The 72,089-nt window shown below is 42.9% G+C and overlaps 4 protein-coding genes across 5 annotated transcripts in view; 2 read left to right on the top strand and 2 right to left on the bottom strand.

Moving 5' to 3' along the window:
- Positions 1-29,022: 29,022 nt before the first annotated feature.
- Positions 29,023-32,623, top strand: f3a (coagulation factor III, tissue factor a; the record flags this gene model as incomplete). Its single annotated transcript, XM_080543888.1, has 6 exons — positions 29,023-29,117; positions 29,316-29,424; positions 30,276-30,469; positions 30,709-30,890; positions 31,177-31,345; positions 32,478-32,623. The coding sequence occupies exons 1-6, from the start codon at positions 29,054-29,056 to the stop codon at positions 32,621-32,623; spliced, it is 864 nt and encodes a 287-aa protein (XP_080400014.1). The 5' UTR covers positions 29,023-29,053.
- Positions 32,624-34,412: 1,789 nt separating this feature from the next.
- LOC308169270 (tartrate-resistant acid phosphatase type 5-like) lies at positions 34,413-39,079 on the bottom strand (the record flags this gene model as incomplete). The annotated part of the gene is made up of 6 exons (XM_080543946.1): positions 34,413-34,768; positions 34,868-35,015; positions 35,739-35,930; positions 36,594-36,721; positions 38,221-38,411; positions 39,007-39,079. The coding sequence occupies 6 exons, from the start codon at positions 39,077-39,079 to the stop codon at positions 34,529-34,531; spliced, it is 972 nt and encodes a 323-aa protein (XP_080400072.1). The 3' UTR covers positions 34,413-34,528.
- Positions 39,080-40,002: 923 nt separating this feature from the next.
- On the bottom strand, positions 40,003-58,694 carry abcd3a (ATP-binding cassette, sub-family D (ALD), member 3a). The gene is made up of 23 exons (XM_080543899.1): positions 58,414-58,694; positions 57,770-57,806; positions 57,516-57,614; positions 56,040-56,128; positions 55,201-55,270; positions 54,108-54,205; positions 53,809-53,932; positions 53,545-53,601; positions 53,294-53,436; positions 53,102-53,171; positions 52,916-52,985; positions 52,301-52,398; positions 49,803-49,894; positions 49,153-49,244; positions 47,907-47,979; positions 46,758-46,821; positions 46,454-46,531; positions 43,527-43,592; positions 43,251-43,340; positions 42,586-42,705; positions 42,375-42,479; positions 42,143-42,199; positions 40,003-41,208 (listed from the first exon to the last, which is right to left on the bottom strand). The coding sequence occupies exons 1-23, from the start codon at positions 58,521-58,523 to the stop codon at positions 41,131-41,133; spliced, it is 1,980 nt and encodes a 659-aa protein (XP_080400025.1). The 5' UTR covers positions 58,524-58,694; the 3' UTR covers positions 40,003-41,130.
- A 1,906-nt stretch (positions 58,695-60,600) lies between these two features.
- arhgap29a (Rho GTPase activating protein 29a) overlaps positions 60,601-72,089 on the top strand; it is a 57,384-nt gene continuing 45,895 nt past the window's right edge. For both annotated transcript variants that reach the window (XM_080544299.1, XM_080544298.1), the window contains exons 1-2: positions 60,601-60,735; positions 61,921-62,383. In XM_080544299.1, coding sequence (XP_080400425.1) covers positions 62,038-62,383 — 346 coding nt within the window. In that variant the 5' untranslated portion in view covers positions 60,601-60,735; positions 61,921-62,037. The remainder of the gene's footprint in view (positions 60,736-61,920; positions 62,384-72,089) is intronic.

Here is a 72,089-nt window from a genome sequence, read left to right as displayed (position 1 = left end):
AGGGTTCGGTTACCCTCTTACAATGCACATGACCAGAAACACATTAGTAGATCAAATCAAATCAAATTTTATTTGTATAGCGCATTTCTCACAAGATGCGACTCAATGCGCTTCACATACTGACAGAGCCGCAAGCAGGCAAAAGTAAAAACCTGTACACTGTGTAGCCAGGAAAATTCCCTTGCAGCCCTCTACACATAGAGCGACTACTACCAGTTTGCCTACCAGCACCCAGCGGTGGACCCCCCCCCCCCCCCCCCCCCCCCCCCCAGGGAGCCCGCGCCGCCCCACACACCCAGCCCGCCCCACCACCAGCACACCCGGCCCAGCCGAGCAAGCACAGACCATAAAGGCCCTGCACAAGGACGGCCAAGCAGGTGCCCCGGCGGCGGAACAGACCAGGCACACGGGGCGGCCAGGGGCCCCCAAGGGGAGGCCCAGGGACCACCGGCGCATAGCAAGCAAGCAAGGGCGAAAAACCTGTACACCATGTATCCAGGAAAAGTTCCCTGCATATTTTCGGCGTACACACTGTCCATAAATGTAGTGTTATATCTGCATCGTTCTGCAACCAGCATGGGCACAGGTCCTGGTACTCTTTCCTGCCAATAGAGAATCTCAAGTGCAGTTATGATGCAACAACACAATAAAAACGACAGCAATACAACCTGATGGTGGTCCAGGTGCCTGCTGCCGGTTCTGGTACTGCTCTAGGTGCTACTGGCAGCTAACAGTGCCTCATCAGCACCCAGGTCCTTTTTTCCTGTCAACACAAGATCTCAAAGCACGAGTATGGTGTAATAGCATAGTGATCCTAGTTCTATAATCTCCAATGTCTCAGTTAGTTTCAAAAGGCGACATTGAATAAGTAGGTTTTATGGTCTCGCTTAAAAATGTCCTGAGTTTTATACAACCTCAGGCCCTCAGGTGGGGTGTTCCACAATCTAGGAGCATATTATGCTAAAAGCTGATCCTCCAAATCTCTTAGTCCTAGCTTCTGGTACTATCAGAAGTTCCATGCCACTAGACCTTAGGGGTCTAGCTGGTGTGTATCTTATGAGCATGTCCACCATGTATTTGGGTGCGTCGCAATGGATTGATTTATAGACTAATAAAAGGATCTTAAAGTCTATTCTATAACTGACAGGGAGCCAGTGTGGTGATCTCAGGACAGGTGTGATGTGCGCTCTTCGTTTGGTGCTAGTAAGGACACGAGCAGCAGCATTCTGAACCATTTGCAGTCTACTAATAATTTTGGGGGGGAGACCTGTCAGGAGAGCATTACAGTAATCTAGCCTTCTAGTAACGCATGCATTCGTTTTTCAGTGTCTGCCTGGGAGGGAAAGGATTGTACCGTAGTGATGTTTCTTAAATGATAAAAGGATGTTTTAATAGTACCGGTATTATTAATATGGGTTTCAAAATGTCGATCTGGGTCAATTATGACACCTAGATTTCTAGCCTGACACTTAGTGTTAAAAGCTAGTGTTTTCAAATGTGCAGATCATTTCTCTCTCCCAGTTTTCTCACCAATGATCAATACCTCTGTTTTTTCCTGATTGAGTTGGAGAAAATGTTGTGTCATCCAAATATTAATATCAGCAATACAATCTATCAGGTGGCAGTATCAAAGGCTGCACTTAAGTCTAAGAGTACAAGAATCAAGAGTTTTTTCGCGTCTGCATTAATCCTAAGGTCATTAGTCATCTTAAGCAAAGCAGTTTCTGTGCTGTGGTATGATCGGAAGCCTGACTGAAGTGGGTCATACCTATTATTTAAGCCAAAAAATTCATGAAGCTGTTTGTACACAGCCTTTTCTATAATTTTGCTTAGAAAAGTGAGATTGGATATTGGTCTACAGTTTTTTGGGTCAAAAGGATCTAGGTTACCTTTCTTTAGGGTGGGTCTAACCAGGGCAGTTTTAAGCGCCGCTGGAAAAATCCCTTTAGGTAGGGAGTGATTTACAATGCCTAGTATGTCATCGGATACAGATTTCGAAAATTTCCTTTGAAAAAGTGGTGGGAATAGGGTCAAGAGGACACGTAGGCGGTTTAAGCTGTGACACAATGTTGCCTAATGTTCCAGTACTAATCATGGTGAACATGCTCATAGTCATGTTCTGTGGTGGCGGATCTACAGTGTTACACAAACCTAGTCTTGCCTGAGTAATACACATTCTAATATTTGTTATCTTATCCCTGAAGTGGGCTGCAAATTCCTCGTATTTGGTGACAGAGGCTAGTGTTCTAGGAACAGGGTTTACAAGGAAAATATATATTTACATTGTCGAGAACTGGGACCCTGGGGTTGTTCTTGTTTGTAGATATTATATTTGAGACGTAATTTTTTCTAGCATTTCGCATTGCCAAGTTAAAGGCAGATAGATGTTCTTTAAAAATATCCTGATCAACCTGTAATTTGCTCTTTCTCCATCTGCGCTCAGCTTTCCTACATGTTCTCTTAAGGAGATTAATTTCGCTGTTTCTCCATGGTGCTCTCCTCTTGGCTCCAACCTTTTTTAGTTTGTTAGGTGCCAGGGAGTCTAGAGCCATTTTTACTTTATTGTTAAAGGTAGTTACTATCAAGTCATTATCATATGAAGTGGGAGTTGTGTGATCACTGTTCATTAAAGCTTTGACATTCTCAGCCACTGCAGGGGTAAGATAATGTTTTTTAACAACACGTTCAGCATTTTTTCCAGCTTGACGTGTTACAATGGTAAGGAAAATACAGAAATGGTCAGAGAGGGCCAGTTCGCTGATACCTGATATTGAGACCTCAAGACCCTTTGTAATCACTAGATCAAGGGTATGGCCATGATTGTGAGTGGGTTCTTTGACATGTTGGATAAAATCCAATATAAATCCAAAATAGATCAGACATTGTGTTTGTGATGTACATGTGTAGGTACAGTTTTTGTGAAGTTAATGATGGATTCACATATACACATTTATACACACGCATGCATGCATGCACAGACACACACGCACACATACATACATACACACACACACACACACACACACACACACACACACACACGGTAAACTGTGAACCTTAGATTGACATTAATTATAATGTTTCAGCTGGTCACCTACAGTGACCAATACTTCACATTCATGGTCACATATTCACAGGATTTCAACTCATGAGCATTTACATTTTACATGTTGTGAAGTTAGTGGCAGTTATCATTTTGTTTGATCTAATAATGAAGTGGTATTTCCTGTTTATAAATGGCAGTGGGTTTGGAGTTGATTGCACAATTTCATGACTCGCAATGCCTTTATAATCAACAGGCCAGTCTGTTTGGGTTCTACTTCCTGAGTACTGCCTCCTCAAACTATCCCCTGACTCAGAAACTGTCTGGGAAAAACGACCAAATGTTCCTGAATATCTGAGAGCATCATTAAATACACAGACACCACATCTTTATACAATACCCACACATCTGACCAATGTCACCCCCTTGTAAACATCCAGAAATACATCTGGGAATCTGGTACGCATAAGTATATGCTTCCATAGAAAAATGCAGAATAGAACATTCGTACAGTGTGATCAAAGCTTCATTATACAACAGTTAGTTCCGACCAAGTCATTTGATTGGATTTGATTGGACAAGAGGCATTCCATGAGTGCTGATATACAGTATAACAGCACTGGGACTTTTAACTTTATGTATCACTCCAAAATGACCGTTCCAGTTTTTTACGGTCGCTAAGTCTCAGTGTTCAATACTGAAGTCACAGAGTCACACCTCTTCATACAGTCTGCATTACTAACACGCATGTTGGCCAATCACTTCATTCATGTCTCAAAAGAAGGTTCAACCATACACTGGCAACAAAGTTCACTCAGAAAGCGTACACAGTCATTCATAACATTCTGACTTACAAAACACTAACAACAGGGAGCATTACATAGTTTGAATGATTTTCATAAGAATTAATATTTCATTATAAAAATGGTTTGATTTATAGTATTCATAGACAGAATAGTTGACTGTACAACTGTAAAGTATTAGGCAACAAGAATGAATCAGAAATGCCGCAATTTGCTTCTATCCTTTAGTGTATTTTTTTTTCTTTCTGTATCTTTGCAGAAAGTAAGTTATGGTACATTTACTTCAAAGTACACTACATTTACTTGTGTAAAATGAAAAGTGGAAAATAAAGTGGAAGATGCAAAGTTCAAACAAAAAAGAAAAACAGAAATTCCAGGGCTACAATACAATAGCTATCACACCAAAAATGTCTCACTCCTGAGGGTTTTGGTCCACCCTCTGGTCTGCATCCTGGTCACATCTAATGTCTTCCCTGGCAATGCATCTAGTCTATTTCATTTCATTATATATATTCTGCTACTGTAATATTTTCTAGACATTTCAATACGATTACTGCAAATAGTGAAAATACCACCACTCATCCATTATCAGACTTTGCTGAGGTTCTGGAACTGAAGAGTATCAATAGAGTGCAAAATAACAGCATCTGCACACTCAAATACTGTGCAAAAAAAACAGTTTATTGTGAGCTTTCTGTTATATATGATAGGAATATGATTACTGCAAAAATGCACCAAATCATTCTGTTTTGAACGTGTTCTTCAGAGTTTTGAATAAAGAAAACATTTTACTTGTGCATTATCACACGTTCGACCCAATCACAGCCGTGCTGATATTCAGTATAACAGAACTCCCTCTTGTGTGATATTGCTTAAGTCAAATGTTTTCTTCATTCATCACATCACACTCCCATTATAAGCTCAGTCCCAGAAATCAGAGGACATGTTGAATTTGGACAGAGATGTATTTAACATCTGGGTTCATTTTCTTGCAATTGATTATGTTATCAGCGGTTTTGGACTAGCTCTCTGGTTTAGGTCATTGTCGAGGCTCTCATGGTTTATGTCATCATAAAGGCTCTGCCAAACCTAGGCCTTATCAGTCTCCATGTGGAAATCTTGGCTTGGGTTGCCAGCTATAATTCAAAGGGGTTACTGGTTGGCCAAAAAAAGGACACGCAATTTGCAAGTCAGCCACAGGGTAGCAGGCTTTTCTATAACGTATAATAATGTTGGATAAAAGCTGGGATGTACAGGATGATACATGGGAATGTCATTGGGCAACTTTGGTACATATTATTCTGATAACAAATAATAATAAACGTATGCTTGTGGTGTGTCTCTTATGTCCTGCTTATCCTCTTCAGTCTCTGGAGACTTCTCACTGCTTTCAGAAACACATTGGAGGTTTCATGTTTTAGAATGTATCCCTATAATCTGTTGCTTACGACCCTCAAGGCTTTTACAAGCTCTTTGTGAACATACTGTTTGTTTGACTTTGATGTGACGTCTCTGTTATTTGTCTTGAATTGCAGAGATGTTTGTATTCATGTTTCATATGAGCACTTAAATGTTTAATGACTTACATCTTTCCTGAAATGGTGGTTATAAAACAGTAAGTGCCCCATGGCATTTCACAGGCTTTACTCAACTTTTATGTGAACAAGCTGACAACTACTTTTCCTCTACGCCTTACTTGATAGTCATCCATGTGTTAACTCAATGTGGAAAATGTCCAAGTCTAACATTGTACTTGAAATAACATCCTTGTCTCCGAGCATTCACATGGTATCAAGGTATTTGAATCCGCATGCGAACTCTGCCAACAGGTACTGAAGAACCTGTTCCCCTGGTGAGAGGAGGGGCCGGGTACTGTACAGGTGAGCCCCTTGGAAATTGGAACAAGTGTCTCTCTCTAGACAAAGCCGCTATTGTTTTACAGCCCTGGCACAGCCCTGTGGCATGCCCCAACTCAGACAAACATGGCTATCAGTCAATAATGAGATTATAAAATCAGCTCATAACATTAACTGGAGTATGTTATTAGGTGTCATTTATTACAAGGGCAATCAGATTCTCTAACCTTACGATTCAGGCAAACACACCAACACATTTATATATATATATAGTTGTTTATTACATTGTTGTTTTTTATGATACTGTATGCAGGGCATACTTTTTGTATCTTTATGTCCTGTGCACCAACCACACCAAGTCAATTTCCTGCATGTGCGAATATACTCGGCAATAAAAATTATTCTGATTCTGAATCTGATTCTGGTACTGCATCCTTGTATGATTGTGACACTGTATCCTTAATGTTAGCAAATCATTAAACCTACAGCTGACTTGGCCAAGCGGAAGCCCATCCCTGTATGTTGTGACACCTGGCCCACTCATCCATGGCCGTGAGTGGGGCCCAAAGAGGGTCCATCCTCTGTGAATGTTTCCAAGTAGTGAGTCCACCCCCCCTCTCAACATTCACATGTCCATGAAAGGAGGTCGCACTGTAGTGTAGAGGGGAGGAGGGGCGTCTCCAAACAGTGTGTCAAAGTCCCAGAATCGTCTGGTGATATAGTGATCTGCTGATGTCATAAAACACAGCGAGAGCAAAGTCTCCCAGAGATGAGACAAACACATTACTTTTACATGTACATTTACATTAAGCAGGCGCCTTTAACCAAAGCGACTCACAACAATGAATCATCTCAAGTGTGACACGTTTTGAAAACCCTTATTCCTGAAAAATCAAGGATTTATGAAACAGAGCCACGAAGTAGTGAGAAGAGGGTCAAGGTCATTGTCAAAGTTTAAAATAATGTTAACAAAGAAAAAATACTTTTAAGACGATACAGTAAATAACCCGACTAGAGTGACCACTTAACTCTATGTTTGAAGGCAGGGGAACAGTTCTATTCAGGTTCTTTTGTGTCTGCTTTCGTGCTTTCTCTCAAAACAAAGACAATGTCCAGCCATGCAGCCGCATTCATCGCAGTAACCTAATTAAAAGAGCTTTCCCACCACTCTTACATAACGCTCTGCCATCTGCTCGGGCCGAGCTCTGATTGGATCTGGAGTATCCTTGTTTAGTTTGGTACCAGTCTCTCTGGGCTCCATTGGCCAGTGTGCCTGTGGAATGTAGCAGGGCCTGCATATGGATCCCCTTTAGTCACACATCTGATACTGATACTGTAACCGTCTCACAAGTACAGGAGGTGAATGATGGGTGACTTTGGCATGGGCCTGTTCTGTACATTCTGTACTAAGATACGGGAAGTCATCAAAGTCATAAAAACAGGAGCCCATGGTTTCTCAATGTAACAATTGCGATAACCAGTAGCTTCAATGGAAACTAATACCAACCTTGTGTATCATTGCTAGCAGATTCAGCATGTGCATGTCAATTCACAAGCCACGGGTTGACTCACTTAGAGCACAATTTAGATGTGAGGGTGTGAGAAAGTGTGAGAAAGACCATGACTGTTTCCTCGTGTGGCTTTTTCTCCAAACCGAAGTACCAAAGTAGCAGATGGAATCTCATGAATGCAAATAGATTGCTATAATTCTCAGCTCTCTCATGTTAAATGTTTTTGCTGCAAAGTTAATTGAGCGGTCAAGCATTATAATAACAGTAGCATTCTGGAATGAGGGGTATGTACGATTACGGGAAATGGGACTCCTTCAAGGAAGGCGTCTGCACAGACTCCTTCAACGAAGGGCGCTGTTGACAATGTTGTTCGAGGCTTTTAAAACACAGCTAAAGACTGTCCTGTATAGACAGGCTTTTGGCTAACCCCAAACGCCTGTCCTTCTGTGTCCTGTTGATATTGTTGTACACTTGTTGTTTGTTACTTTCACTTGTTTGCCTAGTTTAACCTGCTATAACTTTTGCTCTTGTATTGTGTTCTTGTGTATGTAAAGCACTTTGTGGCCTCTGGTCTGGGATAGGTGCTATAGAAATAATGTTAACTTACTTACTTACTTGTTCTATGTGTATGAAATTATCACAGCAACAGGAACAGAGCATTTATAAATCAGTCATACATGGCCACCTGGGACTAACTCCCCGTGCTCTAGGCTAAGGCGGGGGGTCAATTGGGGTCAAGTGGGGAAAGGATGAGGAAAGGGTACTTTTAGTATGGGCCCAGCAAAGGGATGTTGCTGTTTTGTGTAACTTCTATGGTAAAGCCAGTCACATGACAGTAGTGCAGTCAATGTATCCGACCATATCACTATCACTGTAAGGAATGGCGATTCATGCCATGTCATAATTGAGTGGCAATAGGTTAGGTTCCATAAGTCTTCACAAAGGGACACAGAGGGTCACAGAGACCTGAGGATATTACGGTTGTGGGGTCATGTTCTTAGAGCCTTCACTGAGACTTGGAGATCTGAGTTAATCTTTACTTCCTTCCTAAAAATCTTTACTTCCTGCCCTCATCATTGAACAATAACACGTTTCTTACAACTGTACGTTGTTTGCGCATCTGCGTGTTTCAGGAAGGATAGTGTCAACATGGGAGATATTGAGCTTCCTCCAGGAGAGTCCAGTTAAACGAAGGACTTCACAGCTTGTAGGAGAACTCTGGAGACCCCTGCTCACCCGTGGAGAGCCATAGATAACAAACAAACGCTCTATTTTTAACGCCGCCTCATTTTTGTTTTCCCAGATGAGCACAGTACATCAACGCGTTGACATTGCGTGGGCAATTCTTAATCTTGAGGTAGATGAAAGTTTCCAACTAGGCTCTTTGGAGCCATGTGTCTCTCTTCCTACGCCTTGTTGGAACATCTCTTACAATTATGTGGATCTTCTTTTCCTTCATCACTATAATCTCAGGATTTCTTTTTGGAAGCGTTTTTAAGGAAATATCTCACATGCAGTATGATGCTGTCAAACCGTGTGTGTAGCCTCCTGTTAGGGTTATTTGAGGACACACTGTACATTCTGTTGTCTGAGATCGTCCCTAAACCATTGAACCTAAACATCATCAATAACATCTTGCAGATATGAACTCTTTAAAATGTGTCATCTTTAAAATGTGTAATGATCGTAACTTTAAATAAATGGATTTGGGCAGTTTATACTATAACACAAGTGGAGCAAGGACTGTTCTTTATTTCACTTGTGTAAAAAACAATCTGCTCAACTCCATATACTGTAGGCTACCAGGTATTTCCTTAGTTACCTCACAATAACATCTAAATACAACGTTGTTACTGAATACAGCATAACGATACAACTGTAGGAACAGCTTGCTGTAGTTGTACTCAGTTGAAAAGTATTAATAAAGTGACGATGAGTCTCAATAGCAGTCCTGGATTAAAATCATCATGCATTTCTAGTTGCATACTTATCCAAAACCATACGTACCACCTTTGGACAAGTAAACATCACACTTATAGACAGTATATTTGTTTTACAAGCAGTAGTGTGAATGCCTGTTTGTTCTCCCAATTGGTGAATGATGTTTGCTCAAACTATGTGCCTGTGTAGTGTGTACTCACACCCAGTTCACTCTTGTGACATTATTCATCATAATAAGTGGGGACTTGGTTCTTATCATAACATGGGAACTAGGTCAATAGACACGTCTGAGGAAAATAGACAGTGAGCTATTTGATTTGGCAGGATCATCATCAGCTGACTTGTGCGTTGGGCACATGACAGCTAGGCAAGTATAGTGCCCATATAGAAATGAAAGCAATCAGTCAATTCAGTTTGTCTATCATTCTCCATACAAGGCTATTATACTCTGAACCCTGAACATTTAACAAAATGTCACTTTCTGGGAATGTGGCCAATGACTTAGAAGAAAAAGGACAACTTCTTTAGTTTGTCGGCTTCTTAATAACTAACAGTTATATAAATATCAGTTTGAGTTATGTGAAATACACAAAATCCAGACTGCAGCATTCCACGTCTTCAGTTCCCACATCCAGTCATTAACTCCCAGATATTTTAAATCCAGGGAAAACGAATGGGAATAACAAACAAGTACAAACTATTGTCCTTTTGTTTACTTTTTGACCATAACTTCTAGTCAGCAAGACACTTTAACTACACTATTGCACTTTACTCAATTATTGTGATTTTGTAGCTTGCTGCAATGCCAATGTTGAAGAACCAAAGCCAAAGATTTTGACTCTTGTGTACATTGGATGTAATAAAATAAATTCTGATTCTGATTGATTACTTTTTTGTATCAATAAAAGAACAACAGTTACAACAACAAAACAACACTTGTGACCCTCATAATGCCTCCATAATAATAAGCTGGCTAATTAGCTTAGGTAATAATCTTGCTAGGTAATAATGTTATCTGAAGCTAGCTATCTACTGTAAACTCATTTGACCCAGTGACTATATTATAGATATTACTAGATATTATTAGTATATATTATTACTGAATCAGAATCAGAATCAGAATCAGAATCAGAAGACTTTATTGCCATGACATGTAAACATGTTAGGAATTTGGTTTGGGACAGTGGAGCACGGTTTACAGCAGGATAGGTGCAAGACAGGACAAGACAGTGCAAACCAACATCATAGTGCAAGAGATAGATAGGGGTCAGGTCAGGGGGGGGGGGAGCAGCAGCATTTAGGAGCCGGATGGCTGTGGGGAAAAAGCTGTGTGCATGTCGGGCCTTCACAGTTTTTAGAGACCGCACCCTCCTGCCTGAGGGGAGCGGGGCGAAGAGACCGTGTCCTGGGCCTCAAGGGGGGGTCAAAGGGCAGCCAATATTGAGAGCTGACAGATGTCAGTCTAGTGACGGAGTGGTTGGAGGAGCGGTTAACCAGCTATTGTTACCGCCGATTACCTGGCTGTGCAGATGTGTGAAAAGCTCCATAATCACTACTTTGACATGGTTTTCTACGTACGACACGGGTAAGATCTAATTTGATCCAAAGTACTTTCTATAAATGAGGCCCCAGCTGCTGTCACTCACGCCATTGCAAATATATAAAACCGTCTAGTCAGATGATGTCATGTCAGCTCTGCTAAAGAGAAAGCAGAAGGAAGTCAGACTGAGACGGCTTACTCAACATTTCTTAGCCGAGCCGAACAATTTGGGGTTTGTGAGCAACTCATGAGAGGTTATTTTTGGAGAAAAGAAAAGTACTGTTATTTTTGGAAAAAATACATTTCTCCTCCTCTGAATCAGTTGCTTTTGACCCATCTGTGAAATAGCTTTCCTAACACTGCTCCACTGCTTGGTTAGGAGTTTCGTTATGAGTTTGGTTGAATTTCACAGTGACGCTAAGAGGCCATACGTTTATAAAAGTACTACCACGTTTACCTCTCAGCTCTAAACTTTTTCCACAACCATTCCTTTAGTTACACCATTCAACTGCCACTCACATTAAAGGGCTAGTAGAAATACATTAAGCAGATCAGTTTTCCCTAAAAAGCTGTTATTATCCCTCTGACCTTCAACGAAGTTTGCGAGACGCTACTGCTATTACTAACTCTGGTCTCTGTTGGTATCTGGGCAACAGGCCACCTTGCCAGATGTGGAGCATCTATCTGTACCGACAGTCCTGTCCTCAGAACCCAGCATTACCTCATACGAGGCCAGTATGGTCATTAACTCCTGTCTGGAAACCTGCTTCTACTGCTACTGTAGACGGGAAAGAGAGGGAGAGAGCTACTGGAATATGTCTGGTCCTCTTACTCATAATAATAATCCATATGCTAATGAGAGGCTCTATTCATTCTGGTCCTCTTACTCATAATCCATATGCTAATGAGATGCTCTATTCATTCTGAAATGATGTATCATGACTAAGCGTTTAGTTTAGTTTATGGTTATTTATGGTAAAATAATATACTTGTGTAGGAACTGTAAGATCATGTACAGTGTATAATTGCTAGGGGGATTATTCTCTGTTTCTAATCAAGGCCAATACTAGAGAGAATGTGAGAGTGGTGTTATCATTCTCCTCTCCTTCCAGGCTGACTGCATCACAATGAAATGGTAAGTGGGCTCCCACCACAAAGACTCATGGGAACATGACCGTTTTTTTGAGTTCAGTAGGGGAAAGCAGGGTGACTTGAGCCTGTGTGGAAGTTGAGCCACTGCTTGTTTCTAGGCAACCATAGCCACATTTTTGAAGAGTCATCCATTTGAGTCACCCTGTGATGGAGAGAGGCCCATGGAATATGTGACACGGTCTGGTGAACTGGGCCACAACTCGACAATTGTGAAGTGCCGCAAATCAGAAAAACATATTGTTTTTTTGTTTTTTTTAAATGTGTTTTCAGTTTTTTTGCATATTAAGTGTTGAAGAGCCCACTCAATATAACAAACAACAGTTTTAGGATAACTAAATACCAATAATTTGTTAGCAAATTTTGCTAGTTTAAGAGTGCGTTCAGGGCCGTTTTCCCATGGTTTCGGGGGCGTATGCTAGTTGTTCTTTAGACCAAGAAATGAAAATGAAGTGATGATGGGGTGGAATAAACAAAAGTGTCACAACAAGTTAACAACTTGTAAACAACAATAAACAACAAGTGATAAACAACAAGTGTCACAACAAGATGGCAGTTACAGGATATTTTCCACTACAGTGGAACACTATTTTGTATGGAAAGTTTGTGCGATGGGAAGTAAGAGAGATGCTTCACTGACACGAAAACCCCCCCACTCTACTGCATTGCAACTGTACTCGACCCGAGGTAAAGAGAGAGAGAGTGTGTGTGTGTGTGTGTGTGCGTGTGTGTGTGTGTTCTCACTGTCTCCAAAACTGAAAAAAGAAGTGCAATCACCATAAATAACAGCCTCTATCTCCCTCCCCCCCACTCTCCCCCAATTCTCTCCCAGCATGCAGATTTAGTGGTGTATATATCATTTATCATCGCTTTCCATATTAAACAAGGACCTGGCTTAGACATGTATGCACTTAACTTAGCTGAGAATATCTCAACTGTTCTAGACTAATATAGAGCATATCTCAACTGTTCTAGACTAATGATCCCAAGGAACAACGTGGGATCTGTGTGAAATTCTCTATCCGGGACGAAAATCCCCAAAATGGCCACGCCCTTTTTATCCTACAGGTGAATAGGGCAACCTGTTTAACTAGTAGATATCACCATGAAACTTCACAAGTTGATTACTTACATTAATTAAAATGTTTTGTCTATTACAAGTTGTCATGAATTGTATGTTTAAATATGCAAATTAGGCATTATCTGATTAAACATGCATTAATTTGCTTAATTTTCAAAACAGAAATGGGGACATTGGATAAAGCCAGGTTAAAGATGACTGTTTCATGAGAGTTTTGGATATCACTTTAATATCCTTTGAATTCTTAAATCAGAAAATACTGTTAGAAGAAAGAATTGCATTTGCAGTACTTGCAACAGTGTATCTCAGCTACTCTGCAGCTACAGCCATCCTTGCGTAATACATACGCAATGATGTGTAATACATTTGCCACATTTGCAGGTGTCTGGTAGACGTTCTGTTTCTGAGATCATAATCTCAGGGACTAAGACTCAGATAGGACTAAGCTCGTTGGACTGACAGTTGCCCTGAAGTGCCTCAAGTTCTGTTCATCTCTCAGTGTTTTGGGAGAGGAATGCTTCCAACATGATAGATGAGAGAGGACCTCATGTATCATTGAGTGGGCAGTGCGGGCCCTGGAATAGTGAGAACCGGAGATCATGGTCTTGATGATATCAGTACCCTAGCACTCTGTCTCAACTAGTACGACAAACTATCCAGAGGGTTCCAGGTATGTACCAAGACAGGCCAATACAATCTTCTCCATAAGAAACCCACCTAGACCAAGGAATATATTGTTAAACTGGTCTGGTTTCAGGAGCTGGATTTCCTTGGCAATACAGTACACACCTTCGTCAGTCCACAACCCACTGTAGGCATCACCCTTCTGTTTCAGCCCATCCTGGAAGTGAATCATTGTGGTGATGATGGCATCGTATGTTGTAGCTGGATAGGGAAGGATGGGGATTTTGGTGGTAGGCTTAAAGTTGCAATTCACAGTAGTACTTCTTACAGCTGTAAATCCTGGGACAATGACATTGTCACTCTCATGTGTCTCTCTTGTCAAAGTGATTGACTATCCAGAGAAAATGTGTGGACTCACTGAAGGCTGTTGTGGAAGAGCTGTCTGTTGTTGCGGTAGAGGGGTTTGTTGACATATAATATCTAACATTTATAAAAAACCTTTTACTCTAATATGTCAACAACATATAACAAGAATGTTGAACCTGGCTTCATCCAATGTTCAGATTTCTGTTCTGAAAGTTATGCAAACAAGTGCATGTTTAATCAGATACTGCCTAATTTGCATATTTAAACATAAAATTCATGACAACTTGTAATAGACAAAACTTTTGTATTAATGTAAGTAATCAACTTTTTTCATGGTGATATCTACTAGTTAAACATGTTGCCCTATTCACCTGTAGGATAAAATGGGCGTGACCATTTTGGGGGTTTTCGTCCCAGATAGAGAATTTCACACAGATCCCACGTTGTTCCTTGGGATCATATTAGTCCAGAACAGTTGAGATATTCTCAGCTAAATTACGTGCATACATGTCTAAGCCAGCTAAGTGTGGAGAAGCAAAAGGGATTGTCTGCGGTGTGTGTGTGTGTGTGTGTGTGTGTGTGTGTGTGTGTGTGTGTGTGTGTGTGCATGCGTGTGGGTGTGTGCGTGTGTGTGTGTGTGTGTGTGTGTGTGTGTGTGTGTGTGTGTGTGTGTGTGTGTGTGGGTGTGTTTGCTGAGCATGTGAGAAAGACAGAGAGAAAGATGAAAACAAAAAAATGGCATTATAATCCAGGCGGAATTATCTTTTTGAGAAGATCAGAGAATTCCTGATCTCCCACTCTTGGGGGAGTGGTTGGGGGTGGAGTTAACCAGCTATGGTTTCCACTCATTACCTGCCAACTACCTGCCTGTGAGAAGTGTGACAACTTTGAAAGGCATTTTCTCTGTTAGTTGATTTGAGGTGTACCAACATTCAAATACTTTCATCTTCTTCAACTTTTTCTGCCCTTTATTCTGCTCTTTCATAATCTGTCAACAAATGAAAAACGACCTCCCCCTACTTGCGGCCTTTTTCAACAGACCCTGTCACATTATGTGGTAAGCACATAAACAACAAAAAACAGTTTTTGCCATTCCAAGTGATTTTGTGGATTTGTTATGTTGAAGGAGTAATTATTCTTGTGTCTAAAACAATTACAGACTTAAGTTTGAAAAAATCTCACACATATGTTACTGCTTTAGGAAGTTACAATAAGAGGTCATGCTGTTAGAATGACTACACTGCTGGATTCTTTTTTGTGAAGTTTGTTCACTGGCGGTGGGGGTGGGTGGGGTAATATGTAATATGTAATATAATATATGTAAGAATTAGGGTAAATTGACTTGGCTCCCATTTAAGATTATTACTCAAGTATTATTTTACTGTAATTCTATATTGCATTCTTACATTTTATCACCGAAATTCTGTGACATTTTGAATTTTAGACCCAAAAACCATCATACCACGCTTCTATAAACTGAAGACAGACCAGGCTTCAACTCCTCTTGTGGATTTGGACAGAGGAGTGGGAGAGGGACAGAATGGGAAGTCCATACGTCAGGGGACAAGGGACATGAAGGTCGACAGGATGACTTTAAAGCGAAACATGGATATGAAACAACTAGGGGAAGTAAAAAGAACAGGGGATAAGAGAACAGGACACGGCAATCAAGTCTTCCATCCCATGTGGCTCACCTCATCCTCACCTCATCCTCACCTCATCCTCACCTTATCCTCTCCTTATCCTCTCCTTATCCTCACCTTTTTTTGGGAAAGTCATATTTCGAAAACTGTTTATCTTAGATCCGTTTTTTTGTGGGAAAAAAGATTAGACTCTATGTCCATGGACTTGTATGGACTTGTGTATGTGCACAGTAGTGAATAACACAAAATACGGAGTTGAATCTATTCTCACTTTGAGGAAAGTCACTGTTGATTACAATAACCCTGACATCCCCTCTGAATCACTACCTCACCATGAGCCATCATGGGGGCTCCTGTACTGTCATATTCATAACCCTAACCCTAACCCTAACCCTGACTCCATATCTGATCCCTCATGTATGCCTCTCTCTGTAGTCAGCAGCACTGTGCTGCAGACAGCCATGTCATAACATGTCTCTACAGGTGGGTCACGGCAACATGTGTCCCTGCAATGGCTTTCATCCACCTACCTAATCAGGACTGCACATTCTTGGGCAGGCAAGGGGCGACACGTGGGGACCTGCTTGGAGTTGATGGAAAAATACCAGTCCCAGTCTCACAAACACACACACATAATCAGGGGGAAATGTGTATTTTGGATTTACTGAAAAGATTTGCACTGCTCTGCTGAATCCCTATTACCTTTTGTAGATGAGATATTGAGATAATTCGATATTTCAACAGTGAAATGAGTTCTCTTCTCTCAATGTCTCAACATGCATATTATGTTTGTTATCAAATCCTTTTGAGGTTTAAACTCCATGTGGATGTTTGTTTAGTGACTGAATGTCTAGAGTACTGAAAGGACAATAGTTGCGCTGATTCACTCACAGTAAGGGTGTTTAGTCTGCCCACAACTTAGAGAGAGAGAGAGAGAGAGAGAGAGAGAGAGAGAGAGAGAGAGAGAGAGAGAGAGAGAGAGAGAGAGAGAGAACTGATAGACATTTAGATAGAACTGATTTAGATAGGACGTGCCCCTTTCCTTATATTCCACATCATTTTATTTTAAGGAGTGAAAGTCAGTTTGCTCTTCTATATATTTTAAGGCAGGCTATCAAGTGTATGGAAAACTATAATGTTGATTAGTTCTTACTGGGTATCTTATTGTGATATTGAAACTGCATGGGAAATCAGGTGCATGATGAGAAAGTGGAGGATTTGAAACTAAAAGGAAAGCAGGTTATGTTGTTAGGTTGTTAAAGGTTATGCAGGTTATGTTGTTAGCCCAGGGAACTGACTTGTTTTGAAGAGGCCTGCATCATCACTAAGTATGTAGTAGTGTGAGTATAACTCAGACATGAACTCCAGATACTACAGTGGAATCAGTAATGAATTAAACTTTGTTCTAGTTAATTCCGTTGCTCAGGCAACTGATCCTCTACGCTCCAGTCCCCCAGGGTACAGCAGGATCGTTTCCTTTCAGACCTCATTTCCAAACAGCGAGGGTGAAAAGAGGGTGGGTGACATGGAGGGAAGTGTGTACAGTAAACACATAACAATAACAATGGCCCACTGTCATTCCAGGAAGGGTCAGTGAACATGTCCAGAGTGGAAGACAAAGAAAAAATATGGGGGGAAAGCCCCCTGTGAGTAAGCATACCAGAGTTGCAGACATTTTTTCTTTTCTTTGACATGTTCTGTTCTGCATCAGATACATTGGATGTGCATCTTTTTCTAGTATTTCCAGAGTGAAAGACAAATCTTTGACTGAAATCCGGGTCGGGTCATTTTTCTTACCAAGGCATTGGGGATTTTCTTAATCTACGGTATTTCCTGTGTTGTGGTCTCTGCTGGAAGTAAAAAAAAGAAAAGACTTAGTTCTAGAGATTTGAAGATATGATTAATTACAAATCTAGAAACAGATAGAGAGTTGATAGCACCCTCAAAGGTTTTAGAACTAGGTTCTCTGAACCAACATGAAGTTATGAAGTTGTATGAAACTTTTCCAGTCGTTGCTGCTCAGTTGCGTGGTATTAATGTCCAAAGTCAATAAACATGGCGATGTCAGACAGCCAGTGTATCGTGTTTAATCTACCACAGACCGAGAGAGGGCCGCAAAAATAGACAAGAAAATGTATTCCCTCAAAATTTGACAAATTTATCTCATCATGGGAAATGTACAAGTATGCATCTGGATATCATGGACCACCCGCAAGATTGACCACTCTTCTGAACCCTTCACAGCTCTACCATTCTCCATGCCCCTTCTCCCGTTTGTATCTATCAGAAAAGCTAGGACAGAGAATGTGGCACCTCTGAGGTTTTTGGCTTGCCTCCCAGGAAGCTGGAACAAAGCCAAACTTTGTTTCCCATGGTAACTATTGCTTGCAAATCCCTGTGAATCTTGTGCTCCAGTCACAGCTGCATACAGTAAGTGGGGCTCCCTTCACTCTGCAACTTACAGTATATGGAATAGAATGTCACTCTAGACAGCATTTTCTGCACTATTAAGGCCACTGTGAAATTACCACTTTACCAAAAAGCCAATTTATGTCCTTGTCGTTCATTTCACTTTTTTGCTTACTTACGTTGCTTATTATTACTGTGTTACTGTTGTGTTTTCCCCCTGTATCTGAATGCTGCAATGTCAATGTTGAGGAACCAAAGCCAAATAATTGTACTCTTGTGTACAGTAAGATGTAATAAAAGCAATTCTGATTCTGATTCTGAAGAGAAAATCCTCTCATGGTTCAATTGCTTGAAAAAGGGCTAAACACATTACGTTGCACAAACTAATAGTTGCAGCCTGGTCAAAGACAGACTATTGTGTATGAAACTGAACACATCTGGTTCAACAAATGTCTCTTTGTAGTTTCACTTTCAGTTTGGTTCTGTCCATCACTTCAGATAAGGCTTTGGAGAGGGGACATCCTGTCCTTGAGAAATACAGAGCTGAAAATATAATACAGTTGACCACTGAAGACTTTTGTGATACAATTTCAAATGTGGAGGACTCTGGATCTTGAGAACAGTAGTGTGTGAATAACATAGCAGTCAGGCACTGAATCACTGATATGAAGAAAACAATGCGTAATGGATAACAGAATGTGGCTGTCCACCCATGGATAAGGCACGGTGAAAGAGTGGTTACATACTGGTTCTATTGTTTTAATTCTTAGTCATGCTTTCTGGCTTCCGCTCTTAACTGCGTCAACACATATATTCACTTGAGAAATCATATTTGTGGATGAAATACATTTTGGCAGTTACAGCCTTAGCAAACCAGTTCTCCAGCCAATAAGGCCACCTTAGCAAGCCAGTTCTCCAGGCGATAAGGCCACCTTAGCAAACCAGTTCTCCAGCCAATAAGGCCACCTTAGCAAGCTAGTTCTCCAGCTAATAAGGCCACCTTAGCAAGCCAGTTCTCCAGCCAATAAGGCCACCTTAGCAAGCCAGTTCTCCAGGCGATAAGGCCACCTTAGCAAGCCAGTTCTCCAGGCGATAAGGCCACCTTAGCAAGCCAGTTCTCCAGCCAATAAGGCCACCTTAGCAAGCCAGTTCTCCAGCCAATAAGGCCACCTTAGCAAGCCAGTTCTCCAGCCAATAAGGCCACCTTAGCAAGCCAGTTCTCCAGCCAATAAGGCCACCTTAGCAAACCAGTTCTCCAGCCAATAAGGCCACCTTAGCAAGCCAGTTCTCCAGGCGATAAGGCCACCTTAGCAAGCCAGTTCTCCAGCCAATAAGGCCACCTTAGCAAGCCAGTTCTCCAGCCAATAAGGCCCTCAGGTGGAAGAAGTACATCTTGCATAGGTGTTTGATGTGGGTCTCGTAGGTGAGGAGAGGGTCCATTTTGACGCCCAGGTTGGTGACAGATGTGGAGAGGGGAATGTTGTGGCCAGAGAAAGTGATGCTGGTGATGGTGGATGACCGGACCTGGTGTGGTGTGCCGACTAGGATGGCTTCAGTCTTGGAGCTGTTCAGTTGTAGGAATTTGAGCTTCATCCACGCCTCTATCTCCTCCAGGCAGGTGGTTAGTGTGGATAGTGGAATGACATTCCATGCCTGCGGATGACACGGCCAAGGGGGAGCATGTATAATGTGAACAAGGTGGGGCCCAGCACCGAGCCTTCGGGGGACACCGCAGGTGAGGGTCACTGCAGGTGACGTCTCCAGCCAATAAGGCCACCTTGGCAAGCTAGTTCTCCAGCTAATAAGGCCACCTTGGCAAGTCAGTTCTCCAGCTAATCAGGCCAGCATTGCAAACCAATTGTCTGCTGAAAACAGGAATGTAGGGACGCCTCCTCACCTGTTTGGCTGGAACGGTTTAGAGATTTTGGAGAGAGCGTTTGCAAAGCAAGAGGCAGTCGTATAAGCTGGATCATTTTACATACAGATACCTGCTGGAGTGTAATGAAAATGACTGCTGCAGCTTTAATTCCCCATAACATTATAATAATAATTTCCCAAAATGTCTACCAAATTTCCATCATATGTACCAAATTTACATGATGGAAAATTGTCTTTAAACACATGAACACAAATACATAATAATACCATGAAGGGTTAGGGTTAGGGTTAGGGCTTTCTGAAGAATGTGTGCCTGTATACCTTATTAGATCAAGTCAAACATGTTTGCCTTAGCAGGAATGAAAACTCAGTGTTGGACAGTTATCAGTCATCTGTGCACTGATAAGCTAACCGCGCCCCATTGAGTTCCCTATGTGACCGCTGTTTGACTCTCCAGTCCCGGACGAGCCGTGCTTCTACCAACTATTTGCCCATTTCACATCCGAGCTAAGGCATCCAAGGGGCAATTGTGATAATTATGGGTTAGGATTAGGAATGCAGCGTGGTGTTTGTTTAGTGTTATCATTAATAGGGGTTCTCAGTGCTTCAAAATACTCACCTCTTCAAGAATGTTCTATGGGTGTTTACTTTAAAGTATGCAATAGAGTCCAGGGAAAGCTGTTGCGCCTCACTTTGTCCTTTCTCTCTTACAATAATTGGTTGCAGGTGCGGTAGTTTCCAAAATGACAGGGCAGTAAGTGTAGAAAAACCCACACACTACATACATACACTTAAAGGAAAACTCCTTGGACAGAGACTAGAAAAATAATTGTGTTTCTTTATTTTATCGTGCTCTTAAAAAAGTGCAACGTGCTCTGCTGCAAAAAGTGCAAAGTGTGGGACAAACGTTTAGCTCATATGACCATCATCAGTGTCACAGGGCAACAGACAAACATGCTTCTTTTACAGGGCCACAGGCCTACACGGGTGTTCTTACAGGGCCACAGGCCTACACAGGTGTCTTACAGGGCCACAGGCCTACACAGGTGTTCTTACAGGGCCACAGGCCTACACAGGTGTTCTTACAGGCCTACACAGGTGTTCTTACAGGGCCACAGGCCTACAGAGGTGTTCTTACAGGGTCACAGGCCTACACAGGTGTTCTTACAGGGCCACAGGCCTACACAGGTGTCTTACAGGGCCACAGGCCTACAGGGGTGTTCTTACAGGGCCACAGGCCTACACAGGTGTTCTTACAGGGCCACAGGCCTACACAGGTGTCTTACAGGGCCACAGGCCTACAGGGGTGTTCTTACAGGGCCTCAGGCCTACAGGGGTGTTCTTACAGGGCCACAGGCCTACACAGGTGTTCTTACAGGGTCACAGGCCTACACAGGTGTTCTTACAGGGCCACAGGGCTACACAGGTGTTCTTACAGGGCCACAGGCCTACACAGGTGTTCTTACAGGGCAGCAGGCCTACACAGGTGTTCTTACAGGGCCACAGGCCTACACAGGTGTTCTTACAGGGTCACAGGCCTACACAGGTGTTCTTACAGGGTCACAGGCCTACACAGGTGTTCTTACAGGGCCACAGGCCTACACAGGTGTCTTACAGGGCCACAGGCCTACACAGGTGTTCTTACAGGGTCACAGGCCTACACAGGTGTTCTTACAGGGTCACAGGCCTACACAGGTGTTCTTACAGGGCCACGGGCCTACACAGGTGTTTTTTATAAGGCCACAGGCCTACACAGGTGTTCTTACAGGGTCACAGGCCTACACAGGTGTTCTTACAGGGTCACAGGCCTACACAGGTGTCTTACAGGGCCACAGGCCTACACAGGTGTTCTTACAGGGCCACAGGCCTACACAGGTGTCTTACAGGGTCACAGGCCTACACAGGTGTTCTTACAGGGTCACAGGCCTACACAGGTGTCTTACAGGGCTACAGGGCTACACAGGTGTCTTACAGGGTCACAGGCCTACACAGGTGTTCTTACAGGGTCACAGGCCTACACAGGTGTCTTACAGGGCTACAGGGCTACACAGGTGTCTTACAGGGTCACAGGCCTACACAGGTGTTCTTACAGGGCCACAGGGCTACACAGGTGTTCTTACAGGGCCACAGGCCCACACAGGTGTTCTTACAGGGCCACGGGCCCACACAGGTGTTCTTACAGGGTCACAGGCCTACACAGGTGTTCTTACAGGGCCACAGGCCTTCACAGGTGTTCTTACAGGGCCACAGGCCTACACAGGTGTTCTTATGGGGCCACAGGCCTACACAGGTGTTCTTACAGGGCCACAGGTCTACACAGGTGTCTTACAGGGTCACAGACCTACACAGGTGTTCTTACAGGGTCACAGGCCTACACAGATGTTCTTACAGGGTCACAGGTCTACACAGGTGTTCTTACAGGGTCACAGGCCTACACAGGTGTCTTACAGGGCCACAGGCCTACACAGGTGTTCTTACAGGGTCACAGGCCTACACATGTGTTCTTACAGGGCCACAGGCCTACACAGGTGTTCTTACAGGGTCACAGGCCTACACAGGTGTTCTTACAGGGCCACAGGCCTACACAGGTGTTCTTACAGGGCCACAGGTCTACACAGGTGTTCTTACAGGGCCACAGGTCTACACAGGTGTTCTTACAGGGCCACAGGCCTACACAGGTGTTCTTACAGGGTCACAGGCCTACACAGGTGTTCTTACAGGGTCACAGGCCTACACAGGTGTTCTTACAGGGCCACAGGCCTACACAGGTGTTCTTACAGGACCACAGGCCTACACAGGTGTTTTACAGGGCCACAGGCCTACACAGGTGTCTTACAGGGCCACAGGCCTACACAGGTGTTCTTATAGGGCCACAGGCCTACAGGTGTTGATGTTCAGGGTCATCAGGAATCCACAAATAATCAAGGGCTCAAGGAAAAAACATTGACATAGCAAAATAAAGAGGCAAGTTAACTGGGACACTATATATAGGTATATAAGTAACTCAAAGTTGACCAAGGGGTAACATAGTAAATATACCATAGATCATACAAAAAATCTCATACAACACAATTTTGTAGATGACATGGCAGACAAGATCCATTTGGATGGGAGAGGGTGGAGTCCTGTAGGAAGCACTGGAGGGAGAGGTCCTCATGCCTGCCTCCTGGGTTAACAGACTGGAAATAGAAGATCCATCTGCCTTCAGTTTGGAGTCAAGTCTGGTGTCAAGATCCCACGTAGAGGGACCAGAGGGACCAGACCACCAGAGCACTTTGCACTTTTTTAAGAGCATGATAAAATAAAGAAACAAATATTTGTCTAATCTCTGTCTAAGGAGTTTTCCCTAACCCTCGCCAGACCACGCCCGCGCCGGCGTGGGGCAATCACGTGCCTATTTTCCAGAGTCCATAGAATCGAAACGAACGCACCTAAAGTGCTCCGGGCAACTGTTCCCGAAGCTCCAGGCATGAGTCTCTAACATACTTATGTGTGACGTCAATAGACCAAGGGAAACCGTGTTAAAAAACGATTTTGATTTCATATTATAGTTTATGTAGTGTGCAAGTTTTTCTACAAAGTGATAATCCCTTTCAACGTTTGCAGGAAAAGTGCTATACAAATAAAGGTTATTATTATTATTATTATTATTATTATTATTATTAAAGTATGTTGACTGTACTCTCTCCAGAGTCTTCACATGGGCCTTAGTTCACATCACTGTACTTGACCCTGGTCACTGTACTTGACCCTGGTCAGTCACTGTACTTGACCCTGTTCAGTCACTGTACTTGACCATTGACCCTGGTGTTTCAGACGGGATGTCTGATCTCTGTTTCCCATTGGTTATCTATGAAGACCCACAATCATAGCACAAAGCTACTAGAAAGGACACTGCCATAACGCGTGATATTTCCTATTCACCTGTCTGTACGAAATCCTGGATGGAGTAATTCAACTTTTGCCATTGTTTACTGGAGAAAAGATGGCTTCAAATAAACAACAACAAGTCTCATGACTACTATGAATGGCATTCCTTGAATATTAATCTGTGCACCGCCCGACACCTCAATCCCCCCTGGTTTCTTCTGGAAGAAATTTTTCTAGTTTGACCATAATATTCCTCACAATTGTTGAGGTCAAAACCAGTCTGTTAGAGGTCAAAACCAGTCTGTTAGAGGTCAAAACCAGTCTGTTAGAGGTCAAAACCAGTCTGTTAGTGGTCAAAACCAGTCTGTTAGAGGTCAAAACCAGTCTGTTAGAGGTCAAAACCAGTCTGAAAGATGCCAAAGTGCCTAAAACAATACACATGTATTCAGTGTAGTCTAGTGTTTTCTAGAGGGTATACTGTGATTTTTCCCTCCCAGCCTCATATCGTTAATTTCGTAACCCATAAAAATAAATATGCGCTCCCTGTCTAACGTTATATATCTAAATTACATGTAATAAGGCTGATTTGTGCATGATAGTGCTGCATTTTGACATATTTCATGTCGCATCTCCCCCCTTTGATGGTATATGATGCTATAGTCAGTCCCAATGGTCCAAAATGTAAGTGCTTCGTATATATATATATATATGCCATTTAGCTGACGCTTTTATCCAAAGCGACTTACATTGCAGTGAGTGGATACATTTTTCAGTATATATGGTCCCAGCGGGAATTGAACCCACAACCTAAGCGTTGTTAGCGCCATGCTCTACCAACTGAGCCACAGAGGACCACAGAGGACCACTTCGTAACACAGACGGGGTGAATTTTATGAATGAAAGTGAAAGTTCTGTCACAAAACGCCGTATCCTCACACATTTTTAAGTGGTATATGGAAATCCTTGGCCTTTCCTAGTGGGTATACGGCGTAGTCCTGTGTATCACGTAGACCACACCACTGCATGTATTTGTCTATTTCTGGAACAGGGGACTTCCAGTAAATAAATGTCTACTAAATTACTGACAATATCGTAGTACGTGGGACTTGTTTCAGTTTCTCTCTGACCCTCACAGACGTCAGCGAAGGGAATAACTTCCCCTTTGACATGACCAGACATTAGCGGAATAGCAAACACAGTATAGCTTGTGCAACTGTACAGCACTTGTTCCATTGCATTGAATTATTTTCCAGATAACTTGTTGACCAATGTTGAGCTCAGTCCAATCATGCTGACGCATGGGTTTCATACTGTATGTGTTTGACCAATGCATCACCAAGTCATTTCCCAGGAACAGGCTGAATTCTTACATATCCTTTATTCACTTTGGTTTCCTCCTTGGGATCTGACTGGTGATGTAATTAAGGTACTGAAGTAGAGTAGCTGCGAGTGATGTTCTGCTCTGCAACCTTGGGGAAACCAACATAGAGGGACAGGATTTAATCAGCAAGACCACACTCTATATTTAGACTATAGAAAAAAAAACTGAGGCAGGCCTATGATGTCACCTCAACCTCTTTTCCTGTAGCTAAGTGTTTCTATTAAAGACAACAGTAGATCAGCGCCAATATGTGTGTGTGTGGGATACTGTGTTTGAGGGGGTCCTTTAGAATAGTGATGATCAGAGTGACACACAGACCACTGTTAGTCATGGGATCAGCCATCAGTGTGGGTAATGGCTTGTTTGAAGTTATTATTGGAAGATAGTTTTACATAGGCGTGGGACTTGTTTCACCTCTCTTCCCCTCACAGACGTCAGTGAAGGGAATAACTTCCCTTTTGACATGTATTATCGCTTAACATTTTCAAATCATTGAAGTTTAATGAACGGAATTCCCGGTTTTCCCTGTTCTCCCTTCAGGAGGTTAACAGGATGGCCCTCATTTCCCTCAGAAAGTAACGTTTACTACATAGGCTTTGTTGGGCTCAGTCTGGGAATGAGGTGTTCAGACTGAAGCGTTGGTTATTTTCGCAAGGACATTTGTGAAAGAAAATATATACTTTATACATTACTTTATACTGCCTACTGGGCTTTTCGGGCTATTTCCTTCACCTTCACCTTCACCTTCACCCATCCACACATCATTATACATGTTAACTAAAACTGTATTAGGCCTCTGAAATATGTAGCACATCTTTTATTTTCAAAGAAAATCATAGAAATAGCTTTCTTTTCTCTTGTTATTTTGCCAGCCATTCCAATTTACAATTAGGCGATAGTAGGTACTGTACACATGCAGTGGGGTAGAAATAGTGGTCACACATAATCTTCTACAGAACTCTGTCTGTCTGTCTTTTGGCACTTGCTGTGTCTTAGTCAATGGAAGCTATTTCACTGCTTCTGTATTCAGACTCTCCAGTACAAAGTTTGCGTTCAAAGCCAACGGCGAGAGTGAGGCACAGGCTAGGCTGATTAGCATAATGTTTTATATTGGAGAAGCCTCTCTAAGCAGAGGGCCTGAGTGGTTTGCCAGTGAGCCAACCACATTGGCATTCCCTGGTGGCTAAAAACTGAGAAAGATAGGATTCATTCTTTCTCTGGTGACCACACTATTATGTGAGTAAAAAGAATACAACAATGTTGTCATGGCAATTCATGAACCTCAGTTGTTAGTAATAGTAGTAGTAGTAGTAGTAGTAGTAGTAGTAGTAGTAGTAGTAGTAGTAGTAGTAGTAGTAGTAGTAGTAGTAGTAGTAGTAGTAGTATAGTATACTACTAGTAGTATGTTAGTAAAGTTTTTGATTCAGATTCTCCAATGACTTTATATGAATCCTGTTTTTGTGCTAGCAAGAAATACAGTAAACCTACATACTGTCTATTGTAAATGATAATGACTATAACATGTAGGCCTAGGCTGAGGTCGAGTTTCCCAGACCCAGAATAAACTCATTGGAAGTGTTTTCCAGTCTAGGTTCTAATCTTGATTTGATTATATACCTCTTGCTACCCTCTAATGTGTGCGGCCCCTATTAAATTAATTGAAGAATTCTGAAAGATATGAACTTGAATAATTCAACAGCAGTGGCGGACTCAGGCTGTTTGAAGGGCAGGGGCGAAAAGAAAAAAAGGGCACCTACTGCACAACAGGGGACCCCATCAGTGCACATGGTCAAGTTTAGACCATTGGAAGGGCAGCCAATAGGGCACATCCTCTCATTTTGCCACTCAAAAGGGCACTTTAGTGCGACGTTTTTCAACTGTGGGGGCACATGGTCAAGTTTAGACCATTGGAGGGGCACCAATAGGGTACGTCCTCTAATTTTCGCCACTCAAAAGGGCATTTTTGCCATTCAAAAGGGCACTTAAGAGAGACGTTTTTCAACCATGGGGGCACCAGGAGGGGCGGTCGCCGCCCCTGCCTCCCCCCTGAGTCCGCCAGTGTTCAACAGTATATATATATTATTTTATTTATTATTATATTTATTTTCATATATTTATTATTAAAATTTTCAGAGTGGGAGATCTCATTTACTTCACCTCACACACAATGTCCCAGTCAGGTTTCAGTGTTGCAATACTGAGTTGGAATTCGTTTTTTGTTCTGTTGCCTTTGACAGGATTTATATATGACATCATGCAGTTGTAAATGTGGTTCCAAGTTTGACATACCACAAGATCGTGTGTCATCCATTCTCCCAGAGACACAGTTGTATATCCATTAAGTCCTAACTGGTTGTGCACAAGATATAAATTGTAAATCCAAGATCACATTGCACATTGCATTACATTTTCGGCATAACAGACGCCTTTATCCAAAGCGATTACAACACATACATTTGTCAATCATCTATCCATCAGTCATCATAAGAAAAACAAATGTATGCTAGGACCAGGGGGCATTGGCAGTCACAATGCTAGAAGAAGGAAGATTTATTTTGTATTAATCATTTATTTACAGTATAGAAACTGTACAGTGGGGTAGTGGGGGTGAAAAGGTGTAGGAGGGACAGTCAAGTTGGAGCCTGAAGAGATTGGTCTTAGGATAGGTAGTGACATCATGCAGTTGAAATTGAAACATTGACATGTTTTGGAAGCTAGTAGTATACAGAATAATATGAGCTATTGACAACTTGAGGCGGACTAATTTAATAACAACAAAGTACTTATAAGGTGTCTGTCTGAACACAGTGTTGGTTCATGGGGTCTTTGTCATTGTAAGCAAAGGCTGTGTCACAAGTTACAGAAAGACTAATAGAAAGATAAGTGATACAAATGTATGAGTGAAACCTTAGAGCAACAATTTTGTAGTCGTTGGCTTTCGTAATTAAGATTGTAGCCTGAAAAGCATGCCATCATACCTGCTTCACCTTGACCGACTTGCGCCTTTACCAACACGTGATCTTAGAATGATAAGGTTCTATCTCCGTTTAGAATGATAAGGTTCTATCTCCGTTTAGAATGATAAGGTTCTATCTCCGTTTAGAATGATAAGGTTCTATCTCCGTTTAGAATGATAAGGTTCTATCTCCGTTTAGAATGATAAGGTTCTATCTCCGTTTAGAATGTTAAGGTTCTATCTCCGTTTAGAATGATAAGGTTCTATCTCCGTTTAGAATGATAAGGTTCTATCTCCGTTTAGAATGATAAGGTTCTATCTCCGTTTAGAATGATAAGGTTCTATCTCCGTTTAGAATGATAAGGTTCTATCTCCGTTTAAGGCAGTTCAGAGATATTGAGCGTCAAAGTTTTTACATTCTATTATGTTTTGTGAGATGGAACCTTTGTATTTTATGAATTACTAACTCAAAAATGTCAACATTTTAAAAAGAACACCACACAGGCATTAATAAACACCTAATGGATCAGATTATGTAAAAAAACTCAATTTTGACAAAAATGGAGATAGAACCTTATAATTCTAACGTCACGATATGTACACATTAATGTGGCGACCATAACGTTTGCAGGAAAAGCGCTATACAAATAAAAAGTTATGATTATGATTATGATTATTATGATAATAAGCGCGATGATGACCCACCTATAAGCGCATAGCGCAGCGCTGTTCCCTAAGCCCATCCCAACCCGGACAGCCTTATTTGGTCACACACGCGTCGTTCTATCGCTAGACAGCACTTAGACGTTTAACCACTGGCAGACACATCTGAAGGAAAGTGAGTAAGGGCGACGGGTTCGATCCGATAACTTGCGGCATTGATGATTTTTCATATAAAAGAAGACGTTTCAAATCAAAGTCGCTCGCACCTGGATACAGTCTCGTAAACTTACACTCACCGCGAATTGGAATACTGGAACAGTGAATTACTCGGCATCCAAAATGACGAAAAACGGATTTATGACATTGTGTGTTTCTGTTATCTTTATTACACATTATGTTTCAGGTGAGTGAATTATTTACGAAAGTTAAAGACTTTACATTTACATTCCATTACGGAGATGCATGCACCACGTTATGTAAGGCAATTTTTTTCTTTCCGTGTGGTCCTGTATACAAATGTCCAAGTCATACATCTTTCACTTTAACTAATGTTCATTTTACAGAAGCCTTGTTTGAACATTTATCCAATTGATTTGTTTAGGCGCGTTTCCCACGGCGCACAACGTCACCTGGTCATCTTTCAACTTCAAAACCTTACTTATGTGGGATCCAAAACCGACCGACTATTCATACACCGTTGAGTTTTCTGTGTGAGTACATGTTTTACCTCTCGAACTTGTGTTGTGTTTATGACAGTGACACAAATGGCCAATCATTTAATGGAAATGCCAATGCTTTATTTCTCTGGATGTCTATTGAACAGTTGTTCAGCAAAGCCTAGTTTATGTCAAATGATTACAATAGGCTAAATTATATTCAGTGTACATTCATGAATTTTTCTTATGCGACACTCTAAACGAGGTGCCTATAATGACATTATAGCAAGTCTCAATCAGACTCTTTCACTGACCTTGAGAATGAGGTTTAGGTTGGATTGCAGTGGTGATCGCATGAGATTACAGTATTGATCCTCTAAAAGGTTTTTCTGGAAATGAGGCATCCTAGTCTGGGATCATTGGTTAATGGTGTCTTGAGCGGCAAAAAGAAAAAAAGGTTGAATAGATCTTTTATTGATGCTAAATTATAGTTTAACATCTTAGCTGGTACATGTCTTAGAGTTGAAGTACAAATCTAGACCCCAATGAATGTCCCAAATGTGAAACGGAATATAAGGGAAGGGATGATGGAGAGAACAAGGGCGGCTGTGGTGCAGGAGGTAAAGCCGCCATCTACTGATCGCAAGGTTGGCAGATCGGTGGTTCGAGCCCTGGCTGGCAACATGTCGAAGTGTCCATGCGCAACACGCTGAACCCCAAATTGCTCCCAGTGAGCGGGCTGGCCGGCGCCTTGCATGGTAGCTTGCTGCCATTGGTGTGTGAATGTGTGTGTGAATGGGTGAATGAGAGGTCATTGTAAAGTGCTTTGGATAAAGGCGCTATATAAGTACAGTCAATTTACCATTAGAATTGTGTGTAAATCTTTTTGACAATCTGTGTTTTAGCGTCGGTCAGAACAGAGAGACGAACCAGCACTGTATCAGAATGATGGACACAGAATGCGACCTGTCCAACTCTCTGAAAGAGCTGAAGGCCACCTACTCAGCTGACATCCTCTCAGAGCCTCCCCGAGGCATGACCTCAGACCTCATCGAATTCCCGTACACCAGCGCAGATCGCTTCTGTCCTTACAAAGACAGTAGGTACCCTGGCCAATACCAGACCATTGTCAACATGTTGAATACTTTCAAATCATTTACATGTGCTTTTTGAACCTGGTTCAATTGAATGGTAAAGTTAAATCAAGCACCCCTAAAAAGACTTACTTACTGTGTGTGACCCAGGTATGGTAGTAGTAGTACACATACCTGCAGTCAAACAGAACAGGGTTCTCCCCATGCCAGGGCCACTAAGCTCATGTGTTATTTCCCTCTCTAGCTCTTATTGGCAGACCTGACTTCAAGATCGAAGTGAAGAAAGCCCAGAGGAAGATCAGCCTGTATGTAACAGACCCTCTCACAGCCCTGTTTGATGAAGGCAGGCCGCTGAGCATTCGGGATATCTTTGCAGATGATCTGCAGTACAAGGTCACCTACAGACGGGCGGAAAGCACGGGCAAGGTGAGCTCAGATGGGAGGGGAGTGAAAACACCAATTATTGAAGTCATATTTACACTTCATAATGTTTAACGCCTTTGTGTCTCGATAATAAATGAAAATTGAATGCAGTAAATAACTGTTTCTAGATTGACAAAGTGTACCTTTTTGACACATTTAGAAGTACAAACATTCAGTGCCTCCATTCCTTTCCATTTTGTGCCACGGTTATCAACAACAACTGATAAGACAATGGGATGCAGTCCAAGACCTAATGTAAACCCTACCCTCTGTGATGATGTCTCCCTAGAAAGTGCAGCTCTCTAAGAGCAGTGAGATAGAGCTGACTAATCTGGACCGCGGGGAGAGCTACTGTTTCCAAGTGCAGGCCTACATCCCCTCTCGCTCTGCGGACAAACAGCTGGGGGAGATCAGTCACACCCAGTGCTCACCGGATGAGGACAAGTCCTTCATTGAAGGTAAAGAGGATGAAATACCGTTTGAGGAATGGACCTATCGCTAAGCCACGGCCCAAAATAGAAGTTGTCCAATCATATCACAGCAAAAGTCACTACAGGCAGAAAACTCGGACAAACAACTCGCTAATATCTGATGGTAAAAAGCTTCTAGACGAGATATTCTTGTCATCTTTAAAAACCATGTCTATTACTTGCTGTGGTAAATCAGAAATCAGAAATGTGCCAAATCCTGCCAATTTTAAGTCATTGAAATTCATTCAGTCACGGTCGGTCAGTCAGTCACTGTCAGTGAAGCGTTGTTTGTTTGTCCGAGTGGACAAAGGGGGCGTGGCTTAGCGATAGGTCAGTTGGGGGAGATTTACCTGTACACACATTTTTTTTTTTTTTCAATCTCTAGGAATCTCTCCCTCAGGGTCAGCCTCGACCTTTTAGATACATTTTGAATGTTGACAAGGACCTTTATAAATATTTGAGCACAGTGTGTAACTATTTGTACTATTTGTAATTTATAAGTGACAGCAGCTGGTGAAACCGGGAACAAGTTGGCAACCGAAGGAACAGACTTTTATTCCGAAAACCTTTAATACATTTCAGCGTTGTTGAAAATCAATGACACACTCGCTAGTCAAACCGAAACATTGCAATGCAATGGATTCGGTGAGTAATCCCCACTACTACCTAGTCAGTGTAGAGTAGTGAGGATTACTCACCGAATCCATCGCATGGCGACTTGTTCCCGGGTTTCTGTTGTCACATATGGAGGGTTGAATGGAATTACCCCGTAAATTGTTCACTCTATGACATGTGGTTAGTCATGTGCTTAGTCATGGTAATCCATGAGGGTAAGAGGGTCTAGTGCTGATCCCTGTGTACCCCCTCCTGCCCACTTACCCACAAACACAGATCAACGGCCCACTCACTCTCTAATGCTACTGATGGTAAATCCAGAAGAGCTAGAGGAGCGGACGAATGACTCACCTCCCTGTTTAGACTCAATAAGAAATGCAACACTGCAAAATTCCTGTGTGTGCGTGTCTGTATGTGTGTGTGTGTGTGTGTGTGTGTGTGTGTGTGTGTGTGTTTAATCATTGTCCACAGACAATGATGGTCTCTAATCCTGTTTCCTCCGCAGACTACGGGATTGGTGTGATAGCTGGTGGCATCCTCTTCATCGTTGTGATTATAGTAGTGGCTATTACAGTCACAGTGGTGTGCTGCAAACGCAGGGGGAAAGCCAATCGAAGTGGAAAGGAGGGAATGCCACTACGTGCTGTGTGAAATAGTGTTTCCTAGAGTAACTAACTACTCACTTGGGAACACAAGACGCGGTACAGCTGATCTGGACTCTTTGAAAGGGAGGATGCAAAGGCAGCTCCACTTAAACATTCCATTGTCAGACACTGGAATTCTCCATTGTTTCTATGAAACAGTTAATAATAGACATATGTTTCCTTGCCCAAAATACAGTGCTGCAAGTTACTCTCTTTTTGATTTTTGGTGGCTGGTACTTTCATCTACTGTTGTGATTATGACATTTGACATTAACACTTCCAATTGTTTTTTATTTATTTTCTTGTCTTTGTGTTTTATCACCACTAACTTAAATTGAGAAATTTAAAATGATTTTGGGACACTGGAAAATGTTAAACTATGTGGGAAATCTAAATTAGAACATTTTAAGTTTATTTAAGTGCGTTATGTATAGTTTGTAGCCATTATTAAAGTACCGTACTATTTGTATATGAGGTCATCTTTAAACATATTCTGTGAATGTATCTTGGTTTGAGGGATCACATGGGTGTCTATACTGTATAAAAATGAAATTGTTGTGAAAATATTGCCAGATTTAACATATATTTATGCTAAGCAGTTAGTTGACAAAACTGGATGTAAGAATGAAATGCCTTCTATTTGTGACTCTGGTCACAAAGTCTTCTGGTACTAATGAGGCACTCATTAGATGTTTAAGCTTTTAAAAATAAAAAGTGTTTATCATTCATTTGGTATTGTGTTTACTTTGATATGAAACTTTTTCTCTTTTCTTTACGGTTGGAGTAATGTTATCTTTGTATGCCGTGTCTGATGAAAGATGTTTTTAATTAGTCTGGTATCAGAGGAGACATCGCATTCCTGTGTAGAGCTTGTATTGCAGACAAGTCAATAGCAATGTTCCCAGCTATGAATTCTAAAGAATTTCACCAGCACCCTCTACAGGTCTACACACACACACACACACACACACACACACACACACACACACACACACACACACACACACACACACACACACACACACACACACACACACACACACACACACTCTGTAGACTATGATAAAACACGTTTGTCACAACAATTCGCTTGAGAAAAAGGTACGTTTAGAGCATTTATTGAATTGTCAATCAAACTAGGTGAACGTACAAAAATAATCCATAAGGGAACAAAATAAGAAAATAACAAACAATACGTCAATAATCGACCCATCACTCCCCTCTCTCTCCACTAACGCCATGCAAGGTGTGCAGTTGCTTAAATGACCTTACCAAATCACCGCCAATAACCATGTGACATCTCAATACGTTGATCAAGGCAAAAACAATCGAAAATAAACTCACAATAAACCCATTAGCCTAGTATACTAAATACTCCTTAAATCATATTCATGGCTCCTACAGCTTCAATCCACATAGTAAGCTAAACATTGTCTTAACTTAGAGATTGTCCCACATATAGCTCCTTCAAAACCCAGCTGAGACGATGGTTGGAGCAAAACCAAACCTGCACACACCTCTAACCCTGCTAGACTAGGGATCAGTTAGATTAGGCTGAATCAGGTTAGGGCTTGTTGTGTAGTCATATGACCTACTGTGATGCATGTTAGGCTAGATGCCTTAGTTTAGTTAGATGCCATCTGATTTTATTTTAGCTACTGTATTTTTGTGTTTATTTTGATCATGACTGTATCTATATGATGTGTTTATTTTACCCCATAACCTGATTTTTTCCATTAGGAAATGTAGCCCTGTTACTTCTGGCAGGGGGGACCACCAATGGAAATTAGCCAATGGCTATAATTGGGTACATTTACACTGATGATATGTGCGCATTCCATTTAAGTGTTCAATAATGTACTGTGTCCCCCTTGAACAAATAAATCAAATCAAATCAATCAATTAACATCTGTTAAACTTTGCGTTTTGGCAGTACTGTTTGATACACACACTTCCCGTCTGGTTGGAGGTAGCTGACGGTCATCTGTTTCTCTGTGACATCAAAGTAAGCGAAACCTCCGGACGTGTAATTGACAGCACTGGAGAACCGTTGCCAGGACGACGGGAAGCTGTCCCTGTGATGGGTGGACAGGTCGGCAAAGTTGCCACTTCCACTGACCACGTAAGAACTCCCATCATCCTCTTGGTTAAACTGGTAGAATGATACAGAGGAATTCAACATCAAGGTATACGGTTAGTGACAAAAGTCATTCTTCTATGTTTGATGCATGTCATAACAGCACGTACACACCTGGAGATCATGATCATGGCCGCTCAGGTAAACTGTGACATCATACTTCTTCAGCAGTGGTCGTAGTTTATTCAGGAGACACGGTGTAGGACCATGGTTACCAATGGACCACACCGGATAGTGACCAGCTACCATAACATACTCTGACCTGTGAGAAGGGACAAGAACTGAGGTTGATTTCTGTTGGTATGACAACGATCGCTGCATGTGTTCATGAGAATTGAATAAATGTCCTCTAGTCTAGATACAGCTTTGTCACTTGAACAAGTCACAAGAAGAATCTGTTTGTCACCATCATTCAAACTAGAGATGACAATCTGACGTAGACGTGTGTCAGGGGAATGTGTGGGTACAGACCATGTGTTTTCACTCTCAACAATATTAATCTACGGTTCCTCCGTCTCGGTTGGCATTTGTGCCAAGCGACATCATTCATTTCGAGGGTACAGTGTGAACATGTACGCAAACCCATTGTTGTTATTCACAATACTCTTTTGTGAAGGAGTGCCCGCTCCTCACATAGTGACAGTTGAGGAATGTGTCTGTAGTTGTACAGACAGCTGTAGGACACTTGCGTAGTTGTGTGGTGGGTCACTGACCAACAATGTTAAGAATAGAGGAGTATAGAGGAGTGTGGTTATGCAGCCTCTCTAAAAACATGCCATAAGATCTTCACATTCTTGTCCTGAGGCTTAAACAGCAACTTTTTTTCTTTTTTGGCACTTTTCTCTCTCCCCCTCAACCGTGAAGGTATTAAAACCAGAGCCATTATTTACCCAGAGATGAATTCCTTTCACCTCGACAGTTGCACACATGGACACAGTGTGAACTTGAGAGGTTGTGTTTGGCATGTTGTGAGAGCCAGCCTTACTTGGTGTTAGCAAGTCTGGAGTTAATCCATTGCAACTGCTTGGCAGCGGCCCTCGGTTCCTCCTCTCGTTCAGGCTGGGTCCCGCCATAGGTGTTTCCACACAGCACCACTGTGTCGATCATCAGGATGGTCAGTGATACGTTGGTGTGTGGGATCTTGAAAGCCAGCTCATAGTACAGCTCAGGGAAGTTCCTGAGGAGACGAAATAAGATGAAAGCCGAGTCAATTCCATTTCAAATCAATCGATATTAGGAATGATTAGGAACACTATACTAATACTGGGTAGGGCCTCCCTTTGCTCTCAAAACAGCCTCAATTCTGGCATTGATTGATGCGACGGCATTATCGCATCACGCAATTCCTGCCAATTTTTCAGGTGCATTTTCAAGCTGTGAATCTCCCGTTCTACCACATCATAAAGGTGTTATATTGGATCCAGATCTGGTGACTGGGAAGGCCACTGAAGAACACTGAACTCATGAATTGTCATGTTCATGAAACCAGTTTGAGATGACTTTTGCTTTGTGACATGATGCATTATCATGCTTGGAAGTAGCTATTAGAAGATGGGTACATTGTGGCCATGAAGGGATGCACATGGTCAGCAACACTACTCAAATACGCAGCAACAAATACTCAAATACTTGATTGGTATTAACAGGCCCAAAGTGTTCCAAGAAAACATTCCCCACACCATGACACCACCTCCACCAGCTTGGACTGTAGACAGGTGTACAGGTGTTCCTAAGGTGATTGGTGGGTGTTTATGTAAAAAGTGAAAAAAACAAGGTTAGTGCCCGACACACAAAACCAAAACACACAGTAAAAGATCAGAGCCTTATTGACAATGCTTACCATCTGGCTGACTTGTTGGAGTAGGCGATCTGGGCAGAGACGTTTCCCACGTGGTCGTGATTACCCGCCACCAGGTACCACGGCACGCCACGCAGGGAGGGCTGAGAGAACACACTCTCAAAGGTATACTAGAAGAGAGACATATTCCACTGTTACTTGGGAAAGTAATAATAATTTTAAAAAGATGCAGATAATAAATAAATAATAATAATAATAATAATAATAACTTTTGATTTGTATGTATAATCAAGGACCCCAATTGAAATAAGCCAGTGGCTTTCTTGGGTTTTTATCCTCTTAGTTTGACCTTGTATGTAATATGTACTTTCATGTACCTACTTCTGCAAACATTCTAATACATTTTTCAATCAATCAATAGTGCTTTTCCTGCAAACGTTGCAGCTGAAAGTGCTCCAATCATTATATAATCACACTTGAATTATTTTTTCATTTAAAGGCAATATTAAAAAGAGGTTTTTAGTCTTGACTCGAACATATTTGCTGAGGTTGCATCCCTAATGTAAACTGGCAGTACATTCCACAATTTGGGTGCATAAAATGACAATCCAAGCCTCACCAAATCTCTTCTTTTGTACATGTGGTACACAGAGAAAACCAGCGTCAGAAGACCTGAGAGCTCTATTGGGCTGATATGCTAGCCAAAGATCTTTCAGATATTCTGGTGCTGTGCCATTGAGAGCTTTATAAACAAGCAGAAGGATCTTGAAATCTATTCTGAACTTCACAGATAGCCAGTGTAGAGTCTCTAAGTCTCTTATTCTGATGAATAAGTCTTGTTATCCTACTGTAGCTGTATTTTGTCACTTTTGCATTTTCAATTACATTTACAGATTGGTTTGAATATATAATGTTACTTATAAACCATATTGTTACTGCTCATGAAGAATTGTATGTTTTGAGTGCACACGCAACATGCCACAAGAGGGCATTATGCTTCACATAAAAATAATCACCTGGTTTAATCGTAAAGTCTAAAAATAGTTTGTTGAGCTCCAGTGCTCCCTCTACACACTCAGTATGAGCATTGTCACATCTGTCCAGCTGTATTATATATCACTCTGGATAAGCAACAAATCATATTCTCTGTGTCACATTATCAAAGTGTTTCCTCTCTCCTCTGTGGTCTAGCCAGGAACTGACACACTGATGTAACACTGTGTATCTCATTCTCAGCACATCTTTCACAACCAATACAGCACAGGAAGATACAGCAGCAATGGAGCAATGTATGTGTTGTATAACCTATGTATAATCATTTGCAGTAAGAAGCTCAGGAGAGTTAAGTTATAATCAATAGTTTGTTCCAATATATGGTATGATGATGATGATGTATTGTGAGTTTAGAATGATAAGGTTCTATCTCTGTTCAGGGTAGTTCAGAGATATTGAGCGTCAACGTTTTTACATTCCATTATGTTTTGTGAGATGGAACCTTAGTATTTGATTAATTACTAACAATTACTAACAATATTAATTACTAAAAATAACACCACATAAACACCTAATGGATCAGATTATGTAAAAAACTCAATTTTGACGAAAAATTTAGATAGAACCTTATAATTCTAACGTCACGGTGTTGACTGTATTAACAGTCTGGACTGGCCTTGAAGCGGTGGTCGTCCACGTTCTTCACTCCGCTGTAGTAGAAGTGGTCTCCCAGGCTGAGGACGAAGTCCAGGCCCATGGTCTGGGCCACCTCTCCCAGCTCTTCAGCCACGGCCTTCTCATGGGGGGTGTGATAGGGGGGCAGCGGAAGCCCCCCCCAGTCCCCGAGCCCAACGAAGCGCAGGGATGCTGAGGAGTGGCGTTACAAACCACAGCACAGACCAAATCACATCAAATCAAATGGTGTTTTATTCATATAGCGCATTTCTCACAAGATGTGACTCACATGTGACTCACAATGCGCTTCACATGATGACAGAGCCGCAAGCCGGCAAAGGTAATAAAAACCTGTACACTGTGCAGCCAGGAAAATTCCCTTGCAGTCCTCTACTCATAGAGCGAATACTACTACCAGGTTGCCTACCAGCACACAGCAGCAGCCCCCAAACCCCCCCCTGGGAGGCCCCAACCACCCCACACACCCGACCCGCCCCACCACCAGCACACCCGGCCCAGCCAAGCAAGCACAGACCATAATAGCCCCACCCTCGGCTAGCCAAGCAGGTGTCCCAGCGGCGGATCAGACCAAGCACGCGAGGCGGCCGGGGCCCCCAAATCAGAAACTACTTCTACTTCTACTATCGACTGTCTTTTCAAACGCTTTGTCTTAAACTGAAACTAACAGGCTCCGAATATACCCTTTTGAATTCATGGTGATATTCTCAAACAGTTCACACAACGATGATAAAGATGTCATCCAGAAAACAGTGGTTAGTTTCTGTACCTTGCTCCAGAGGTTGACAGTGAGGCCATAGTGAGTGTAGACACACGAGAAGCATCAGATTCAGCTTATCCATATCCAACCTTTAGGGTGAGGTGTGCAGTAACTAACAAAGCCAACACTGGTGAGAGTTGAGAACAGGCTGAGACAGACACAACCTTACTTTCTCTTTGTTCTCATTGCATTTAGAGGAAGTCATGTTGTGGTTTGTGTATAACTTCCTACATTGAGTCATATGAGAAACATAAAAACATCAGCTGATGCAGACCAATGTGCAGGGTGATCAAACATGAACTTTGACATTTTCTGAATAAAACTATAGATAGTAAGTGACTAGACCTGGTGCAAATAAATGACCTGAGTGACAGGTTTAGCACACAATAGATGAATGTTAAGTGTGTGTCATATATTTTAAAGTGTTTAATGCTAATGTATATGATTACTCATTTACACTCGTGCATGAAAGAACAGCCAGGTCACTGTTTTCCTACTGTCTGTCATGGATCAGAAACGCTTGGTGAATCAGTAACCTTTCACCTACTAATGCTGAGGTGTTCTAGACAGCGTGGGTCTAATGCATAGCTCAGGTAGCTTTATGACTTAGTTAGATCAAGAATCAATCTCATTGCTGGACTACCTGTATGAACTATGTACTGAACTTACCTAACCTTCAGAAACCACCTTTATAACAGTGTAGTTAGGTAGGCTACAGGGTTCATGGGACTCAGAAACCCTGCAGAGGACTGAACATGTATTCTGAGGACAACATTTAACCTTTTACCTAAATTCTTTAGGCAGGAGGTGTCCTCGTCCTTAACACGCCCTCAGCACATTTCCTGGTTCACTCACACAGTACCTGCCTAACTATCCTTACACTGGAGCTTTCAGGTGACAACGCTCCCCATAGCCTATGTAAGCAAGGCCGTACACTCATCTAACGCCTGTTAGTTACCCCACATAAAGATAAAAAACACAAGTAAGAGACATACTCCAAACAAACACACTTTATCTCTATTTTATTTGAATGAAAATGCGTCGTACAGTTTATTTCAGGTTCACGCCCTTTGGGAACCAATCACTTGTTAACTAGTCTCCCATATAAAACCATGACTTCTACAGATGCGGTTTACTTTTTTTTACAGTTCAAAAAATGACTTACAAGAGTGTTATATTACATTGGAACCGAGGCAAAGAGGCAACTGTCAAGTAGTTACATTGAAGGTAAGGGCAAAGGGTAAATAACGAAGGCTTCTGGGGCGTCTTATCTCACACACCATCCTAAACCGTGGATGGTCATCACTGGTGCTTTGAGCATGGAGCACATTTCCTACAATCCCCCTCAGTCGAGAGGAAAAGACAGAGGAAACACCTGGGGGGTCTCCAGCATCAGGGCTGAACTTCCTCTTCGCCATCGCTCTCTGTTCCTCATCTTAGGCCAAAGACGGCTTGCATGTGGAGGGGGATTCCCTCCCAGGTAGAGGCAACCAAGATAGCCTGGTCGCCACCAGGTTTGTTTGTGCTGTAAGCTAACCCCCTTACTGTTTGGTGTCATGTTTGGCACCACGACACAGGTTGGCTACTTAGCACAAACGGACCTGGGGTGGGACCAGGATAGCAGCCAGCAGCTTCACTTGCATATACATATACTGTGCTCTGGTATTGCTCTCACAAAAAAGCCAGACATGGATTATAACCTGTCCACAAGGGACGTGTTGAGGACCACTTAGACAACGGTTATAGCTTGCTGTGTTCATTAATTCGAGTATCTTGTCACAACTACCTCATCATAATCACTATCAAACGATGATTTAATTCATAGGCATATTAATCCAAACATCATTCATCAAGGTTTGACCATTTTCAAATCTCCACAAGTTTGGCCCAATGTGAACAATGTACTACACCATAAATTACATTTATATACAATCACGTTGGACAAAGAATTTTAATTAATTAGACTAACAGAGTTTTAAACAAGAGCTTTGTCCCAAAAACAAAATTGGTTACAATCAATTAAAAACAACACTGTCTAGATATAGTTAAGAACTTTGTTTTTAGTGCAGAATTAGTGGACATCTAGTCTGGGCTGGGGATGATGTGTGTCTAATACATATGGTTGACGTTTGTCTAGGAGCCGAACTCCACTGTCTCCTCTGTGATGGGTTTGAAGTCGTAGTTCCCTCTCCCATCCATGTGGAGGTAGTACTGAGGGAGGCAAAACAGAGGGCTGGGTCACATATCAGCTTATCAAACAACGCCCCACTAACCCTAACCCCTTTATTTGCCCGTCAAGAAGAAAAGAGAAAGAACACAGAAAGACACATGAACAGATGAGGTGTTTTACTGACACACGGGAACTTTGACATGACGTAAACAACAACTATACTTCTGGGAAAAATACTAACTGCCCAAAGGAGTTTCCCACCATCATCTCCCAGAACATGTCTACAAAACCACATATCAGAAGCCACTACGGCCTCGTTCACACGGCAGTGAAATGTGTGCCGACACCGACATGCGACTCAGGTCTGATTTATGCATGAGCGTGTGAACAGCGAACAAGTCACATGAAATCAGACTTTTTTAAATCCGATCTGGGTCACGTTCAGAGGCGGTATTATATCGTTCAGAGGCGGTATTATATCGGATACATGTCTGGTATTTAGCAACGCGCCCCCGTCTGAACTGTCATGTCGCGTTTAATGCGACTTTTACGTCACTCTAGAGCGACAATCATCACAATTCTGCGCCGGTTCCTTGGCGGTAACTACTCTTTTTCTACCTTGGCTCTCTTTTTCCTCATCCTTCTTCTTTTGACCATTTTGCTCATATCTTTGCCGGCCTCCGTTGCACAAAAACTTGACAATGAAACCGGTTGTAACGTTATCCGGTCATGTTATCCATGGTTACTTCTGTAAACAGTGCGCTGCGCGTGACGTCCTGACGTTATTGTTATTGTCCTTCTGCGCATGGAATGTTCACACTAGTCAATGTAGGTCAAATATAGGTCACATTTTAAAAGTCATGTGAGCTGCCAAACAAAAAAAAATCGGAATTGAGCATCAAGACCTGCCGTGTGAACTAAGCCAAGGACACATCTGAACATCTGACAGCGTTTCCAGAAAGGTCGTGATCTTACCTCATGGTGCTTCCACAAGGACTTCCTGTGAGAGACGGTGAACAAACTGATGCCAACCTGTTTACAGAGACGACCACGAAACACAGATCAGTCGAGAAATACAAGCATGCTACAACTCTCATAGCACCAGATGCTACAGATTCATAGATCCATGTTACAGGCACAAGCGGGACTGGAGGTTTAGAGATCTGGATGAAGAGAGAAGCTCTGGGGTGGTGAGGTGTGTCGGTACCGTTCTGCAGTGGCTGTAGATGAAGTCCTCCACATCCACACTCACAGCACTGGTGCACTCGTCCAGGATGGCAAACTGGGGCTTGTGGTAGAATAACCGGGCCATCTACACACACACACACGCACACGCACACGCACACAGTGTCAAGTGTCGTGTCAAATGGGGTCAGACTGAAATGCCCTAGTTTGTTCTTTCTAGTCTCTTCTCTTACCGCCATCCTCTGCTTCTCTCCTCCGCTGAGCACATCCATCCAGTCCTGTACGGAGTCCCAAGATCCCTCTCGGTCCAAGATGTGGCCCAACTGCACATTGTCCAGGTACTCTTTCAGCACCTTAAGAGAGAAACACACACACACACACACACACACACACACACACACACACTTTGTAGACTTTTGTTTGAGCTACTTCTACCGCTAATGCATTAAACAACACAGTGATGTGCTTCATTATACAACAGTTAGTTCCGACTAAGTCATTTGAATGGACAAGAGGCATTCCATGAGTGCCGATATATAGTATAACAGCACTGGGACTTTTAACTATATGTTTGTGTTCAGGTTACTAGGCAACAGTCCAGTTGAAGTTCAGTCGCGGAACTATTCTTTTGTTGGCGGAGCCAAAATAAATGATTAAATAAACAAACAAATCATAATCTGTTGTCGCTTATTACTGTTAACTAATAAATGGCGCTGTAGAACTGTTGTATAAAAGCAATATCACACTCAAGGTCGTGCTGTTTTACTGAATATCAGCACGGCTGTGAGTGACCGAATCACATGCGTGTTGATATTCAGTATAACAGCACTCCCTCTCGTGTGACATTGCTTAACTAAACAACACAGTGAGTGACGGGCTTCATTAAACAGTGACCTACCAGATCAGAGATGCCTTTCCTCTTCTGATCATCGTAGGTGTCTGGGTAGATCACTTGATCCCTCAGGGTGCCAAGGGTCATGTACGGTCTCTACAACAAGAGGTCATAAACAGGTCAATAAACACTAAACTACTAGTATTACTATTATAAATGCTAATAAATAAACAGTAGGTCCAACATGACAGACAAACTTAGAACCAATAAGCAATACAACTATCAGAATTGTAGTATAAAATACTTGTTTGAGATTTCGAGATGATAAGACGATAAGTTTACCTGAGGAACGTAGAACAGCTTCCCTCTCTGTGGTTTGGTCAGCCGCCCTCCAAACAGAGGCCACAGCTATCAAGAGAGAACAAGAACCTTTATATTCATACAATTATAACAACGTAATACACAACTCTTTGATGAATAAGTTGTGCAGACCATTAACAAGGACCTGTTTCCCCCCCCCCCCGCCCAAAGAGCATAGGGATCTCAATAAGAAAATACCACCATGGCCATCGAGTAGAGATGCTCCGATCTGATCGGCGCCGATCGGTATCGGCCGATATGGCCTTGATCGGTTTTGATCGGAGTTCTCAAAACGGCCGATCAAACACGACCGATCAGTTTACAAAATGGCGTCGCCAGTCTGGAAATATTACACAGTGTCGGAAAGAGACAACAAATATGCCGTTTGTAATGTCTGCTCAAAAGAAATACCTCGCGGAGGAACGCACGCAAGGTCTTTCAATACCACGAATATCATACGGCATTTGCTGCGTTCGTCGATTCGCTCCGAGAGCGCCGAAGCGCACACTGGGCTCGACGTCATAAAGGGACCGAGTGCTTTGATTGGACGAGAGGCGTTCCACGAGTGCTGGTCAGAGTTCCAGCGCGACTTCACGAGTGTAGTGTAGGTAGTGTTCAGCGACGTCATGTGACCCCGCGAGCAGGAAGTCACTAAGCTGGGCTAAGGCCCATAGCAACAACAACTATTAGCGCGCGAGTTTTAGGTCTTCCTCTGTGCACCTTGCACAAGTGTAGATATAGCGAGTGACTTTTCAGCATAGCAGGACATACAGTAGATGATAAGAGGAACAGGCTGAGTGCCAAAAACGCTGAGATGCTTGTATTTCTCTAGGCTAATCTGCCAGTGATGCTGCTTAAGAAGTAAGGTTTGAGTCTGAAATCTCCTTAGGTGCAATGTTTAGTTTTTTTGTTTTATTGATTATTGCTGACTTGCTGTCTTATCTCCTCCTAAATATGACTTGAAACTGACTGACTTGAAACAGTATTTTATATTTGGCTATAGCCTGTTTATGTTGCAGTTTAGTTTGGGTATGTTTATTGTTCCTCAGGAAAGCTACAGTATAAGCTCCAAGTTCTCTAAGAGCCCCTAGTTCCTCTCATTCGAGTGGAATGTTGCACATTTGATGTGACAGTGTACATTTTATTTATTATGATTTTTATTTATTTATATTATTATTTATTTGTTTTTCCTGAAGTAAGCTACAGGTGGTTGTGAATTCAATAAAACAGATGGTTGTCAATTCATGATACTTTCTCATCTCCTAATTTCATTTGAATACTTAATATACAATGTCAATGGTGTTAAGAATAATTAAAAACATAAATAATGCTACACAATAAATAGAATGCTTCAATTGCCATTTTCGACGCTGTGATCGGTGATCGGTGATATCGGATCGGCAGATCACTGATTCCAGTGATCGGTGATCGGTGATCGGCACCAAAAACCCTGATCGGAGCATCTCTACCATCGAGCGTTGCGTCTAATGCGCGTTGCGTCCGAAATTGGGATCAAATGCATTGTAATCAATGAAAGGTGCTCCACCTGCTGCGTTGCGTCCGATGGCTGCGTCCAAAGTAGACATTCAAAAAAGTTAGATTTTTGACGGTGGACGCAGACGTCACAATGAGACCAATTGTATATTTGCCCCACGTGGGGCGTGAGATGTATATTTACAATTGTAGTTGGTTATAATTGTATAGCCTATTGGTTGTTTTCTGGTGTTGTTTTATTGTTTTGCTCTGTTTGTAGTGCACTTGATATTATGATATATATATTATAATTTTTTTATCAGCTGTTAAATCACCACAGCGGTTAATAGAGATAATACCAGATTGAAAATGCTTGTAGCCAACTACTCAGCTATTGCGAATAGCTATTCACGCGAGTCAGCTGTCAATCACCACAGGTGCTTGAAAGCTTGTTGCAGGATTGGACGACGAACGGCTGATCCTTGAGGTCGAAAAATATTATTTTTTATATGCGACAAACGACAGATTGTACCATGATGCCCAGGTGAAGGACCGAGCATGGGGTGAGATCGGGTCCACACTTAAAAAATGACAGTGGAGCTAGAGTAGAACGTTGACGTTGACGCAACGCAGCAGGTGGAGCTTGGACAACGGGAAGTTGACGCAACGCCGATGGCGAGTTGACGCAACGCAGCAGGTGGAGCTTGGCCGTAAGGGAACAGCCTTCCTAGCCAGCTAAGGGAACAGCCTTCCTAGTCAGCTAAGGGAACAGACTTCCTAGCCAGCTAAGGGAACAGACTTCCTAGCCAGCTAAGGGAACAGCCTTCCTAGCCAGCTAAGGGAACAGCCTTCCTAGTCAGCTAAGGGAACAGCCTTCATAGGCAGCTAAGGGAACAGCCTTCCTAGTCAGCTAAGGGAACAGCCTTCCTAGGCAGCTAAGGGAACAGCCTTCCTAGCCGGCTAAGGGAACAGCCTTCCTAGTCAGCTAAGGGAACAGCCTTCCTAGCCAGCTAAGGGAACAGCCTTCCTAGCCGGCTAAGGGAACAGACTTCCTAGCCAGCTAAGGGAACAGCCTTCCTAGCCAGCTAAGGGAACAGCCTTCCTAGCCAGCTAAGGGAACAGCCTTCCTAGCCAGCTAAGGGAACAGCCTTCCTAGCCAGCTAAGGGCAGAGGGCTAAAGGCAGCCTGGACTCTTAAGACAGGCCTAAAAACCTTTTTATTCAAAAAGGCCTTTGACTGTTGAACCTGTGTTCATTCTTGTGATTTATTTTGTGGGTTTTTATACTATGTTTTTAACTTATTATGTTTTTAGGTTGTTTTGTTTTTAACTTATTATGTTTTTACGGTTGTTGTTTTTTCTCTCTGTAGCACTCTGAGATTCTTTTGAATGAAAAGTGCAATACAAATAAAATGCATTATTATTATTATTAATTTACCTCTCCCAGGACTCTGAAGAGGGAGCTCTTTCCACAGCCATTGGGGCCACACACCAAAACATTGGTGCCCGACCTCACCTTTAAAAAGAGAGAGAAAACATCGAATTGTAACATCGAGAGAACAGAGAGATCTGAACACAGAGATCTGAACATTGAGCGCAAACAAGTTTGTTTGTTGAGTACTAAAGGTCATACCTAATTGACTATTGGCACACATTCGCTGGTGGGTAACACAAAAATGAAGCATATGTTATAACTAACGATAGAGTACAGTATATCATTTAAAAAAATATATAATACCTACCTCAATAGTCAGGTCTCTGATCAGGACATCGCCGTTGGGTGTTGCTAGTGGGGTGTGGTCAAACCTGCAACATTGACATTTTTGGCATTTAGCGGACGCCTTATTCCAAAGTGACTTACAACATACACATTTGACTACGTAAGTGAATCATCTATCCACCAGACATAGCAGGAACAAGTCATCTATGCTCAGGCCAAAGGCCATTGGCAGTCGTCGTGCTAAAAGAAGGAAGATTTCTTTCTGTCATTCTGCAGTTCTGACAGCAGTGGGAAGCTCGTTCCACTCGTGGCGAGCCAGTATAGTGAAAAGACGTGGCCAGGCAGCGCGACTGCCGCATCGGCGTAGAGGCGGTGGAGCCAGTCGGCCAGCAGAGGTGGAAGAGTGGAGTGAACGGGCTGATTATTTGCAAGTAGGCAGGGGCTGTCCCTTTTGCTGTCCGGTAGGCGAGCACCGGGGTCTTGAATCTGATGCGAGCTGCTATCGGGAGCCAGTGAAGGGTACGAAGGAGGGGGGGTAACATGAGAGAATTTGGGAAGGTTGAACACCAGACGGGTGGCAGCGTTCTGGATGAGCTGCAGAGGTCTGATGGCGGAGGAGGCAGGGAGTCCCGAGGCGGGAGATGACCAGTGACTGGACCAAGAGCTGCTTCTCTGGTGAGGAACGGTCGTATCCTTCTGATGTTGTAAAGGAAAAATCTGCAGGAGTGTGCTGTCTCCGCGATGTTCGCCACGCAGGATAAGTTGTTATCAAGGATCACTCCGAGGTTACTGGCTGTCTGGGAGGAGGTCACAGTACAGTTCTCAACTGTGATGGAGAAGTCTTGGAGAGGGGCAGGCTTTCCCAGGGAGGAAGAGCAGCTCAGTCTTGTTAAGGTTTGGTAGGATTGGTGGACGGTCAAGGAGGTTGTTCTGAAGGAGATAGTGAGACAGTTGGTTAGATACAGCGCGTTCAAGGGTTCTAGATAACGAGGAGAGAAGGGAAACCGGTCTGGAGTTGTGGACAGAAGGCGGGTCAAGGGTTGGTGAAGAGGCTCGACTTATTTCGAATGGCTTATCTTAAACATGGCTTGTAACTCGCTGATCACAAAACAAACATATATATCAAACCTTTTTTGCAATGCGTTTTATGCAAGAGGTGTGCCACACTTACTTGATGATGTTGTCCATGTTGATGATCTCACCACTTCCTGGGATCAGTGTCATTTTCTCTAAGGCTTCTGCTTCTACAATAAACCGATACAAACACAATCATATTCCACCATTAACGTGGCCATGGCATTTATTGCCTTTACTTAGTAGTATTTAGATTTCAACGTTTACATGAACTGCAAAAATAAATATTCTCCGAATATTTCTGCTTACATGCTGCATACCGTGATTAGTGGGTGAGGACACCTAGTGAAGTGAAGTGAAGTGAAACTTTATTTATATAGCGCCTTTCGTACATGGATGCAACTCAAAGCACCTACCCTGTAGATTCCTGCAATTTCTCATTTTAAGTTATTGAAAATGCAACTATGTGGCTCACGGGGTGCACTGGTTGTTTTTCTGCAAATTGTGCATAATTTAGTCCTTTTTATTCACCAAACTCACTACCTAACTTCCTCTGTAGACTGGACACCTGTGTCCTCAGGTTCCATCTTGACTGTCCCTCCTAAAGACCTCTTCACCCCCCAGTACTCCTCTGTACACTTCCTCTAATGTTCATAATTGCCAATGGCAACTAGCCCCAGCATAGATTTTTGCTTATGATGACCGATGTAAAGATGATTCACTTACTTTAGACAAATGTACGTATCGCTTTGGATGAAAGTGTCTACTAAATGTAAAAAAAATAAATGCAAATGCGATACAAGAGGCAAATGGTACTAACTGTGGCGAGATACTCCGGCTGAGAGGGGTATATAATGTCCTAATAGCTTGTATTATAATCTGAAAAACGTTACGTCTTTGATCTTTAGCAGATGCCTTTATCCAAAGCGATTTACAACAAACACATTTGTCAGCAAGTGAATCTTCTATCTATCAGTCAGCATAAAAAAAAACAAATCAATACTAGGACCAGGGGTCATTGGCAGTCACAATATTACATTGGCAGTGGCTTGGGGCACCGCGCACTTCGAATCTGGCCCCTGCCCTGCTAACATGCCCTCTCTCCTTACTTTCCTGTCTGTCTTCACTATATTTGTCCAATAAAAAATGAAAAATATGAGTGGGATTGCCCCACTCAGAAAAAATTACTTTAAAAAAACAAAACAATACTACATTGGCAGTCACAATGCTAACGTCCCATTTTGAGTATGCTTCCTCTGACTAAGGCTTTATTCTGCATAGGTTTATGCCTTATTCGGAGTATTGCCGTATTATATTATATCCATATTATATCTGATTATTACCTCTTCCTTGATGGGAAACCATGGTGCGCTCATATTTCCCATTGTTCAGTTCTTTCAGGACCTTCCTCAGCTCAGTGATACGGGCGGTGAACCTGGAGGGATGGACAGACGGACAGACAGATTAGTGGAGGAACTGGGAGTTTTTGGGACTAATAACGGTAGTTGTAGCTGAATCAATCCTTGATGTAAGTTTCAGGGTTCCCACCCCTTCTGAAACATCAAATTCAAGCACCTCTCAAGGACTTTCAAGACTCAATTCCTTCAAATTCAACACGGCATAGTTTGAGACAGATCTAGATGAGAATTGATATAACAGGAACTATCCGCTCACAGACAACAATTAAAAAGAGAGGCTTGAATGTGTGAACACTAGATGGTCACTTGTCTTCTCTACCACAACACAGCAAAACAATATATTGTGAAATATGTGTAAAGTTAAGCAATACAGAGACTTATTTACTAGTTGACGAGCTAAGTAAAACATTTTTGAATATACATTTTTAAAAATTGAGAGAGAGAGGGGAATTCAAGCACTTTCAATGACCCATATCGATTTTCCAAAACGTTTAAGACCTTGATTTCTTTTTCTCAAATTCACAAACTTTCAAGGGTTTCAAGGACCCGTGGTCCTCATACAGAAGCAGTCTCACCCTGAGAGCCTGGTCATCTCTCTGCCAGCCAGCACGATCCTGCCCAGAGCCTGAGACATCCTCAGCAGCATCCTCCCACTCTGGTAGTAGTCCTGTAGGCCACACACACACACACACACACACACACACACACACACACACACACACACACACACACACAGTGGTCAGTTAGCTAACCTATGTGTCCAGCAGGTCCTGTATCTGCGGTGTGTGTACTGGGAGAGAGAGAGTCTCTATCTGCGGTGTACTGGGACAGAGAGAGTCTCTATCTGCGGTGTACTGGGACAGGGAGAGTCTCTATCTGCGGTGTACTGGGACAGAGAGAGTCTCTATCTGCGGTGTACTGGGACAGAGAGAGTCTCTATCTGCGGTGTACTGGGACAGAGAGAGTCTCTATCTGCGGTGTACTGGGACAGAGAGAGTCTCTATCTGCGGTGTACTGGGAGAGGGAGAGTGTCTATCTGCGGTGTACTGGGACAGAGAGAGTCTCTATCTGCGGTGTGTGTACTGGGACAGTGAGAGTCTCTATCTGCGGTGTACTGGGACAGTGAGAGTCTCTATCTGCGGTGTACTGGGAGAGGGAGAGTCTCTATCTGCGGTGTGTGTACTGGGAGAGGGAGAGTGTCTATCTGCGGTGTACTGGGACAGAGAGAGTCTCTATCTGCGGTGTACTGGGAGAGGGAGAGTCTCTATCTGCGGTGTACTGGGACAGTGAGAGTCTCTATCTGCGGTGTACTGGGAGAGGGAGAGTCTCTATCTGCGGTAGGGATGGACGGTTTTTCGGTTAAACCGAAAACCGGGGTTTATAAAAATAGAAACGTTTTTTTATCAAAACCGTCTGAAACCGTTTTTTTTTTTTTTTTTTTTAAGAATAAAATAGAATAAGAATAAAACTGGAACATGTCACATGTTTGTCGTGTGTGAAAATAACAATGATACAGTCTGAATCTGCCGCGCAATGAGTGAGAGGTTTGGTCAGTTGTGAAGAATAACTGAGGATTAATATCTAATTGGGATTATATTTAAGGGTAACGAATCACTCTATGGGAAAGATAGTTGCCTTCAGTTATTGGTAGATAGGAAAGGTTTTTTACAATTACTCGCTTACATTTAATAAGATCATTTTCGCTGCTCTCTGTAAAGCGCATTGGGTCACTTTTGTGAGAAATGCGCTATAGAAATAAAATGTGATTTGATATCAATCAATCAATCAATCAAACTTTATTTATGTTCTATAGCACAAATCATGCATTGAATGTAACTCCAAGTGCAGTATTTACTAAACCACAATATAATAAAACAAGAGCTATACGGATCAAGAGTGTTTGTGCACAGCGCCACTGTGTGTGAAGGCGCTACTGAAAGTGATGACAGAACGCATGTCTCAGAAGATACGCGGTCACTTAGTGACGCAAAGGTAGTTCTGTATTTATCTCTATCTGTATTAGTACATTTATTTTGAAAGCTCTATTTTGACAGCTCTACCATGGGCACTTTTATTTTGATGGGGCATTCTTTGTTGATTGACTTACGACAGTTCAGGACGAGTCAGTCTCGCGGCATGTGGTTTTTATGAAAAGCTTTAAGTATGTTCACTGCATAATTCTAAGTCTAATATTTCAGTGATTATTGAGCAGTATTCAAATATTTAAATACATTGAGCAGCAGCTGAAACTTTGTCTAAGAACCAAGATATTGAGAAAGCAGTTCATTCAATGAAGACGCTGTTCCAAGAGATGATCTTCCGTGCAGGCGTGCACCCTGGATCAGCGGAGCTGGTGTGTTAAGTGTTCATGTGTTTTTATGTATGGTGTAGCTTACAAAAGTCTGCCTTTCCACTTATATTTGTGAAACTAAGTAGCCTAAATGTGTTGCGACTGTGCTTACGGTGTTTTAATGGTGTTCGACATGAGTGTATTGTAGCAGTAGGGCTCAATTATTTGAAATTGGCGCTCTTTTATTATATATTTTTTTTTTTTTTTTTTTTTTACTGTATTTTTCGGTTAACCGGAAAACCGCGGTTTTACTCTCTGACGGTTTTTCGGTTTCAATAATTGGAAACCGTCCATCCCTAATCTGCGGTGTACTGGGAGAGGGAGAGTCTCTATCTGCGGTGTACTGGGAGAGGGAGAGTCTCTATCTGCGGTGTACTGGGAGAGGGAGAGTGTCTATCTGCGGTGTACTGGGAGAGGGAGAGTCTCTATCTGCGGTGTACTGGGAGAGGGAGAGTCTCTATCTGCGGTGTACTGGGAGAGGGAGAGTCTCTATCTGCGGTGTACTGGGACAGAGAGAGTGTCTATCTGCGGTGTACTGGGAGAGGGAGAGTCTCTATCTGCGGTGTACTGGGAGAGAGGGAGAGTCTCTATCTGCGGTGTACTGGGACAGTGAGAGTCTCTATCTGCGGTGTACTGGGACAGTGAGAGTCTCTATCTGCGGTGTACTGGGAGAGGGAGAGTCTCTATCTGCGTGTCTGTACTGGGAGAGAGAGAGAGTCTCACCTCCAGCAGCTCTGAGGTGGTGCTGTGCAGGTGGCGGGGGTCCGACAGGTTGAGGAAGGGGCGGCTCACCACCAGGTAGCCCACCACCGTGGCCAGGTCTGGGGGGAGAACCAGACAGAGACTTGGGTTAGCATGGTAGTGATGATGATGTCAGTCACAAACAGGGTGCTTTCTGTGTTTCTTATACAACAACATTACTTTGTTGCCTTGCTGAACAACAACACTTCATTAGATAATAATAATAATAATAATAATAATAATAATAATAATAATGATAGTAATAATAATACATTAGACTTATATAGCGATTTTCTAGACACTCAAAGACGCTTTACAAACTGAAAAAAGATCGAGTAGTAATAATAAAAAGAAACAAAAGGTAAATAAAATAAAGTATAGGGGCCTAGTTAAGGTAGTGCTGGGGACACATGGGAAGGGGAGGGGGAGAGGGTTAACTGGTGAAGGCGAGCTTGAAGAGGTGGGTTTTGAGGGCCTGTTTAAATGTTGGGAGGGTGTTGGCCTGTCTGATGTGGTTGGGGAGGGCGTTCCAGAGGGACGGGGCTGCGGCTGAAAAGGCCCCATCACCCCATTAGCTGTAACAGTAAAACATCTTACACTTGGCGACGAGGCTGTCCACGAAGCCCATGGTGAAGCGGAAGTAGATGAAGCTGTGCAAGTGGTCGACCTGAGAAGATAAAAAGACCACAACTCCTTCAGACACTTTTCACACGCGACAGACTGTCCTCTCTTTCTAGATCGACTCAAACGCCGTCAAAAGGACGCTACTCCGACGACACTAACCAGTTTCTTAAACGTCGAGTGAATCGTCTGTTTCTCTCGCTCGTTCCCGTTGTAGAAGGCGATTTCCTCACTAGGGAACAGAAGGCGTTTTTAAGACATACAGTCAATTATACACACGTTATGCTATAGGCTTGCATTTAACAAGATTGACAGATCGCAAAGGATGTTATGAAGGGGCTATGGAAAGATTACCTGTTGGTGATGAGGCGAGAGTTGACATATCTGTACTCTCCCTCGTAGCGCTGTTCCGTCACCGTCATCTTGCCGATAGGTCTCCGCAGTCTAGTCAGGATCATCCCAGAGAACAGCAGGTAGGCCATCATACTGGCAGGGCCCTGGGGGGGAAAGGGTGGCGTCACATGCTGTTAACACAGGTCCTGACACGGCTAGAAGGGCTCCATTTAGCTGTCCTTGAAGGGTCAAAACTCGGAGGTTATATTCACCTGGGCGCCGATGGCACTTGTCAGCTTGTAGATGTACAACCCGATGTCCAAGAGAGGCTAACGGAGAGAGAAACAGTATGCATGTCACTCTCTGTCAATGTTCCGATTAATAACAGCTATCTTCAGGTACTTTGTGCGATATTATTATTACATTTCCGTAAGAATGTATCCAATGTGTTCACTTATTCTTAGTGGCCAATGGTTGATTAAAGAGCAAGAGGAGGAGGAGGAGGAGAGAGGGGAGCTGGTTAGTATTAATCTTACTTTGCTCAGGTTGGCGTACAGTTCCACAACACTGTTACAGAACTTCTCCACGTCCTGGGTGAGCAGCTGGTCGGCGTTGGCGATACGGTTGTCCAGGTTACCCATTTTGTAGTACGTGTAGCCCCTGGGGAGGACGTGTGTTCAATTCATTTGCAGTACACGAGAACCAGCCAAACCACCCCAATTCAATAGCGTTTTTGCAAAAGATACAATGATGGCAATGGTGGACGTGCATAACATTTGGGTTCCTAACAATTTGACTTTGTTAACGCTAGGACGATGGCGGTTCCGGCGCTTACTTCAGGTATTCGTCGTAGAGATGCTTGGTGAGCCGCACCCGGAAACGTAGTTTCAGCTCGTTCAGACCCAGCTTCAGGAAGTTGTTCACCAAGGCGATCTGGGGCAGGCCGGTCACAGACAGACATGCACTTCACCAAACACATTTTTTGCTTTTCTATCAGTATGCATGCAATCTGCAATAGAATATGGATCTCCTGGGCTCAATGCACGGACAGAGAGAGGAGTATTTCACACTAAGCAAATGACATACTAAGGACATTTATTTCTAAGAGGTTTTTCTAGAGTATTAATACATCTGGCACAATAAAGCAGAGAGATATTAGCTTGACAGTTACACACATGCCTTAACTTTTTTTTCCGTATGAATCTATTCTAGCAAGGTTATTCATGCAATATTACTAGTAGGTTATGAATTATAGTTTAGTAAAGGTTAATAATCATATTCAGGGAATGTTGTTGTGTTAATAATCAGGCCTCCTCTGACAATGTTGAACAAAATCTACAACACCAGTCAAAAGTTTGGACACACCTTCTCATTCAATGGTTTTCTTTCTTTCTTTCTTTTCTACAATACAATAATACGATAAATACTGAAGGCATCACAACTATGAAAGAATACATTAGGAATCGTGTAGTAAACAAAAAGTGTTAAACAAACCAGAATATGTTTTATATTTTAGATTCTTCAAAGTCGCCACCTTTAGCTTCTCTTCTCTAGAATACGTGGGAGAAAACCACTAAAAAAGCAAAAGGTGGCGACATTGAAGAATCTAAAATATAAAACATATTCTGGTTTGTTTAACACTTTTTGGTTTACAACATAATTCCATATGTGTTCTTTCATAGTTTTGATGTCTTCAGTATTATTCTCCAATGTAGAAAATAATATAGAAATAAAGAAAAACCATTGAATGAGAAGGTGTGTATGACTGTATTTGACAGGTCCTAAATGTAAGGCTACTCCAGACACCTTCAGATAACTGGTGCTATGACGATGATATCGTCAAATTAAAGCAAAGTATCAAATTCATCAGACTCATGTGATGTGAATCAATTGATATATGATATATGATATTAAAAAATCACACTTACAAGTGGCATGACTGTGATAAAGTTGAACAAGTAGCTCTTGAAATCTTTAGTGTTGCGACCAATAATTGCACTGCAAACCACAACAACACGCATAAGGATGAGCAAACACTGTCAGTGAGGGGGGACGGATCACATCCTTCACAGACAAACACTGTCAGTGAGGGGGGACAGATCACATCCTGCACAGACAAATGCATCCTGCCCTGGAGGAGAAACACTTAGAAGACCGCAATCATTCACTTGACCGTTGCATGGAAGCAGAGGAGCTCTGACATGGTGTGTTACACATTCCATTCAAAGCTATTATCTGTTATTAACTCATAGAGACAGGACTTTCAGGCTTTCTAGGCTCGTTGGGTCAGTGTTACGGCCTGAAAAGCAGCAAGAGCGATACGTCTATCTAGGTCCTAGATATCTAGGTCCTAGATAGACGTATATCGCTCTTGCTGCCTAGAAAGCCTGAAAGTCATGGCTGTATGAGTTAATAACAGATATTCTAGGAATATGTTATGGGTTCCGAAACATCAATAACACACAAGTTAATGCTTTTCTAGGTTTGGATTAATTCACGGAAACCATGTGCGGAGGACAGTTACCCCAGGTATGACAGCAATGTAGGAATAAAAATGCTTCTTGAACAGATTGATATCTCGGCTAATGATACCACTGTGGAAGAGGGAAGGAAACAAAACAACATCTGTTCAGGGATGGGGGGGTGGGGGGGAACTACACTGCAGGTTGTCTTAACCTATTCATTGCAATCATCAACACCAATCAAGCTCACTGGTTATCTAACAGTCAGATTGGAGAACAGGTCACATGACCAGAAGTGTCCTGACCTTTCGATCATTGTGCCGTTCTGGATCATCCACACGTCACAGTATGTTCTGGTGATCAGCATGGAGGCGATGAACAGGAGGTACCCTGTCTGTGGGAACAACAATGGAGAAAACATACTTACAGCCAACATCGAATGGGCAAACTATGAAATCAGAAATTCAAAGCAGAGTAAATGGCAGGTGACTGTTCAAAATGTGGAGCAAGTCCGAAATTCTATGCTCATTCCTCGTTCCACAGAGGATACACCCTAACGGCCAAGCTCCACCATGGCCATCGAGCGTTGCGTCAGCGTTGCGTCTAATGTGCGTTGCGTCCGAAATTGGGATCAAATGCATTGTAATCAATGAAAGGTGCTCCACCTGCTGCGTTGCGTCAGCGTTGCGTTGCGTCAGCGTTGCGTCCGATGGCTGCGTCCAAAGTAGACATTCAAAAAAGTTTGATTTTTGACGGTGGACGCAGACGTCACAATGAGACCAATTGTACCACGTGGTACCACGGACAGCTCCAAGTACGAGCTAGCCAGTGGAGCTAGAGTAGAACGTTGACGTTGACGCAACGTTGACGCAACGCAGCAGGTGGAGCTTGGACAACGGGAAGTTGACGCAACGCCGATGGCGAGTTGACGCAACGCAGCAGGTGGAGCTTGGCCGTTATACAGTAACACCCAACATATTCCATTCCACTGTGGCCTTCGCTTATAAAAACAAAGTGATTATGAGTGTTTTTTTTTCCTTCTATCACAGAGACTGCCAATGGCCCCGGGCCTGAGCTAGATTACTCTTCCTGCTACGACTGGTGGATTGATGATTCACCTGCTTAGTCGAATGTTTTGATTGTAAGTCGCTTTGGAATAAGGCATCTGCTAAATGCCAAAAATGTCAAATGTGAATGTAAATGTGTGTGAAAGGGCTCTCTAGACTACTCCCAAGATCATCAATAATCCCACTTGATTATTGAACTCCCTTGAATTTATAGTGACTTTTCAGAAAAAAGAATGCAGACAAAGTCTTCAGAGTGTTTCTGTCATAGGAGTTGAATTGGAGTGTCTGCCAGGAGAAAGACGTATTTGCAGAATCAATGAGGTCCTATGTTGCCCAAAATATAACTACTCTGTATCAAAGAAAACATCATATTTAACTGAAAACTGTCTGGGCTAATCAATTATAAAAAGATCCGAGCCAAACCAGGATGGAACATCCCTTTAACGTATGTACGTGGAGGCCCTCTGAGTAGAAGGGGCAGGGAGGAGGAGATAAGTTGGGTGTAAAGGTGATGCAATGATGAACTCAACACTCGAACTTGCAGATCTCTCGAAAGGCCAACATTGATTAGGAGTTGAATTACTTCAAGGTTAACAGCATGATTTAGAAATGGCCTTTAACACACTGGGAAACACTCAGTATCATGTTGTTATTACAACCTTATTATGCACATTAAAGACAACAATTTTGTCAGTGGGGTCAGATAAGGCCAACCTCTTTGCAGCACCAGCGAGGCACCATGATCTTCAGGATACTCCAGATTCGGGAGACGAACAGTTTATCCACCGCCGCCCGGTCTCTCTGCCTGTCCTTCTGCACAAAGAGAACCAAGGCAACTGTCAGAGGGTAACTGGTAATCATATTATTACGTACCCGAAAGATGATATATCATGTATACATTGTGTGAACTTGAGAAGCTTTTTCCTCTCCAGTGACGCTTGCATTCTTGAAGCCTGATATCCACTTACATCATTGTTTGACAGCTTCTCAGCATCTGCTTTTTTACTGTAAAGGGGGAACAAAGGCACAGATTCAAATACAGTTACTGACAAATACAGTAGGCCACAAAGTTTCTGAGCGACATCAGAACACGTGACGTCATGCGAACGGATCAAATCGCACTGTGCCCTAGGCTGTACCCAGATCAGATGTACCCAGATCAGATGTACCCAGATCAGCTGTACCCAGATCAGGCTGTACCCAGATCAGCTGTACCCAGATCAGGCGTTATCCTAACGGATTATTGAGAGTAGCCTTCGTAATGCATGCACACACGTCAGGAATGTCACAGGAAGAGTTGACAACAATGAACTTGAATAAATTAACATGCAATTGAACAGAAAAAAAACACAAAAAAACACAAGAGAGTTGCAAATCCCCGAACGATTGCATGAACTTCTAGACTCAGTCTAACACCTGTTAAAAGCATATAACATGATTCATATTATTCATAATTATTATTATGAATGTGCATAATCTCGATTTTTAGGTTTGCTGGCCACAGATCTGGTTGACATTTAACCCACTAAGCAGCGCTACGTTGCTTTCATAGATCATAGAGCAGATCAACAGCTAACCACTGTATTTCCTCCAGATCTCCCCCCCTCCATACCTGTTGGCCCTGCCGGCCCTCCGCCTCTGTCTCAGCAGGTACAACACCAGTAACACCCCGGAGGCTATGGAGGTGTTCTTAGCTGTCAGGTATCTGCTGACGGCCGCCATGTTCCCTTCTCAACCGGTCAGTGAGCGGCGCGGTGCATGCTGGGAGTGTGGGGGAGGTAACGAATGGCACCAGCTCCCTGATACAGTGTTGCCAGATCGGATCGACCATTTCCAGCTCACCCACACAGTCTAAAAACCGCCCAATCCCCAGCTCACCCACAGTCTAAAAACCGCCCAATTCCCAGCTCAGCCACAGTCTAAAAACCGCCCAATTTCCAGCTCAACCACAGTCTACAAACCGCCCAATCCACCAAAAACCAGCCCTAAACGAGAGAAAACCAACAATAGTAATTATAAGCCGTGTCGGGCTCTATTAAACATGTAAACGTATACGTAACTACTGCTGCGCGTGTGAAACCCGCAATGCATACTGGGAACTAGAGTCTTTAATGTGTCTTACATCGGCAGATGAGCTGAAGTTAAATATTAACCCATCTCCCGTCCATAAACATTGGTAATTGGCTATTGGCAATGACGTTTGTAAAAGAAACATCTGATGTAACCCGCCCATATCCAATCTGGCAACACTATAGCGGGAAAAAAGAATAAGAGGGACATAGTTCATTTACTGACCTTGAAAGTTAGTCATATAAATACTTTATTCACGATGACATGATATGATATGACAGACGCATAATTATGATGACATTTCACACTAGGCATTTCAGCTAGGATGAACCAAACTGAAGAAAATAAACTTGACTAGTCCCGTTGGCTATTACTGGAGTCATTCACAGATTGGAACACATTGGAACTCTATGCAGTCGCAGAGCATGCATGCAGCAACACACTTTGACCACTAGATGGATTGAAGAGCCTGTATTATTGCTTTTGGCTGAAGCCAGAGCCGAACTCACCAATGGTTCTCAACCTTTTTCTTTGCTCAGTATGAATGAATGAATGAATGCATGAATGAATGAATGAATGAATGGTCTTTATTGTCATTAATATAGTACAGGTACCATACAACGAAATTTAGGAGGGGGGGGCTCCCCTGGTGCTAGGAAAAAAATACTAAAAACAAGAAGGGAAAAGAGCTGGTTTACATAAATAAAGGCTATATACACTAGATGGCACTCACAGAACGATTTTCAGCACACAGAATGAAACACATAGACCTGCCCGAGAAATGACTTCATATCCTTTTCTAGCAGGCCAGACACCTGTTCCACCATGCACAGACCTTCATTCTTTCAACTGTTTCTGTTACACAAGATAAACATCATTTTGTGCACATTATTTTCACAATGGAACTCATGTACCTAGTGAATAATTGATAGCCTAGATACAATTAAATAATAAAGATGTTTTTGTATCCGTATAATAGATTATGGTGTGGTATAATCATCAACATATTGTGTAAATGGTTAACCTTAATCTATCCTAAATAAGGCATTTATGCTACTGATCATTAAGTCATTAAATCATGATGTAACCAGTCATTAGACAAAGCACTCCATGGAGGGATCTGTAATAGCACACTTGGTATTAATTGCTTATCGATGTGATATGTGATTTATAATAATGTATGACGGCTTTATTTGAGTTCAGGCATACCGGTGAAGATACAGATTGCCTCCTTGGCAATATACCTCATTATCTATTTTATTTCATTTATTCATTTATTTATTATTAATTTATTATTTATTTATTATTAATTTATTCATTTATTTATTTATTTTAATGAAGAACAAATCTGAGACACAGAGGTTAGCCCATAGACCTACAAATTAGAGTGAACCAGAACAGAACACAAGATTACAGGTTGAACACGGGACACTTTAAACATAGGGCACCTGTTGTTAGGGGTAAGGGCCCCAAATATTTAACCCCTCGTCACCTCGAACAGCCAATCACGAGTTCCCTCCTGAGTCACGTGGGAGGAGGAGGGAGGAGGTTCGTTCTCAGACAGTCTGACCGCGGCGCTGGTCCCAAATTCCAACTCCGTAAGCCACTCCCCCTAACTGTATAAGCCCCTCCCCTTAACTGTCTAAGCCCCTCCCACATCAAGACAAGCCACTCCCACTCCCACGGGTACACACACATCGTTACTCCGTAGAGATCGGGGGTATGCAGAGAGAGAGAGAGGTGTAGCTACGTGCATGGATGCTGGGGATCGGGAATATCCTAAAGGTGTATTCTGTTGTGTTCATCCAGAGTAAAGAAGGAAGAGGGATTCCTCCAGGTGCGATGTCCCAGGACTGTACGGCAGGTGTGTAATTGTGCTTTAAAGTGTCCCAATTACTTTTCGGGTGTATGGTGAGTTAGTTGTCCCATCTATCAGGACTCTCGGGGTGTGGAGTAGAAGGGACATCATGCATGTTTTAACTGGGTTTGGATTGATTGCTTACAGAGATATAATCAGGAACAAAACCAAAATCTGGAACACAGATAGGTACAGAGCATGGTCAAGGCGATGAAACGACTGAAAGTTGCATCCCTGTAACGCAAGATGCAAACTAGATGAATAATACCTTTGACAACAGGATCACCGATTACTGTTCCCTCATCCGATTGTGTGTGTTTGTCTGTGTGTGTGTGTGTGTGTGTGTGTGTGTGTGTGTGTGTGTGTGTGTGTGTCTGTGTGTCTGTGTGTCAAATCTAAATCTAAATCAGATCAAATTGTATATGTCACATGTGTCGCATGCAGTTGTAATTGACACAGTGAAATGCTTTGGGATCTTGCTCCACACTCAGCAACAAACTGTGTATGTGTGTGTGTGTGTGTGTGTGTGTGTGTGTGTGTGTGTGTGTGTGATGTATGTATGTATGTATGTATGTGTGATGTAGCCTAAGTATGTGATGCATGTCTGTGTGTGTGTGTGTGTGTGTGTGTGTCTGTGTTTCTCTGTGTTTGTGCACTCTTTGCTCTCTGTGGCCGTCCCGTAAAGTTGTGTGTGGGCGAGAACTTGGGGTGTGTGGGAAGACCCAATTAGAACCACCACAGTGATGAGATGTGTAATGTTGAGATGATAGGGGCTGGTTTGGTCTGCATTTGTTTGTCTCTCCCTCTCTCTCCCTCACTCTCTCTAGTAGCCAAATGAAAGAGTGCACTCTCAAGCACTCATTATGCTTCAGAGCGTAGGCAGACAGTGGAGTCTGAAAAGCCCTGTTGCCTTGTTACAGAGCACATTCTCTCTAAATAGATCCAGTCCTGACACCCCTTTGTGTCCACCAGCGGACTCACTCACTCAGAGTTTACAAATCCTACCATTGACACAAAGCTCTGAGAATGTTATTGTATTTGGTTGATTTTGACAAGGTTCAAAGTTGATTGAGTGAGTGTGTGTGTGTGTTAATGAGTAATAACCCTGATCTTAATCTACTACACTATGAAACAGAAATACATTTCTTAAAACGTTCTCTCTCGTTCTGTCTCTCTCTCTGGTTCTTGCAGGATCATCTATCTGTGCTCTGGAGCAGGGTGGGATCTGAGAGGCTAAACCCCCCCCGACAGGATCACAGGAGAGGAGTGAGGAGGGCTTAGGGCCAGGGCAGGGAGAGGGGAGAGGGCATGCTGGCTGCGGTGGGGATGTTGCGTCAGAGCAGCGGAGGAGGAGGCGGCGGTGGTGGCGGCGGCGGCGGTAACAAGCTCTCCGTGGGCATCTCACGACTCTCCAACTCCCACTTCTTCCCCATGTCCGCTGGCACGGGCACGGGCACTAGTACAGGCACCCTGGCCACGGGTCCCTGGCTGGTGGGTCGAGCGGCCAAGAGCAGCTCCCTGAGCTCCATCAGCTCCGGTTCGGACAGTGTGGACGGTCCCGCGGCGGACCCCGACTACATCATGCAACTGGTCAACGACGTGCGCCGGTTCGCCGACGTCCTGCTCCACCTCAAGGAGGCTTTCCACTCCAACGGTGAGTTTGGAAGTTAAGCGCAAGTCTGGTCGTGACGGCCTGCGACCACGGTACTTGTGTTTCACCGTGTTTGGGGGGGGGGAGGGGGGGGGATCTCCAGCTTCATCAGGTGGAACTACTTGTAACGGTGGAACAGTGAGGGTAGTGTAGCTGTCACGACTACTGTTACACTCCCCTTAGGGTAAACAGTCCCTCCCCACCCACCTGTTTCGTCCCACCGTCCTTGGCCGTGTGGTCACTCACCCGACTTTATCTCTCTCTTCCCCTGCCTCCCTGCCTCCCTGCCTTCCCGTTCTCACTCTTCTATCTTACTTTCTCTCTCTGTATCTCTCTCCTATGGGGTGAATGTCCCTGTCGGTTGTTTCCTCATCTCTCATACTACAGGGCAGGTTCACACGGCCGTGTTGTGCTCATTAACCCTCAAATACTAAAGTGAGGAATGTTTTCAAGCTTGTATAAGAGCCGTTCGTTTGTCACTCACTGAGGGGCTGTGAAAATCTGGACTCAGTTCCTAAATATTTGGGAGTGATTCCACATTTTGTTGTTTGCATTGGTCGAGGCATTGTTGAGGCTGTAACGTAGTTCATGTACACAGTTGTCCTTAAGCAGCTGTTGGTACGGTATGAAGAAGCTTGTAAGAATGTATTCTGTAGTTGTTAGGTCCTCAGCAGCACCTTCCTCCCTCTCAAAGAATTCAGTCTGTGGATTGCACAGTGGGAAAGAGAGTCTCCGGTGGGTGTGGAGAAGACTTAGGATATCGGGGCGCTTTATGGTGAGAGGAACAGCAGATTTGCCCACTGAGTATACGCTATAGCCAGTACTCAAGTTGTAAAAGAAAATCAGGGGGGATGGTGGATTTGATCATAATGGGGACACTTTTAGCATCCCCACAGCGTCAGTGACTTCAGTGTCAGTGACTTGGGAAAAATGTCATTGCATGTGTGCGTGCCCCCCCCTCGCCCACAGTATTTTACTCAATATGCGCAAAACTAGGCCCAAATGTTGAAATAGCGGTAATACCACGTTCATTGATAAAAATGACATAAGGGATGGAGTTTTAGAAGGGGGATGATTTTGACTGTTTTTATTTCAGGGGGGATGCCATCCCCCCTCATCCCCCCTCAACTCGAGTGCTGGCTATAGCTATCCTGTACACATTGTATATATACCATCTTCCCTAAGTCTTTAAAAAACCACTTCATCCCCACATTACAAACATAAAGGATGAATGAAAATGAAAATCGGCATCTGGGAGACTATTTCCACCCGAGCTACCAGAGAGTAATACACTCCCTCTGTGATTAAAGGGCTTCCTACTTGCCCATCAGTATTCTTAAGTGGAGCATTTCTAAAACCATGGGGAAACGCTTTTAAAATTGAGGAGTAAGTGCAGATTAAGACATGGAGATTGCACTTTGCGTGTGTGATTATTGCATTCCTGTGTCGGTGCTTTTTGGGTCGGGCCCTTTGGATCAGACCCAGGTTTGCTAATCCCTACCCTGGGTAAGACTAGTCTGAGAGGCGGGGCGAACGGTGGTGGTGGTGGTGGTGGTGGTGGGTGGTGGTGGTGGTGGTGGAGGTGGTACCCTTCTCCCTTTAGCACTGTGCCATGTCCTCCAGGCCCCAGATGGAATGTCTGCCTTTTGTCTGGAGGGGTCAGAGAGGGTGCTTGACCTGGCTGGACAGGCCATCAGTTTGGAGGGGTTGGACTTGTGACCAGAGTTTTTCAGCTTGAGGGACTTTAGAGTGGGGCTGTCACTGGCCCACAGATCAAAGTCATAAATCAGCGATGTGTTGGGAGAGTTTGTGGTTCTCACTCCGAGTGAGAGACTCTAATGCCTGGGTTTCTGTTAGAGTTACCCCTCTGGCATTATTTTGGGTTAATTCATTAAACAAGATTAGCTAATAGAAGATGTCTTCTAAATACGTTTACATGTAGCCTACCCCCAACAAGCCACAACTCATTTAAATGTCTTGTTTTTTGGTCTGTTAACGGTTGACTTCCTGGTCACATCTTTCATGCAAATTGTTACTCACAGGCACAGAGGCACTCAACTATGTGACAAGTTTGCATTGCTGTCATAGCACGCATTTGTCCCTTCAGCCCGCTCTCATGTGTAAGCCATCATGTTGCTCAGTGCATGGAACCAGCAATGACAAAATCTTTTTTTCTACCCGGATTTTTTACGTTTTAAGAATGGAAGTTGAATTCAAATCACCTGGCGGAACGTTCACAGACACTAATGTAACTGCAGATTAGTAATTAGTATACTCATAGACCTAATTATGTAAATAAGGTTACTGAAAGCATAACATGTGACTGTGAGTGAGTATTCCAGTAATCTACCACATTTAGGCTAAGTACAGGAAGGGGCAGATTGAGGAAAGCAGACTAATTGCCCGGCAGGAAATTGAATCCGGAGCAGCGTAGAGAAAAGGAAGCTCTGAGATTCACGTTCTTCAAACAGAGATTTACTCTGAAGGGGAATGGGAAACTAGGGAATGTTTGACAGAAAACCAGGTTATTTCTGTTTCTGTGAAATGATAACACAAGGTTATTTCTATTAAATGATTTAGCACTCTACTCCATGCTAAATGAAGAAAAGTATGTGCTGTGTGAGAAATGTGTTTTCTAAATCAGATTTGCTATTAAAAGTATGTTTTGGGTCCCCAGTTTTAGTTTGGCTTTAGACAGCAGGAAAGGGTTCATCAGTCAGTAGTCGTGATGTAGAGATAAAACACCATGTTTGACAGCAATGACAGTTTTAACATTCTGCTGATGATTACTGTCTCTATACTCCATATACAACACGTGAGTCACAGGCCACACTTTAGTCATTTGGACTCTCCTAATATAGACTTGAGGAAATTAACTTCATGATAGTGATCATATCAGAGTGATTTGTGTTATGGGTCAATAAACATGTTCAAAAATGTAACTGCTGGCAGTTTGCGTGGGTGGGGCTTTATCAGAGCGTAATAACACACTGTTGTGAATCACTGGCTTATGTTGTGATTGGTTGTGATTTAAATCCCCTGCAATTGATGAGTGTATTGTCTCTGCGCTGCCTCACAATAGCCGGAGGTTCTCATTACCCCTGGCCATTCATGGAGAGAGAGAGAGAGGGAAACCTCTCTTTGCCACGCAGACCCCAATAGTCAAGAATAATATTCGGGCTATGGACTGTGGAACAGTTAGCCTAGCGTAGTCACGGGTCAATGATGTGAGGCTGACACCCCATTGTCTCAAGCTGCTTCTCCACTAGCATGTTTTTTAGCCAACTGGCAGTTTTTGGCTGAAAATATACTTTCCCATGTTAAGAATAGCAGGAGCCCTGGGACAAGTCCCTAGGGGATATCACAGCCAGCCCCCAGTAAGAATGCTTTGTTTTTTTAAACACAGCTTTTCATTTTTGTTTTTTTATAAATGCACGTCACCTTAAATGGTGATTGTCAGTTAGTCGCAGTTCAAATTTAGTATGGTAACCAGTGACGCACACCCACTTTTTTACGTCGGTCCTTTGAGAGACAGACTTCTCTGTGGAACCGTTTTTTTACTCAGTGTTCCAAAAAACAAGCTGGCTTTCGCTGTTTGTTTTTGTTGTGAGCAGTGGTTAAGGGTTCGAGACAGCTTTCATTATGATGTCTGGACAATGCAGGGAGAGTTTTGAATTTCCGTCGAGGTCGTGACCTTGTCCAGTGGCCACTTGTGAAGGACATGTCGGTAATTGGATTGGATTTCTCCTAGTTGGGGTCACAACGGTCGTTCGTGGGTCTGACGAGGCCCGGAGGTCAGTGATACACCATGTGTAATGGGTGGTAAGAACTAGAGATGCTCCGATCAGGGTTTTTGGTGCCGATCACCGATCACCGATCACTGGAATCAGTGATCTGCCGATCCGATATCACCGATCACCGATCACAGCGTCGAAAATGGCAATTGAAGCATTCTATTTATTGTGTAGCATTATTTATGTTTTAAATTATTCTTAACACCATTGACATTGTATATTAAGTATTTAAATGAAATTAGGAGATGAGAAAGTATCATGAATTGACGACCATCTGTTTTATTGAATTCACAACCACCTGTAGCTTACTTCAGGAAAAACAAGTAAAATGTGAAAATAAAAATCATAATAAATAAAATGTACACTGTCACATCAAATGTGCAACATTCCACTCGAATGAGAGGAACTAGGGGCTCTTAGAGAACTTGGAGCTTATACTGTAACTGTAGCTTTCCTGAGGAACAATAAACATACCCAAACTAAACTGCAACATAAACAGGCTATAGCCAAATATAAAATACTGTTTCAAGTCAGTCAGTTTCAAGTCATATTTAGGAGGAGATAAGACAGCAAGTCAGCAATAATCAATAAAACAAAAAAACAAAACATTGCACCTAAGGAGATTTCAGACTCAAACCTTACTTCTGATTAAGCAGCATCACTGGCAGATTAGCCTTGAGAAATACAAGCATCTCAGCGTTTTTGGCACTCAGCCTGTTCCTCTTATCATCTCAAATATGTCCTGCTGCTGAAAAGTCGCTCGCTATCTACACTTGTGCAAGGTGCACAGAGGAAGACCTAAAACTCACACGCTAATAGTTGTTGTTGCTATGGGCCAAGTGACTTCCTGCTCGCGGGGTCACATGACGTCGGTGAACACTACCTACACTACGCTCGTGAAGTCGCGCTGGAACTCTGACCAGCACTCGTGGAACGCCTCTCGTCCAATCAAAGCACTCGGTCCCTTTATGACGTCGAGCCCAGTGTGCGCTTCAGCGCTCTCTGAGCGAATCGACGAACGCAGCAAATGCCGTATGATATTCGTGGTATTGAAAGACCTTGCGTGCGTTCCTCCGCAAGGTATTTCTTTTGAGCAGACATTACAAACGGCATATTTGTTGTCTCTTTCCGACACTGTGTAATATTTCCAGACTGGCGACGCCATTTTGTAAACTGATCGGTCATGTTTGATCGGCCGTTTTGAGAACTCCGATCAAAACCGATCAAGGCCATATCGGCCGATACTGATCGGCGCCGATCAGATCGGAGCATCACTAGTAAGAACAGAGCTTTTATTGCATTTGATCCCCTTTAGCAGGTTTTGCAAGAATAAAGACCATCTCTACCTACGCTAGTAATCATAACCAAATGACAGTTATCTAATTGACTCCATTGCTAGAAGGTTGCAACAGTTTAATGGTCCTATTTAACCTTGGGAATGTCCTAAAACTGTTACATGGGTAGTGCAGTGCGCTAGTGCAGTGTGGGGTCATTGCTTCTGTGGAGGAATTGTTTTGGAAGGAGTCTGATGTGTCTTCAACTATTAAAGACGTGTACTAGTGTTGTACTCTGAAGAAAAGGTGCGTCAGACTGTCAGCGTGGTGTTTTTGTCATTACGGACTTAGTGAAGTAGAATGATGGTTGTTTCGTGTGTCAGCCATTTAAGAATGGAAAACAACACCGTCAGTACATTACTCAATCATGCTGAAAAAGAACAGGGTGTTGCAGGAAGCGCTAAGGAACATTTCAGGTGACCTGTTGACATCACAGTGTGGAGGTTCTGCAGGTTAGCATACATGTTTCAAAAAACACAACCGATTTCCATCATTTGTTCAAATCAGGCCTATCACACCAGGATGCATTTGCTCATTCATGGAGTGTCAATATATCATGAGCTTCGAATTATAAGGTTCTATCTCCGTTTAGGGTAGTTCAGAGATATTGAGCGTCAACGTTTTTCCATTCCATTATGTTTTGTGAGATGGAACCTTTGTATTTTATGAATTACTAACTCAAAAATGTAAACATTTTAAAAATAACACCACACAGGCATTAATAAACACCTAATCGATCAGATTGTGTAAAAAACAAAATTCTGACAAAAATTGAGATAGAACCTTATAATTCTAACGTCACGATATATGTTTGAGATCTCATAGGACGACACTGTGGAGGCTTGGTCTATGACCCCGCTGTCAGCGCTGAGACCAAACAGAGCATGGACACTCCTGCCTCTGACCTAAGCCTTCAGAGACACCTTCAGAGGCCAGACAGGCCAGTCTGTTAGGGTTAGGGTTAGGGTCTGTTAGACAGGCCAGTCTGTTAGGGTTAGGGTTAGACAGGCCAGTCTGGTAGGGTTAGGGTCTGTTAGGCCAGACAGGCCAGTCTGTTAGGGTTAGGGTTAGGGTCTGTTAGTCCAGACAGGCCAGTCTGTTAGGGTTAGGGTTAGACAGGCCAGTCTGTTAGGGTTAGGGTCTGTTAGTCTAGGCTTCAGTCACCCTGGTCTGTCTAGGTTCAGACGCTGACACAGAGGGTCCTCCTTCAGCCCCAAGTCCACTCGCTACTCTTATATATATATATATATACATGTATATATATATGTATATATATATGTCAGCACACTTATTGAGTTCGATGATGATATTAGCTCAAGTTATACAATCCAGTTCTATATCGCCTCTCAAATAGATCAGATATTCCTTCATCAAAGGTGGAAATGTGTACAGCCCAGTTCTCATTTGAAACATAACTGGATCTGTTTAAAGGGGGAAATATTGCTTCATTTGACCGGATTTTTCTGTTCTTAATGTGATTTATGCGAATAAATTGATATGCTTTGTATAATGGGTATTCCTTTCAAATGTTTTCATGCTTTTTAAATGTTGCGGTCAGCTCGTTCGCCGTTATTTCCCCAGTAAAAACCTGCGACAGGGGAACCTGAGTGTATTTTTAACTGCTATATCAATATTGACCTGTACTGCATGGCCACAGGCACAAGCCCAGCTAATCATTGTGATAGGGGTGGGAAAAGAGCTCCTCTGCCTCCCCACAGCACGGCTGGTTTTCTCCCGCTCCCATCCCCCTCTCACATACCCTACATTCCTACAGAACAAATGCTCACTTGTTGCTTTAGTGCTTTGGATCAACAGTTGCTAAATGCGGGACCCTTTCTTCAAAAAAAAGAATTTGTGGTGAAAAGAAAATGTTGAATTGTATTTTTTAGGTCATTTTTTTTCCTCCACACTTTGTCGTTCGCAACGGCCCTGAGCCGTTGATGCCGCTTTGGTGTTTTTTTGCAATAGAGTGTGTGTATGTGTGGTGTGTGTGTGTGCGTGTGTGTGTGTGTGTGTGTGTGTGTGTGGGGGGGGGGGGGGGCGGGGGGGGGGGGGGGGGGAGGTCAAAAGGGGGTGTAATAACCTCAATAGGAGTCTATGCTGTCACTGGTATCCATGGTTAAAGATTTTGTTCAATCACAGATTGAAAATCTCATTTTGATTGTGAACTTAAAGCCTATTCTTGGTTGTGTGGCACAATATCACTACATAACATGTGGAATCTGTAGATCTGGTCTACAGAACAAGACTTTAGTCAGACAGAGCTGCATTACTTTGGTCTGTGCTCATTCCGAGAGTTAAATTTTCTTCTCATTAAATCTACATCTCTCTCTGACCTAACAGTGAGCTCCCCAATTCGGAGGACATACAAGATAGACACGCAATCAATTATTCCTGTTGTACAGCGTACTTTCAGGATTACTGGGAGATTCAAAAGTTCCATTGATCTTTCTAATTTGAGGAAAAATAAATGAGTCCCTCCAACTCTCCACGCAGGCTCCGTTTGATGGGAATGCATTAAGTAATGGGGTTCTGCAAGAGAGTGTGTGTGGAGGGTCTGCGCTACACACTGTGGGTAGCAGTCAGAGTCGATGGAGGGGATTAGGACCTCCTCTATCCCAAGATGCACCACAATATGCCACAGAGTTAGGGGTCCCTCTGGTCCCTCGGTTAAATGTGATTTTCTTTTGCTGTGTTTTTTAGGGGTAACAGAATTTCGTGTTTTGACTCTGCTGGGAGTTCGTTAAAAATGCCTTTAAAAAAAGCCATTCATATATATAAATTGGCCATATATCATATCTCCACTATGATTGGAAATTAAGTACCGGTAGTGTCCAGTTGTGGAATTATATTTAGCAGTAGCGATATTGGGGCAGTTCTTATCCGCTCTGCCCTGCTGGTTGCGCGATGCAGGACAGCTGTGAAAGGAGACTGACCAGGCAATAATCAGGGTCCATTCAGACATGCAGCAACCCCGCAAATTTCATGGAATTATACATGGTCTCGACCAGGGAAATTGCCTGTGCGGATTTTCCTGGGCAGTCCCATTTACACTTACACCGACCCTGGAAATGTCATGGAATCTACTGGGAAGGCTTGTATGTGTGAAAGGGGCTTCAGTGTGTGAGGCAGTTAGCCTTTTGAGCTGGAGCATCAGAGACAGGGTGGGTTCATGTGCTTGCTATACACAGGGAACCCCTTTAATTGTGGTGAGACGTCGGTCATCTTCTACAGTTAGGCTATACATGTATAAGCCTACATATTTCACCTTTCATTCATCTCATCGGAATGTCATGTTTTTTTTTGTTATGACTGTTTTTGCTTCATCAGCATGTCTTCTGTCACAATGTCTTCATTGAAAGCCTTGGAAGTGAGTCACCTGTGTGAGTCACTAGCCTCCCCTCCGTTAGCTTGTGTGCGTGTTTGCCATCGCTTTGACATTGACTGGACCTTGTTCATAACCTCGCTGCCAATTGCTCTCCGCTTCAAACATCTTCTCCTCTCCCTCATTTATTGTGTCTGTTTGACTCATCTCCTCTTCCTGTTTAGAATAGTTGAATGAATGAGTCATGTATTACTTGGTGACATCACCTGGTATGCTGATAAGGGTGTGTTTCCCTGTACACGATTTTCACACAGTGTGAATGTACGTTGTGATTTAATGTTTAACAGGTAGCTGTTGAGTGCGGCTCCGCAGGTGTTGTGTAAAGCACAGTGAGACACTGTTATATGTCACCGTGAGTAATTCATCCTGGCAGTTTTCCAGAAATGTTTTGGGAATTACTCTTTTCCTTTCTTCCCATGTGATAATCCTCAGAACAGTAGTGACTCTGTGTTCGGTAATGAGTGACTTTTGAATATGCCTTACACTCTTTTTCTCAGTGTTTTAAATTTTTTTTTTTATGTCAATGTAATAATGTACTACACCATGAGAGAAAACCTTCTTTTTTGTTGGCCCCTCCTTCAAGATAGCAAAGCTTTGTGGGAAAGCGGCTCTGTTGTAGGTCCTTTGAGAAAAAAACGAAACGCTGTTTTAGTGATTTGTGGTCGAAACACCGCTCGTGAAATGCCAACCTAAAATTAGCCCCACTCAGTCGTTTCACTAGCGGTTACAGACTTTTCAATGGCTGCTGCGGAGCTCTGTTTAGATGGCCTATCCCTCTGGGTCTGGGGTCCACTGTAAAAGCATCTCAAGCTAATTCTTCACCCAAAAGGCTCCTTTTATGGCTGCTTTGAGTCAGGCCTTATTTAAAGACACTGTAAATTAGGATGGGCCTCCCTTGACCAATTCAAACTCGCTTTGAAGCTCTAGTTGCACTCCAGGTTCGGTACCATCAGAAAAAAAAGACCATTCTATCCTCTAGCCTTTTTATTTCTTTTCTTTTTTTAGTTCACATATCTCGTTTGAAGCATACATACGGCTAAGCAGCTTGAAGGGATTTCTTACATTAGCTTAATTGTTTTTGGGGTCTTGTTTAACCCAGGTGCCATGGCCTTGCATTACTTGTTGAGGCCGTGCATGAGGGGATTGTGTAGATTAGCTGGCCCAGCAGGATATGGAAGTGTGGGCCAAGGTGCCAT

This window comes from Nansenia antarctica (genome assembly GCF_963989245.1).
Source record: "Nansenia antarctica genome assembly, chromosome: 13".
NCBI classification, from domain to species: Eukaryota; Metazoa; Chordata; class Actinopteri; order Argentiniformes; family Microstomatidae; genus Nansenia; species Nansenia antarctica.
The sequence above is the reverse complement of the archived record's forward strand: the minus strand, read 5'-3'. Positions and strand labels throughout refer to the sequence as shown.

Excerpts from the sequence above, each read along its gene's own strand:
- abcd3a (XM_080543899.1), bottom strand. The coding sequence starts at position 58,523 with ATGGCGGCCGTCAGCAGATACCTGACAGCTAAGAACACCTCCATAGCC. Across the intron at positions 43,593-46,453 it reads TCTTCAGAGTCCTGGGAGAG|CTGTGGCCTCTGTTTGGAGG; the intron begins GTAAATTAATAA and ends CTCTCTTGATAG. Across the intron at positions 43,341-43,526 it reads AGCTGTTCTACGTTCCTCAG|AGACCGTACATGACCCTTGG; the intron begins GTAAACTTATCG and ends CTCTTGTTGTAG.